This window comes from Larus michahellis, chromosome 4 (assembly GCF_964199755.1).
Source record: "Larus michahellis chromosome 4, bLarMic1.1, whole genome shotgun sequence".
Lineage (NCBI taxonomy): Eukaryota > Metazoa > Chordata > Aves > Charadriiformes > Laridae > Larus > Larus michahellis.
This window is the reverse complement of record NC_133899.1, coordinates 39,883,447-39,941,301: the sequence shown is the minus strand read 5'-3', so window position 1 is coordinate 39,941,301 and position 57,855 is coordinate 39,883,447. Positions and strand designations below refer to the sequence as shown.

The 57,855-nt window shown below is 40.9% G+C and overlaps 1 protein-coding gene across 3 annotated transcripts; it reads right to left on the bottom strand.

Annotated features, from left to right (window-relative positions):
- Window positions 1-375: 375 nt before the first annotated feature.
- Window positions 376-55,203, bottom strand: BTBD7 (BTB domain containing 7). Of its 3 annotated transcripts, XM_074584145.1 has the most exons (13): window positions 55,097-55,203; window positions 34,760-34,945; window positions 28,650-29,729; window positions 18,131-18,339; window positions 16,674-16,749; window positions 14,233-14,393; window positions 13,813-13,956; window positions 13,466-13,579; window positions 11,758-11,947; window positions 8,104-8,282; window positions 6,968-7,396; window positions 5,032-5,356; window positions 4,815-4,951 (listed from the first exon to the last, which is right to left on the bottom strand). In XM_074584145.1, the coding sequence occupies exons 2-13, from the start codon at window positions 34,839-34,841 to the stop codon at window positions 4,941-4,943; spliced, it is 3,000 nt and encodes a 999-aa protein (XP_074440246.1). In that variant the 5' UTR covers window positions 34,842-34,945; window positions 55,097-55,203; the 3' UTR covers window positions 4,815-4,940. The 3 variants fall into 3 exon arrangements, with proteins under 3 accessions (XP_074440244.1, XP_074440245.1, XP_074440246.1); XM_074584143.1 differs by having other exon boundaries at window positions 376-5,356; XM_074584144.1 differs by lacking the exon at window positions 13,466-13,579 and having other exon boundaries at window positions 376-5,356.
- Between the last annotated feature and the right edge of the window lie 2,652 nt (window positions 55,204-57,855).

The following is a 57,855-nucleotide window of genomic DNA, read 5'->3' as shown; positions in this document are numbered from 1 at the left end:
GGGCTCCATCTCCACCCTGACTCCGAGCAACCCTATTGCCTTTAATAGCAAATGGTCTCCCCCAGTTAAGCTCTAGCCAGAACTCACTGAACTATTTCACTGAAGTGCTTTTCCTTTTTAACAAGCTGCTTGAACAGTGCTGCTAATTTTGAATTCCTTTTTTTTTTTTTTTTTCCACTGGTTTGTATCAGAGCCTTGGTGGTCAAAGTGTTTATTGTGCACTTTTTTTCCCCCCAGAAGGAACAAACCTTGACAGTTTTAAGAGCCTTTTACTGTTAGAGGGCACCTCACGGTTTGGAGTGAGAGGGCTCGGTGGGTTCCACCAGCCGGTGCTGCTGCAGGCCCTGGTTCAAAGGAAGATGTCGCACAAGCACGTTCTATACAAGCCATTTATTTGAAATGCCAACTATACGTAGGATAAAGTCAGTGTTACATGCTTCTCAGCAACAGTAGAAAAATAGAACCAGTGAAAACCTTTTTACAACTGTAATGGTACTCAAAAGAGAAATGTATTGTTTTACAATGCATCACACAAGACTAGAATTCAAGTTTGGAGGTACCTAAATAAAAATACTATTTTTTTTTTTAAAAAACACTATGTACAATTGAAGCGTAAACAAGTTTTACAAAGTACTGGTTATGCAGGTTGTAGAAAAAACACTTGCATAGGACATGAAGTCAGTTTAAGAAAGTTTTCTGAGCCTTTAGCATTGAAGGCACTTGACTTTATACCAGTAACAACACAAGGACAAGAAACAGAACCGTAACGCTGCCGAAGGCAGGGCGACCTTCTGGCAGTACAGATAATTACAGAAACCCCAGATACGGTTTTAGAATTTATCTCTCGACCATTCCCTGCGTTGGGCAGAGCTCGGCACCGCCTCTGCCATCCAAGCATACCGTTATTAGAAGCGAGAACAGTGCCTCAAACAGCACGAGTTATTCTTTCCAAACAACCAACCCCCCAAAGAACCCCAAAAAAACCCCCACCAAACCCAAACCAAAGTAACGCATAAGACAAACATTTGGGACATTCCAGGACCAAAACCCAAGGCGTACAAGTACAGGTGGCCACAGCCTTAACTTTCAGAAACAAAACTCCTCAACAACAAGAAAAATACAACAAGGAACTGCCAATCGACACAGCAGTCATTAACACACAGCTACAGTAACTCTGTGGAACAACAAAACATTTCAAAGGAAGAATCTGTTTCAGGAATTAAGTTATTCATATATTAAGGAGAACAGGAGGGGGGGTCAGGGAAAGGGGAATAGGAAGTTTTTGCATGTTGCTCACTAAATGAAAGTCTGAGCTCTCTCTTGAATGGAAGGAGGAGCACGAGTCTTCCTCATCCAAGAAAACTTCATGTTCATACCTCTCTCCTCAAGCTCAAAGATCATCAGTAATCTGTTATCTCCCATCACATTTACAGGAGGAAAAGATGTCAGTTTCCAGCCTAATCAGAAAGTGCTTCATGTAAACAAGGAGCTTCTGCACCAGAAGTGTCAGGAGGCAGGGAAGAAGCAGCAGCGGGTAGCACAGGTACATGTGCGCTGCCAGCGGGACACGGGACGAGCACCAGCTTCCCAGTAATGCTTCTGTGAAGAAGAATAAACACAGTCCCTCTCCCCTCCCTCCGCACATCCAACCAGGCAGGAAATCCTACACCGGAGTACAAAAAATATGGTTCCAGTAATTTGACAAATCCTTCTTTTCCACTAAGAATCAGCTGCCGTAACCCACCATCTTCTTCCCAACTCAAAAGATACAAGTGAAAACGCAGATTGTCTACACGGCCCGATTGTCTCTGTGGCCTCAGAAGGACTTGTCTTATGTTTTGCACCTACTTTTAAACACTTTATTCTCTTTTTTAATACTGCTCAGCTTCTAAGACTCCAGAAGCAATTCCGTATTCTAAAATGCAGCCACGTCCCGCCCCCGCCAGAGGCATTTCTCACCAGCTTATTTGGAAGCTAAAGAGCATTTCACCATTTCCCTCAAGCCATAACCTCGGAACTCCTCAGTCTTCATCAGCCACGTCCCCACAAATTCCAAGCTTAAAAAGCTACATCTGTCGATTTCAGCCCCATCTCTGTCCAGGCACACAGTGCCACAGCGAGCTACGGAAACTAAAATACTTTTCTCAAAGTACATCTAATGATTTTAGGTAAAAAATAAATTATCAGAATAGGAAGTCTTCTGAGGGCAGCTATGACTTTTTAGTAATTAAGCTACCAACATAATTATGACAAAGCCCTGTATTTCAGGGGTTTTGTGTGGGATGAGTTAACGCTTCTAGCGCTGGCGAGCGCGGAGGCTCCGCAGTCAGACAGCGCCGTGCCCAAACCTCCAGAGGCAACCCAGCCGCCCCCAGTCCCTGAACCTGCAGCAGCTCCGTCCCCCCACCGCCACCTCCTCGCGCTTACCAACGTCCTACACTGCAGCCCCACGGAAACACGACCTACGAGCTGGTGAGGCCGGGACCACCAAGTGTCTTGACCATGCTCAAAAAAAGAAAATCTAGATTAAAAAGGCTGACAGAGGGGAAAAACCCACACCCCTGAACATCTCCCCTCACGCACGAGACCCATCACCTGCGCAGTCCAGCTAAGTCTCTCCTCCAGTCCCACACCGCGCCTTCCATGGCTGCATCTCGAAAGGAGCATCTGCAGGGCTGTCGCAGGAGGCCTACAGATGCGTACGCAGGAGACAGGAGGATTTTTTTGGTTCAAACACCTCTATCTTCACTTATGTAGAAGCTATTTGGTAGTTTGGAAACGCAGTATTCCATGGATTTCAATAACACGGTGGTGTTGTTACCAGGCCTCGCATACCTTAATGAAAAGGGTTAGGTCAGAACCTGCCACCAACTAGAAGTCGCAGCAAGATTTCTGTTTAAATAGAATTAAGCACTTTGAACTGCAAGAAACAACTCCACCTGACCTTAAAGTAGTCCTTAGGTCACACTTGAGATTAAAGTTTTCTGCTACAGGGAAATTCTTCATTCTAGGAACTGTATTTAATTAAAAAAAACCCAAACAGGCCTTTACCAGTAATCACTACACTGCAGTGACATCAGGATCCCTATCCGAAATGCAATGAGTCTGTGGTAAAAACTCCATGGGAAGAATCAAGGATCCACTGAACAACTATAACCGTTACACCCGGCGCATTGCTTAACCCCAGCCCGCAGCAGGGAGCCAGCCCGGATGATGATCATTCCCTCTTTGTATCACGTTAATTGATGAAGCTCATTTCTGTGCTTTGAAAAAAATAAAAAAGCCAAGTTGGGAAACGGAAGTGTAATTTAAGAGTGCTAAAGCTTCGCACATTTCATGATGCCAGAGCAGTTACTCTTCGCTTTGAGTTTGTTCACGGAGCAGCCGAGGTCACCAAGTCGGCAACGCTTCGGATGGGGTGAGGGACACCGAGCGCTGCCACTGAGAGTGAAGCCCTTTTGTAAGCGTAGGCAGGAGACAGCGAGGCAAAGAGCGGAGTCACCTCGGCGGGACAGGGAACCCCCCTGCGGAGGGTCACCCTGCAGGCAACAGCAAAGACACTACGCCTGGTCCTCCCGACACTCCAGGATTCAGCAGGAATCCGCAACTCCCGTCTTCACTTACGCCCGCATACGGGTAGCTGGAAGAACAAGTTATTACCATCATTTTTACAGTATTTCTAGATTTCTTTCTGCATGGGCAAATGAGCGATTCTAGTCTGTCTAGTCAGTGCTTCTGGGTGATCACAGAGTTCTCCACGGTCACAGCTGAACCAGAAGGCAAACAGAAAACCAGACTGTCAGATCCCAGGGAATTTCACTGGAATTTGGACTCCTAAATATCCCCCTGGATTCTTAAAAACCCAAATACGATTCTTGAAGTGGGCTTGCTATAGAAGGATAAAACCAGCTGCCAGAACTTTTCAAACAAAACATTAGACTGGATTCTTGCTGTAGTTGTAAAAATCAGGAAGATTTCAGATCTAAACAAACAAACCAAAAAAAACCACTAACCAAAAGTGTAGTATTTTGATGTGCTGTTCTTTGGAATTCCTATAATTAAAAAATAAACGCATTGTTACTATCTCATAAGAAAATACATTTCATAATGTGCAACCCAATGCACACAGGGAATTGGCAGGTGACAGGGAAAATGCAAAAGTATGAAAATACAGTCCTTTAAATGTGACAATAAAGTTTAACATATTAGTACAAAACTAATACACTAAAATAGATGTACAGGTGCAAAAGGCTACCAGGTTGTAGAAAAAAGGTACCAGCTTTTTTTTTTTTCCTCTCTCCCCAAAAGGCTTAATTAAGTTTGCTCCAAAAAAGTTTCCCACAAAATTAAACCAGAAGCAGCATCAAAACCAAACTGATAACATGCTGTCTCTAATAAAGCAATGTATGTACAAAAGAAGTGAGCAAAGCCGAATTCGTCTGCTGGCATGAACGAACTTGTCTGACCGAAGTCAGGCCAGAAGTTGCGGAGAACGGGATGTTGACAACTCTTAGGCACGGAGAAATAGTGGAGGTTGCTTTCATAGGGCAGATTTTTTATACAGGAAGTCGGGTTTGTTCGGAGACCTCCTTCCCCTGCTTACTGCATCTTCCCTTTCCAAATCCGCGCTTCTCTGTGCTCCGTGTTCCAACGGCTCATCGTCCGCCAGTCTCCTGCTGGGTCTCTCTTCTTGCATTTCAGAGGCGTACGCAGAGAGTGAAGGTCTGTTGGAGGTTAGCCCGTAGGTTAAATCCGTTTCCATTTTTGTTCTTCCCCTGACGTGAACTGCACCGTTACCAGCGTTTTCCTGGGTGGCCAGTGCCAAGTCCAGTCGCTGGGGAGGTTGTTCTAAGACATCGAGGTGTATTGGCTCATTCTTTTGTCTGTGTTGATGCCCGTCTTGGGAGAGCAGGTATTCGCGCCTAGAGTCCTCTTGCTTTTTAGGAGATATCTGGGAAGGTAGATAGGCTGACTTTAAGCCACTTGGTGATGCCTTACTGTGGCTATACAAATCCGGGCCAAAATAGATACCTTGCGAAGGTGAAGGACTGTGCCTGTTGGGTGCTGGAGTAGAGGGTCTGCATGCAGCATTAGAGAAGTCATAGAAGTCAGGGTATTCCTGTTGATTTTCACGAGCATCTATTTTTTGCTCTATTGCATGTTTCTTTCGAGAAGTGGGCACGTGTCTGTTCTGAATACATGAAATGTGCTGGGGTGGACCGGGCCCTACCTCTGTAACCGTCTGGCTTAATTCTGTGTCGACCGTGAGCTCTGGTAATCTTCTGTCTTTTAAAGACATTGCTGACACACCCATTGCGATATCTGGCATCAGTTCATTTAGCAAGGGCTGAGTACACTGGAAAAGAAAAGAAATTGGTCCGTGGAAACAACACAAAAGCTAAACACAAACTGTATTTAAGACACGTTTTGTAATTCAAAATGGCATTTTTCTTATCCACCTTTGCCTAGACCAACCTACACTGTTTAAAGAACACAAGTAATCCCCCAACCTTCATCTTCCTGCTAGCTTAAGACAACTTCTTTCCTTCATGAAGCTGTTGTGCCACAATAATAGCTCCTTCTCAAACGCGTCTGGTGTTGAATACGCAGTAAATGTACTGAGAAACTCCCCAAAGGTAAGTCTGCTTTAAGCCACCTGCAATCATCAAACTCAACAAGGTACTGGGTGCAGAGCTTCCACGGTTCCTTACAGCACAGAATTCCAGTGCAGGGAAGCCACCCAATGTGTATTTCATCACTACAGACGCAACCCTTCTGCTTGCATTTCATATTTTAAAGTAAGTTAATTGCAGGCCCATGTGAGTGCACACACGACAGCCTCGGGGCTTGCGGGGAGCACCAGTTCCAGGGGCTGACTGGATCCACAAAGCCCACGGGAGCTGTTGCCTGGCATTTTTCTCCCCTACACCTATAAGCAATCCTGCAATGAGACAGGCGTATTACACTCTTCCACACAGACGGAATCACGGAATCTTCAGAGTTGGAAGGGACTCTAGAGAGTCCCTCTAGAGATCATCTAGCCATCATCTAGCATCTTATATATTTATATATTATTTTTATATATTTCTATATATTTATTTATAAATTTATATAATTTATATATTATTTTTATATAGATATAAAGGGGGATATGAATAATATATAAATATATATAAATAAAATATATTAAAAAATTTATATTTTTTTTATATATATATAACCCCCTCTTTTTTTTTTATATATATATCTCCCCCTCTTTTTTTATATATATATCCCTGTTTCCATTCAGAACTCCATGTGAAATCTGCATCTAAAGAGCAGGTTTTCAGCATGACATAACTGTGCACTGAAAGTTTTTTCACTGCAAAAGTTACCAAACTCTTTATTTAGCATTTCATGTACTTCACAAAGCTCGGTCTTTGTCCAGTACATTATAGTTCATTGCTTTCATTGCATCATGCTGTACTTTAGCAGCTATAATGATTGTTTTTAAATGCTATAATGAACCCTTTTGTATTTGCAATTACTGATTTCTACTGGCCTATTCCTTTTAAAAATCTTTTCCACAGCTGTAAGGCCTTCACGTTCTCTGCAGGTTCCCTTTTACACCCCTGTTTACTTCAGGACTGCTTACCTCTGAGTAGCCCAAATGGCATCACAATTTCTACCCGTGAATTCTAGCATGCCGTCCACTGCTCAAGTTGACTTACACTTTGTTTTAATGTAGAGCAAACTATGTTATTTCAGAAGATTCACTTGTCCCTCCAAAACACTCCTGCCCCTGGAAGATCTGTTCTCCCAGGGATCAGGGCATGCCTTTCAGATGCAAAATGCTGACAGCTAGTTTGGCAGAAAATTCTTCTCACCAAAGACACTCCTATTTAACAAAGCCAAGTTATTTCTCTCCAGCGCCTCTCCACAAGCTACTTTGAGCAGCCAGGGACAGGGAGGAGAAATCAATACTTACCACTTGCTTCTCGGCTGCCATCACTGCCGCTGCTGCCGCCACCGTTTGTCTCCCCAGACCTGTAGTGTTAGTGCAATCGGGGGGTGCTGCTTTAACACTGGGCAAGTAGACGGGTGGCGCGGCTTTGGGAGCCGTTCGGGAGTGGAACAGTGAGTGATTGCACGGGTAAGAAAAGGAACGGGAGGGATGTTGACTTGGCACCCTTTGTTTCCAGCCCACTTTGAACTGGTTATGAATAGGAGTTGCTGGTGGGTGGTATGGCGGTGGAGGAGGGGGCAATGGTGGATGGAAGGCCACAAAAGAGTCCAGTTCTGTAAACATGGTTTCCGCAGTGGGAGTGCTGTTAACGCGACATCGTCCAGGCTGCCTCATCGTCAGGAGCGGGCTCTCGTCCCCAAATCGCTCATCAGGAAAGAATTTGTGAGGATTCTGCAAAGGAAAACACCCAGCATATAACAAAAAGTAGGAAATTATCTAGAAAAGTCTCCTAAACTAACACACACTGGAACTAGAAATCTGCCAGTACTGTAACAGGCTAGTTGTGCCACCTGAAGCCTCACTGACACTCCAGGTGATTACAGCTACCACAGAATAAAAACAAAACAAGAAGCACCAAATGCACTGTGTGAATAAGTTGAGAAACAAATGCATTTGCTTTAAACAGCAGCGTACAGACAGAAGTGGGATTTCCAGTTTCCCAGTCCTAATATGGATTATGCAGATTTACTGTACTAGTTAGAACTTCTTCTCCTCTCCGATTCAAGAATAATTAATAATCTAGATTTCTAGTTATGGTTTGACTATTCTCATCAACTGCCTCTTCAGGAGATTTTTTTTTTTTGTCCCCAAAATCTGTGGCAGTAAGAGCATCCTGAATATTTTTCTTGAGAAAAATATTTCTTGAGAAAAAGTATTTATACCTTGCACTGACACATTTACAAATCACACACATCAAATGCAACAGTCTCATTGTAGTTCGCACTTGGACACTTTTAAAGTTATACAGGCATTTCCAAGCATTTTTGCACCTGCACGTGCACACAGAAGGTAGTTCTCTTACTGCAGATTACAATCCAAGCCAATTCACGCAGAACAGAATCGAAGCATTTGGGGTCTCACCCAGCAATTCTTCATACCTGCAGAAGTTCAGCAGCAGCATCAGAGAGTCCGAATTCCCGCAGCACACGAATCTGAATCTCGTAACTGACTGTGGCACCTTCTCCGCAATTGAGAGCGTATGCTCGTTGCACCTGCTCCGTGTGACGCAGCTCCTGCAGCCGCTTGATCATCTCTTTCACAACGAGGAGATTGGGAACTGGAGGGGTAAGAGACCACGGAATGGGGATAACAGAGATTACTTTTTGAACTGGGAGACAGTAAGTTTGATTGCAATGGTTAGATTTAATTCTGAAGGAAAAAAAATCTAACATCAGGCTGACTTGGCTTTTTTTTTTTTGAAGCAGCAGCCTGCCAAGAACAGTTTGATTTATATGTTCCTTGAAGCATCATTAATGCCCATGGGATAACACACGTATCACACAAATGGTCGAGACATACACCATTTTCCAGCTTCTGCTCGAGCAAGCCACAAATACAGCCTTCTTTGTAAACCCCTTATGATGCAGGAATTTTATGATTTGAGGTGGGGGCAGGATAGCTTAAATAGCAACTGACTGTTCCCTCGTGAATTCTACAGGCCAAGAATTCATTGATTTTTTTGGCATACACTTCAGACTTCCAGTGGAATTCTGTAATCACAAAACCATAATACCAGTATGTAACTACAGAAAGAGCATTTTAAAAAAATTACACAAACTGAAAGCCAACATAAACCTGTAAAAATTATGTTGGTTTATGCAGGCATATTGAAATAATTAAAAAACAAAAAGAACTTTTCAAAGGAATTGTTCTGAAAAATCCTAGTTTAGCAGCCAGATGTTTAGCTACAACCAGCATTTTGCTAACACTGAAAAAAAGAGGATTTTAGAGAAATTTGAAGCAGTTCTCCAAACTAATAGGTATAAAAATCATCTTGGTTTTTAATGAAAAAGTGCTGTCTTCTCAAACTCAGATTTGTTTCTGGTTGGGTGTTTTTTTGGTTTGTTTTTTTTTTAACTATTATTCATGTGACACACATGGAAGAGGGATTACATATATAAAAATTAAAATTGTTTCAAGTCAGCTCCAGGATTTCTAATTCAAACTGGAAAATACCTAGGGCAACCTGTAGAACACTACAGCCTCAAAGCAGAACAGACTTCATCAGCGGTTGAACTCATTTTACAATAATTTTGTAAGAAGAGCACCAAGACACGCCGCTAATAGCATTTATGCAAATATAGTCCCCAGGCAGCAGAGACAAGGAAGATGCAAGTGCCAGATGGAGAACACCTAAGCGGTAAAGAATCCTCTGTTGTAAGTGCTTGGCCTAAAGGGCATGGAGGAGATGATGCCTAGCTCTCCCTCCAGCCAGCTCCTGCACTCCACCTGTGCTTTGGGATGGATTCCTCTACAAGTTACAGGTTTGGTACATGCCTGAATCTCCTCAAATTAATTGGGCTCCATCTACCCTTCCTAGCACAAGGCGTTGACCAAAAAAAATCATTTTTTTTGCTTAATTACAGAATTAAGCAGAGCAGGAGGTTACCAGGACACAATAACTGTGCTCCAACTACTACTGGCCAGGCTGAGAGCTCACACCCATGCTCAAATCAAAGGGCTGGCAATACTTCCTATGGATTAAATTGTACAGAATTACGCAGTAGTGGAGTTTCAGATTGATTAAGGTGTCTCACACTTGCCCACAGAGACAGATTTTTTCAGAACAGAAGAACTTTTGCAAAACATTTGAGACCTTTGAGACCCTGTTTCTTTTCTCAACTTCTTTGGAAACTAAGATGAAGCAAAGCATTGTGAAAGTCACATCTTATGACGAAATACTTTACATTCAATTCGTGGTGAGTATATCTGTGCTTTTCTGAAGAGGGAAGGGGAAAGAGTCTGAGTACTGTAGTGTACTGCTGAGATGCCCCAGCTATAAATTTCCAAAATTACAGAAGTTTTCAGAAGCTCCTTCTAAGCTTTATCAAGTCTCGTCCTGAATCACAAGAAATGAATAGATCAAAACCATTTCACAAATCTTCCTAGAAAACTTACTGCAGTGTTTAACTAAACAGTGTTTCAAATCTCCCTAACACCTCAATTTAAATTCTCTTGCAGCAATTTAAAGTTATTATTTTTGTCCTGGTTCTAGCATCTGTAAGATTAGTTTACCTGCTTCCTTTCAACATAGTTGACTGAAAGGAGACGTAATTGTTATAACAAAGAGCTTATAAAATGGGGAACGGGGAGTGGTGGAGGGAGGAAGATGACCGTTTCCTTGGTGGCATGTCATCTTTATTGCTTTTCTACACACTCCCAAACTGATCCGTATCTACTGAAATGTGGTACTTTGATCTAAAAATGGATACCAAAAGTTTATGCAAGTTTAACGAAAGACTGCATAAGCTCATGGGTTAAAAGCGCATTTAAAATTACTAACTGCACAGAAACGCCATCCACCATAGGACACCTCTGAGCTGCAAATGGTTGAAAAACACACAGAATTTTACAGGAAATTATTTTATGTGGTTTTGCTGCTACGCTTTCCTTATGCGCTCACTTCTGGTGACTGCTGGGATAGGGATACTAGACTAGACAGACAAATCCTTGACCTTGTCCAGTATGGCCATTTAAAGGGCTACACACAGTGCTCCATCTGAGACCAAATTATTTCACATGTCTTGTGGCATATTTGGTTTTGCATTTTAGCATGACGGTTGCTTTTTACGGAATTGTTTAATGTTGACTTTCAGCCTTTTCTCCATGGAGCTTCCCTTAGCCATCCTGTTCGCACACAGCTGGCTACACCTACATGAGCACAATGTTTCCCACTTTCTTCACTGAATTTAAATTTAATCTTGGTCATTTAGGTATCTAATCCTGCGCTCCAAGACATCCAACGATCCTCCCAACTTGTCATCAGCCACAAGTTCTGCCAGTGTATTCTCTATGCACATTGAGTATTAATAGGGATGGGGAAAGGCGGGAAGACCTAGATGTTTTGTGAATCCCACCAGATACCTTCTTCCAGTTCAACACCAAAAGATCAAATGCGTAATCAGCAAAATATATTACAGTAGTTTTATGACTGTATTTCCCTGGTTTGCCTATGGGGAACATCACACCAAGTATCTCAAAGTCAAGAGGCCATATCTACTTCCACCCATGAAAACTTACTCTGCCACACAAGGAATCAAGTTGGTTTGACTTCAAAGCTAAAGTGGATTTGGTAAAACAAGGAAAAAAAAGTGTGTTTTGAGCACCTACTTCAAATATTTTTCTGAAACTGAGTTAAGCTGACTGCCCTACAAGGTAGACGACTATGAGACGACTGGTTGGAGAAAACAGAGAACCACTCTGGAAACAGAGAGCCAGGCTCCAGCAAGTGTCCTAGAGCAAGTTTAATCAGTCCAAGGTTTTCCACATTGCTCATCTGAAGTGGGTTAAAATACTAACCCCTCCAGTAGCTTACTTTCTAACTACTTACTATGGCATCCAAAAATAGTTAATGTCTTCAGAGTAGACCAAACCAAAAGGGACTACCGCTGGGTGGGAAGAAGGCCAAATGGAGCAGTACCATTCTCTGAGAAAATCATAATATTCAATAATTCACATTCACTCTCCCCAGCCCCAAGCCCCCACCCACTCACACAAGATCAATCGGTGTTGCAAGTGATCTACAGCCTTACCTGGGATCTCATTGGCTATAACTGAAGGAGGACTGGACTGGTTAGTGCTAACTTGCTGGTGGGTAATCATATGACAGCACTGCGGCACCGCGTTGTTTACCATGTAAAGGGTGTCGGGCACATTGGACATTCGAACCATCCGCAAACGAACGAGATCGGTTTGTTCCACCATCATCTCATCCAGTACTGACTGCAACGACAGCCATTAGAGCCCTCATGAAGGCACTGCACACACCCCCAGCGGGACCTGCTGCAAACGCGGTCCCGAGGCCACAAGTCTAACAGCGTCTAAACCGTTAACCAGGTCCCAAACAGTATTTGGCTTTTCCACTGCATTTTCTATTCCGTTTTCCAGACATGATCAGAGTTGAGTTTCAGAGCTACGAGCAGGCAGGTGAATAAAGTTTGGGAAGGTTGTTTTGTTTATTTTGTACCTGTCAGATCAGAAGTAACCTTCTCGAGGCCAGACCCTCTGGACTCTGTCTCAATTACTGCTGACAGCTCTCAACTCTCTGTGCCTTTCAGTAGAAAGCACTAGTCTGAAAATGAAACTTGTTTCCTTCAGATGTCTTAAAAGACTAGACAGGAATTTATACATACTCCTTTAAAAGTGTCATTTAACATTAAATGGGTTTAATTTGAACAATGGGAGACTAACAGGGGAGTTAAAAATATAATCAGAAATCACTCATCCACAATTTTTGCATTTCACAAGAATTAAACTATGAATAGGAGTATAGTTACCAGATAATAAGTTTAACCCTTCTAAGGTTAAAACAGCTAACGATGCTTTTAAAAATATTAACAGCCTAATATGAAACTAATGGAAACAAGTAGAATTCCTGACGGGGGCGTGTGCGTGTGGAATTTATAATGCACTTTTTCCTTTAAGATTACTATTAGAGCACTCCCATACCATATATCTGAAAACTAAAAGAGTCAAAGCTTTTATCACAAGTTCTTTAACACATTTTTGTTAGTTTTAACAATCCAAGAGACAAAGATAAAATTTTAACTGGCTAGTCTTCCTTTGCTGCTCTAGTGCCACCTGGTGCTCTCTAACCTCTGTGCGCAAAATGCCAAGCGGTTTTACTTCTCCCCTCAAAGAGGATGTCAACGACAACTCACACCCATAGAAAATATTTCCTTTCTTAAGCACAGGGCAAAAGCTTTGAATTCACCAGAGCAATGCTCAGAGTTTGTAGGCAATGTGGATGTGCACGGCTTCACCTGATCCTCTTGTTCTGCAGTCACCTGCGCTGCTGGGGCTCACGAGCTCTTGACCTAAGTCAGAGCTGCCTTAAGCAGTGGCATTTGTTAGTGACCTACAAGGGTCACGTTCTGTCAAACAGAATATGGCATGTTCCTGCCCCACACAGAGCAACCTCCACCCTGTCACTGAATGTCACTAGAGATGCTACAAGATCTTCAGTTTGACAGAACTAATGCAAATATCAAATAGGGAAACTACTGCCTGAGCGGGACACGAAGGACTTCAGTCAAATTGGACACAAGATATTTATCCCATTTTGCAGAGGATCAAAAGAATTTTGGCTACGTTCCAATTCAAACAAGAAGCTGAAATATCAGAGTCCCCTGCTGAGTGGAATAGGAGTTCTCCACCCAGCTCTGGTGGGAGCTGGGGAGCCTGAAAGACCTGGCACCAAGGTTGCTGACTAGCTGCAAACTGGGACTCTCAGGCTCTCACCTTGCCATCCGCCTGCCAGGAGGGCTGCCGAGGAGCTGGGCCGGCAAACTGGCTGGAAACCAGGGAGGTTTCCCTCAGAACGCTGCTTTGTTTCCGGTGGAATTTCATCAAGATCTGTCTCGCAAACATTTCAATTTCGACAAAAAAAAATTTTGTTGAAATTTTTCTGACCAGTTCTAGAGACTTGAGCCTGATGATCAATCTTGTAAGTCTTGTTAAATTGAAAATGTTAGTATTTTAGGCCAGTACATGCAAAGAGAGACAAAACACACCAAAATCCTTCCCTGTTACAGAACCCCCTGATGACTCCAATTTAACAACAGTCAAGTGTTTTTAATGATTATTACCTTAGCCTCCTCCACATATGGCGAGAACAGTCTTGGCCGCACATATATTCCAGCATTTTTTTGCCGCAGCCAGGCATTTGACTTTCCACCTTCTGATGTTGGTAGCATGTCTGAAGGAGGAGTACTAATCAGGCCTCTCTTCATCTTTAAGAATCAAGAAAGGGTTTTATGTTTTTTTAGGTATAAATGTGGGAAAAACTTGCAAGAAATGCATTTGTTACACTGAATCCTTACACTACTGATTTTTCTTCAGCCTTCTGATAGATTTAAAGAACAGAAAATTTAACCAAAAAGTGTTATACACGTATTACTCTGAGCGATAACATTTTAGGAGCTAATCCTTAAAAAAAATAAATTAACCTGAACATTGTAGAATCTGAAGTACAAAGAACCCAGAGACAGTATTTGTATGAGACTTACTGCATCGCTCAGTACTTCACTATTCATGGGTAAGATGTGCTCAATGCGGACAAAAGGTAAAAGTGGAGACAGGATCTCTCGCAGCTCCTCAATGTCAAGATCTCTCCTCTTCACACCTCTTTTGTTCACACTGTGAGCAGTACCACTGAGTAAATTGGGCTCTGTTGGAAGGAACAAGAAATAACTAAGTTTACATCAGAAAGTTTAAACAGGAAAGCAGGAGTTACAGGAATTATAGGAAGTTATAGAAAAGGAACGAAAATTCTAATTTGAAATCAACAGTACTTATCAGCATTGATCCACAAAAGCATTTCATGCCTTAAAATCTGGTATGAAGCATCCGTAGAGACAGTTTCAGTTTATACAAGCATAGGTCATTTGCACAGCTGTCAGTTTCAAAGCATAAACCAGGAAGAAAATATAAGAGTCATGTTTGGTGTAGTTTATAAAGCCCTACACCAAGAGCTATGCTATGAAAACATTTTTATGTCCCTGATAGGAGTCCCCCCCAAGGACTCCTGCAGCTCCACTCCCTTTCCCCAGCAGCGTTCAGAAACTTATTTTCTACAAATTAAGGCCTGAAGAGTCCACTGGGATAAACTACTCCAGCCTCCTTGTGTAACCCACCTTCCTAACAACTGTGTCAAGCCCATTTGAATTGCTCTCGTGGCCACACTCACGTTTGGTGCAAATGGGTATCTTCCTAGAGATTGCAAGATGACAACATATGACACACTCAGGTCATTCTCCCTCTCCAGTTAACTACCTTCACCTGTATTTTAGGTATTGTGCCCAACCTGAATTTGACGAACTTCACTCGTTGAGGAAACCTGTCAAACACTCCCGGCCTCCCTTCAGTACAGGCAGCTCACACTTTGGCCACAGCCCATTACAATTTCTAACACCCTCTGGGATTTGACTGACACCACCACATATTCAGATCTGCAAAATCAGGAGGGTAACAAGGAATTCAGACCAAATTACTAGACTAAATTTGTCCCTAATCTGACAAAACTTGGCATAGCTCTTATTTCTGCTTTTGCTTATCACACTATCTGATGATCCCGGAAAAGAGAAATGAGACGTTTACTTAATGAACACCACAGACCTGGAAGCTGCACCATTACTCCAAACGAGCAGCTTCTCCCCCAGTCCAGGGCTGCTACTGTTTAACTGGCTCCATTATGTTCCAATGTGCCTTAAGACAAACACTTAAAAAGGCTTGTTTTGAAAATAGTTAATACTTCCTTGGGCCATTAAAAGCACATATTTTAACTGACTTTTTGTTGCATTTCATACAACACATCCACGAAAAAGCAGCTGTATCACAGGCAATATCAGTGGACTTCAAAAAGGTGGCCAGCCCTCCAAAGACAGAAGCCACACCAGCACCCCTCTGTTTTCACGCAGGCAAGTTCTTCCCTTTCTGTCCATCTTGTTGTACTACCTGATTGACACCGCATGGGTGGGGATGAACTACAAGCTACTTGGCATTTGTTTTTTTGGAAATACATATTTAACCGATTTCCCACATCCAACGCATGTGAGATGGCCCTTGAAGTTACCACTGTAGCAATAATATGCATCTGAGCTAATAAAAATAGATTCATGTCTACTTTAGGAAAAACACTGATGCCACTTGATGGCTTTTTTCTCACTGTCACAGATTTCTGTGGGAGAAACGTACTCAAAATGAAGCAAAAGGTTGATACAGTAAACTAAGAATAAAACTACTGCGAGAAGCCTGCATGAACACAGAAAAGATACTGCAGGTTTTTTTTTATTTGATGAATTAGTTACAAGAAAAATAATTTTGAGAGAACAGGAAATCAACCAGACTTAAAAAAGAGAGAGACAGTCATATAGGTTGAAAGGACCTCCAGAACTCTGGTCCAGCCACAACCACAACCTTCTCCCACACTCCCCCGGCAGGGGAGAACAGGTTGCCCACAACTACGTCCAGTCAGGTTTTGAACACCTCCAAGGATGGAGGCCCCATAACTACTCCAGGCGGCCTGTTCCAGTGTCTGACCATCTTCACAGTTTCTTGCATTTAAGCAGAATTTCCTGTATTTCAGTTAATGCCTTACTGCCTCCCATCCTGTCCTGGGTGCTGAGTGAAGAGTGTGGCTCTATCTTCTTTGCTTCCTGCCATTAGGTATTTATAGACTTTGCTAAGATCCCCCCAAAGTCTTTTCTTCTTGAGCCTAAACAATCCCAGCTCCCTCAGAATGCCTGCATTCTTTTTGAGAACAAAAAGCTTTTTAAAAAAGAAACCAAACAAAAACACAAACCAACCTACCAGCCACATTTCCTTAGTTTTGACTATACTATGAACAAAGTAGATTAAATTTCCTTAAGTTACAGATTACCCACAAAAAAGAACATCCATACTTTTCGGTTTATTTGTTTTAGTACTGTGTGGTTTAAAAGATCCTTACCTCGATCTGCTATTCTCTTCATCAACTGGTGTTCTCCCCATTTAATCAGATATTTAAGAATATCTTGTTCGCTTGCCTGGTAGAAAGAGAAAGTCAGCAATCTGTCTATGCTTTATGTCACACCAAAAAAAATAAAAATCACACACAGAGGTCTTTTAGAGCTATAAAGAAACACAACTGTACCAAGAGCAAAGTATTTGTACTTTACAATCTGCTACGCCACTTGCTCCAAATATTTTAAGGTAGTACTACTGGTGTATCACCACCATGATTTCTAGATTCACGTCACTTATTGAATCCCTAGGAAGAAGGAAACATTTTTTTTTTCCTATAGAAAGAAAAACTTTGTCTATTGTGAAAACTTACAGGTATTAAATTCGAATGAAATTTAATTAAAAGGGGCAGTTCCAACACTAGGTGTTTAGATCTCTTGTTTAACAGTACAAATCCAGCATCTGCACAGCCTGGAAAGCTATGAAAATAATTAAACCAACTAAGTTATAATCTAGGCAAAGGGAACATTTCCAGTAACACTATAAACAAAATAACTTTGCTTTGTTCATACCTATATACGTGTGCTAACCACTCAACATTTTTAGAGGAAAAAATCATGTACTGAAAAAGTTTAAAAGTTATCTACCTAATTTCTTAACAACTAGGGTATGAAATTTAGTCATAATACACACTCTTGTGGAAGATCAACTGTACTGTTACTGTAATTCCTGAAACATCTAAAGTAAAGAAAACTTTTTTAAAAAACCCACTTTAAAAACGCTGTATATAAAAAAAGGTAAGATTAGAATGGAAACAATTAAAAAAAAACCACAAACAAAACCAATCTTCTTTAAGCTATAAAAGACTGGTGATCATTACAAAAATGTCTCTCCTGAAGAGAAACAGCAGCAAAAATCCACAAGCTTTCTACTAGTCAGTAGTTTCCTCTCCCTAAAACCACACAGTCACTGAAGGAAAGTCACAAAAAAAAAAATTCTGCAATACTTGTAAGAAAAGGTATTTTTATGTGTGTCTCAAAAAATAAATTAAGCCTCCTGAATGATTACTAGCTTATTAGCTCCCACGGCCCCTAATTAGGATGTACGTTGTTACAGCAAAACTGCTACCACCACATAATTTTTATAAAACCCTTAAACATGCAAGGCAAATACTAGGTTCAGAAATGCTTCATATAAAATAATTTGCAGACATTTCTAAACTATTATTAGGCTTCTAAGCAGCAGCATATGCCACCAGTTCGGCTTGTGTTACAAGCCAGGAACAGAATAGTTTTCTTAATCACTACTTCATTTCAGTTTTCACATATTGTAAAGGAACGCTGAGTGTGCATACAAACCCACGCTTGCCTACAACGTAAAATGAGCTACTCCCAAGCACTTCTAGTAGTGGTATAACATACCCTGCTTCAAGCAGCACCAGCTGTATTCTGCATTGCAGGTTACCTGTAAATAGTCAGACTGAATAGCTGTGAGTAGGTGGTCCTTGCTGAGTTCATAGAAGACGTCTGAAGTCATGACCTGGGTAAACTCCTCACAGAGGAAATGTAGCGCTTGGCGATGTACCCACTTGGAACCGTAGGGCTGAGAGCTCCACTTCAGAATGGCAATTAAGGTGTCTAGTGAGATGCTCTCAGCAATAATATCTTCACAGCCTAGGAAACAAAAGCACAAAATCAATGACGTTGCTGCAGAGGCACTTTGATCCTGAAGGAATAATACACACGGCTCAATCTGTAATATAAAGGGTTATACGACCCCCAGTGAGAGTGAAAACAGAAGTGCCCTACAGACCAAGGTTGCAAACGGGATTAAATCCTGACTAAAGGTATAATAATTTTAACTGTGGTTTAGGATGCCAACTATGCAGTCATTTACCTTTTAAAGGCACACGAAACACCACGTCTGCCGGCATGCCTGGATGAACAACTGGAAAGCTACTTCAGCCCTACTAGAACCTCTCTTGGTTAATATACATTAACACATTTTGAACTTGCAGATTTGAATTTGAGTCACTGTTGTTTAGAGAAGATTCACAGAAGCCTATCAACCGTAACAGAGGTGGGATTTTCATCCATGGACCTTTCTCAGACGGACCATGCAGAGGAGCAGAAATAAGAGCTGTGACATGCTGTTGGTACTCAGCTCCTAGCACAGGATGAGGGCAGCAAAGCATCACTTTCTGACTCACAGCGAAGGCAGGAAGCAGCGGCTGGTTGCTCTAAGGCCACCACCCTGGTCTCGGTATCAAGCAAGGCACAGAGGGTGCCGAGAAAGAGCACCTCCTCCCACAGGGAAGCAGAAAGCGAAGCATCCAAGAGACAGGTATTCTGACTCGCAGGCAGTCTGCTATAGTTTCCTCCTACCCACTGCTGTGTGAGGATTAACTCTTTCACAGAGCACGTGTCTGCTGAAGAAGTGGGGGATATTTAAGTCTCCTGAAGAGAGACGGAGCATGTTTGGAAGAAATGAGGGGAGACGTACTGTGGGAGGGCTGAGAACATGGGTACTTGGGGTTACTGAGTTAAGACAGACAGTACCACAGTGTTGGTAACTCGAGATCTCCAATAGCACTTTGCTGATTTCATTTGTACATCTGGTTTACATATACACAGAATACAACTTCTGTTTGTACTATAAAGATAGCAATTTAAAGGAAAAACAAAATTATATTCTAGAATTGTACATTCCAGCCTCAACCCACAACAGCCACAAAATTACAGCTGTGCTCATGCCCATGAGAGGTCCCCGGACGGTTCAGAGCAGCATGCTTACACTGCAATTATTTTACTTTTTTTTTTTTATACATCATCATTTTCCTCTCAGTTTCAAGGATATTTAAAAACTGAACTTTGGAAAGTTTTCTAGAGAACTGTATCTCTACAGACCAAGCTGAGTAAGTGTTTAGCATGGTAATCAATGTTTGTGAAGATAAAGATCAAAGAGGCTCTCCTGACACTACATACTTTTGAACGGGTTGCATACACGTAAGACACACCAGCAGCAATTAATGCAATTAAAAGAAAATCTTACTTTTCTACATAGGCCAGCATATAGAATATAAGCGTTGACTCCATTTCTGTTGCAACTAATTATGTGAAGGATAAGTTATTAGGCAGTACATAGTAACAAGCGAACATGCTACTTTAAGTAGAAGGGTATCTACCAAAGGAACTACTTAGAACTGAAAGTCATTGAAAAGGGATTTTAAACAGTAAGGTAAAAAAGAAGGAACTAGGAAGCATCAGTTTAAATATGAGGCAGGCTATAAATTTACCTGTCCTATTAATGCATTTCTGTTGTATTTCTACTTACCACTACAAAAAAGCTGGCATGTTAGTCATGAGAACAATATTCTGCCATTAAAATTTCTGAAAATTACAGTGAATATAACACATACAGCCAATGCTTAATGACAACGTTTGCAGCAAATTCCAGGAATATACCCGATATCTATTTTTGTAACAATAAGGATACCTGCCCCCTGCAAAGACAGAAAGTTACATTTCTGTGAGAAATGCAGTTCCAAAAATCTGAGCAACAGCGATTTATAGAAACAGATAAATCCAATTCTTCTTTCAATTCCAATTATTGCACAACTACTAATAATATGACACCATCAGGTGAAAAGCTCATTCAGGATGCCTAGCAAATGAAACACTCCTTTTCCCAAGTAATTTTCACAATGTGTCAGAACTGTGGGATTATTAAAAGTGTTTCTTCCGAAGTAAGCACGAGGTAACAACTGAAGTGTTTTCTGAACATCTAAATAAATTGGGTCAACCCAATTCTAGCTACGGAAGGAAACCAATTCTTTTCTTTTGGCAGCGGTTTTTTTTTTTGCTTTAACAATCAGCCACTTGGCAAAAATAGCAGTTCTCTAATAGCCACAATATTGTTCTTCACAGTGGAATGGAGCATTTTTCTCCTATGAGTACTATTTTGTAATATTCAGGCAGCAACAGTCTTTCCAAGATCTGTTTGTAGAGTCCCAACATGCTCTACCGCAAGCTCCTGTGACCATTATTATCTTTCAGAGATTCAACTTGGAGTCTAAAGAAGTGAAAGATGCCTATCACATTTTGGACAAATGAGGCTATTCCACCACTCCTTTTGCTGGATACCAATAGGTCCTGCCTACAAACAAGTCCTTTCCGCTTCCCTAGTTCTCTCTCAAACGCAGTTCCACAGCCCTTCCAGACAGCAATAGCTGGAGCCTGCATTTAGCACGCCAGCTAATAGCTCGGGATCTTATCAAGGCAGTTGACAGACCTACTAAAGACAAATTAAGTGCGTTCAACAGTTTGCAAAAGTGGAATTAAGCAAAGTTTTTACTACAAAATTGCTGGCTTGATTTAACTCTTTCTGTGGTGGAGACCTTTCCCCTAAATTTATGCAAACTACTGGAGCCAAGAAAAAAAAAAGTAATAAGAATTCATCTTGACACTGAACTGAAGTCTAGAAGCTATTCAATGTTTTAAGTTTGTTGCATTAGGAAAGACCATGCTGGCAATCAGGAACCATACTTTTTGAATTTCTTGGCATGTAGAGAACAGAGGCACGACCTGTAGCTGTTCTGGACTGCAATATGATTGGAAGTTCCACAGACATTCGTCTCGCCCATTCATGAGCAACCTGGCTGATCTAACCAAGCTTCTAATGGGAAGAGAAAGGAAAAAAAGAAGATAACATTCGTTCAGCCCCTTTCCCACATCTTACAGACCTAAAAACGCAAACGTGTCCTGTACTTGCTAAGGATTCTTCAGAAGGCAGCCCACACTCTCGGGCTGTGGAAGCAGTCGTGGTAGCAGTCGTGGAAGCTAGCCACCTTGTATAGTGGTATTAAACCAGATTGTCATCTTCTTACATTCCGCATCTCCTGCTGTTCTGTCACATTGGTGCTTGGGTGGCCACTCAATGAACAAATTAACTAATTTCTATCAATCATACTTCCAGCAGCATTAGATCCCAATGGCGCAAACCCTACTGCCAGCATAGAGAACAGAAACGAGGAGGCTAATGCAGGAGACAGGGCAGCAGTAGAACTTCTGACAGCCAAACAATCTGTCAGACTCAAGTGACCTCATACAAGCAGCTTGGGAGACATGGCAATAGGAATTTAGGTTCTCCACAGCAGCATGCAAAACATCAGTTACAAAAACAGTATCAGCAAGTCATCCTTTTTAAGTGATTATCACATAAGCAGCAACTGGAACAGCCTCTACTTTTCTCTAACTGTATTGTCAGCGAGGGATCTTGTTCAGCATCCCTCTTCTGGATGCAAGCTGACTTTCCCAGTTATTAACATTTATTCCCTTCTGGTAGCACTATATTCTCTGTCATAAAGTAATGCTACAGGTTTCTAGCTTCTTGAAGGTTTTGGGCTTTTTATCTCTTCCCCAAATTGCTTAAAAGAAAAAAGTCTTTAAAAAGAGATTAAGTTAATAGCTAACTGATGCCAAGCCTGTAGTTTGCAGGTGGATTATTCTCCACGTTTTAGAACTCCGAAGCACAGAAGTTTTGGTTACATGAAGGTACAAAACTACATGAATGTTTTACAGAAAAGAAAACAAGACCTAAGCAGCACTGGAGATCAATTAGCAAGGAGGACTCAACAGGCATTAGTGGTCAAACACTGCTGAAGTTTATTGCTAAATTCAGTACCTCTTCTGAGCTATTTTTAATCCCTCTGATAACTTTTCTAAGCACGAAAATTTAAGACACTCATGTACTCCCATCCTTGAAAGGCAGAATTCAAGTACATCTATTATGGCACTGTTAAAGTATACAGTGCTATTTTTTTTGCTTTATTCAAATACAAAACTGACAACTTTATAGCACTTCAGATTAAGTGTTAAAGCAAAAATAAAATATGATCTGAAAGTTAGGTCAGGCAGCATTTTGTGTTATGCTAACCATCCTTCCACAGTGAGAACTTAGCAAGTTGCGTCAATTCCAAGACAGCATGTTATCCAGCCATTTGAAATCTTAAATTAGGGAGCAGATGAAAGCAATGCAACTTGTGTTATTTAAAAATATTTTAATTTATGATATGGCAGTTACAAAGCTGTTAAACATTCTAAGATATTAACAGTTGGATTTTGAAGTTGTAAGTTTCATCAGAAATGTAAGGTAATTGTTACATGTTTAAAGCCTTCAATATTTGTGGCAAAAGCTCTTTAATGTTTTCTCTCCCAAACAATGAAAGTGAATTTACTCTTTTGCTCCTGCTGCATGCACAATGCATGAATTTAGGAAGCCTGAAATCTGCATTTACATCTTTGGCTTCTCTGGGCCGTGAATTGATAATGGCCCTTGACTGGGCTTCAGCATTCCTTAAGAAGCCCATTCAGCAGCAGCGCAGGCAGTGTAACTGATCCAGCTTCAACAGAAAACAATCCTCAGTCGGAAACAAAAAGCTGTCAACTAAACCATGACAAACCAGAGGGAAGAACTTAACCTGGGAACAATGAAGGGCTGAGGGAGGAAGAGCTGCTGTTCAGAGGGACCACCACCAGCCACCACTGTTCAGTATTTAAGCGGTATCCTTCCTAGAACACCGGCAGCTGGAAGAAAAACCTGGAAACAGTGACCAGATCTGTTTCTCTGCAAAAATTCATTTGCAATGTCATATTTATGTGCCTAGTTACACAACTCTGTCAAATTCTTTACCCCTGCATATAACCCTGAAGTGTAACTGCTCTAGGGAAGATCTTTTCCACTTCCTGCATTCTCCAGTCTTCATCTTCATAATATAAAACCTAAGCAATAAATTCAGGCTTGAGTGCAAGTGAAGCATTGTACGGAAATAATAGGTCAGATTTATTTTAATATTTACTTAATGATACCCAATTTATTTTAAAGCTGAAAGTGCCAGACTGGTTCCTTTGAGCATTCCTACTGCACTGATATATAACTGACACTCCTGCTGTAATTTTCCCACAATACATTTGTGTGTATTTAATACCACTACTGTGGGCTTCCTGGCATTTCAGTCCTGCTGAGATCAAGGGTACTTTTGATGTCAGGTGATATCTGCCTCTAGATCAAAAGCTGTGCTACTGACTACGGCTTTAAAATAAAGTTTCTTACTTCTTAGTCTTGTCAAGGGTAAAGTCAACACCCAAAAATAAAAGGAAAGCAAAAAGTCTGAAGTTAAGCTATTTTTTGTCAACTTTACTTTAGAAAACTTCTTGGAATCAGCAGGCAGAAAAGATCCCTGGGCAAAACTATTTCATAGGGCTCCAGTATCCAAAAACCTGTAACAGAAAAACTTACTGTACCACCGCCTCAGTGCAGCTACTCATGACAGTAAGCAACAGGGCCAAGATGCAGAAGAGGATTAATTAACATAGCTATCTAATAAAATTAACATACCTGAAGTCAAACTTTTCTGCAACAGCAGTGGATGTGGCAGTGCAGTAAGACTGCAAGGGGGGATTATTTTAACAATGCATGATGAACAGAACTAGGGAACTGATCTGGTTTTAATAACTGTGCTACAGAAGAGGAAGGATAAGTGATTTTAAACCTCATCTTTGAGAGTCAACGCGCTAAAGCCATCGCACCACTACACTTGACAAGAGCAGCAAGGTAGCATAAAGACACAAAAGCAGGAGCAAAGTGCAGAAATAAGCAGGGAGAGCACAGAAATGTTTCACTAAGGGGTATGACAAACTCATGGAGAGGACTCTAATCCTCACAGCCTCTGTGAAAGCAGTGAAGAGCTTCACTTTTTGGTAGTTAAATACTGCAGCACCCCTAACAGCAGTCTCTGTCTGGTTAGGTACAAATGGGTTTCACTATGATCAGCTCTATAGATGAGATATGCTTGCTGATTAGTTCATTTATTCAAATTAATTCATTCAAAGACCTAATTCAGTTTCTCTTGGAAGAAGTGACTATCATCATCTGAAACAAATCAAGCTGAAGCCAGGATAAATTCTAAATAAAGAAATCTTACTTGACTTGGACTGTAAAGATTCATAGCACAGAGCCACACTATCACTGACTTCGTCACTGGAAAACCATCTAATAAAATACAATAGTCCGAAAAAGCAGTATCACTGTGTTAGGAATAGGAAGATTTCTGTGGAAAGAGTCAAAGCTGAATCATCTGCTGAAACTGAAGAAAAATTAGAACATCTGGATACTTAGGAAGGTCCCTGAAGAGAAATCAAACTAAAATCTGTTGAAAATGAAAACAGTTGATCAGAAGCTTTAAAATACATCAACTTCACTTGACACTCAGTTACAAATACCCAGCCAAAACTGAGTAAAAGTGAGCAAAATGAGTTGGAAAGAGTATCCAGACTTACATATAATCAGCCCAAAAATATTTTCCAGGAAACCAAGGAGACAAGCTTTAGCAAGTCTGCAATTGGCTAACATGAGTGAACCGAATCAAAAATCTTGAGCCAGGGGGTGTGGAAATCTAGAGAAGAAACTTAAGACATTAGCTACTGCAAAAGCCAACTGATGGGATTGGTCAGAACTGGGGCAAAGCTGGACACCTGCAGCACAACAGCATAGAAAAGAGCTGCCAGAGGACCAAGCTAAGAGATTTCATGAGAACTGCCTGCTGAGTGGTCTCCAACACCTACGCAATGCTGTCTCTTCTAGATATTATGCAGAGCGATGCTAGAAGTCAGATGTTTGAGTGACAGCTTCTGGCACAGAAGTATGCTAGCTATGAAATCAGGGAACAGGAGGGACACTACTGAAACAAGATCTCTCCTCTACCTCATGTTAAGTACTGCAATAAGGGAGGACAAGGTGCTACAAGTTAAGTGCCAAAAACAAGAATAGTGGTCACTACTGAAGTGCATACTTTAAGTAATCTGTTAGTCAAATGCAGGCATACAGTTTCCCCTGATCAAACTTCCTTTTTAAGATTATACCTGAATAATTCTTCAGTGTCAGCACAGTACCAATGACCTAAACATGAACTCAGCAAATTAAGTAGGAAACTATTAGATACTGACTTCACTGGCATATAGAGATTTTCTACAGACTGCTTACTGCTTTCTCCTGTAGCTAGGGAACGCAGCACCAATTTGTAAAATCCCTATTAGTTCAAGTTAACATCTAGAATTTCAGTATCTGAAGGGGTGCCAAATTTACATTTGCTAGTATTGGATAATATAATAAATTTCAACTCTTGCCTGATTTTACTGCATTTCTCCCCTATATATTTAACAACCTCCCCACCCTCCCAGCTCACCACTTCTGTGGTCATACACAGATTTACCGGGGAAGGAAGAAAATTCCTCCAAAGGCCACTGCATCCCCCTACTTCCTCCCAAAACGCTACAGCTCTGGTTCACCCAGAGGACCACCAGGACTGAGCCCGCACCGCTGTACTCGCTGGTTCCAGCCCCCCGAGCGCAAATGCTGAAGTGCTGCCAGCCCAGCACAACTCCAGCTGCTGCCTTTCTTCTTCCTCCCTAGAGCTAGTACCGGGGAAACACCTCCAGGGAAAAGTTAAGATCTTGTTACCGCTGACTCATAGAAAGTATATTCCAGAGCAGCACTGGTCTGCAGTGCATTACTGAAAAGACTGCTGGTTTAGGACATGCCGATCCAAGCACACTCAACAAAGCAAGCAGAAATAATGAAACTTTGCCTCAAATAAAACATCAGTTCTGTTTTGCAGCATTTACTAATACCTAAAAAATAAAAGCTGTTTTCCTATAAGTCTGCCTAAGCTTCTCTTTGAACTCCTCTGTCTTTGCTTATCTGCTTTGATATAACCTACACTGCTTCTTCAAAGCACCTCCAGATCACAGTTCTTACACTTTAGGTTTCCAATCTGAGGGAAAGAATTACACCCTGTTCATTTATGAAACAGTGCATAATTATTCAGTGTCTTACTGAAGGCTTCATTCATAGTTTAATTCCCTCATTAGTATTCCCTGAGCTCACTACATCCTTTTAGCACTTGTATATGTGCATGCACCAAACCTGAGCAACTGTATACTTATACCACCTTTTTAATTACAGATAGTTTTCCTTTCTTGCTCTCAGGTGATATACTGAGTTGTCCAGTTCTCAAGTACTATTAACTTGCAAATATCGTATAGGAATTAATTTAATACTGTAGTTCAACTGCAGTAAAACTTTTTGCCACTTCTGCACTGCATTCGATGTTAATTTTCTAGGTGTACTTAGAGAAGAACAACAATAAAAATAAGAAAGATGCAGACAGACTGGAGAGGGCTTAAAGCAGTGCCACAAAGATGACCAAAGGGCTGGAGAACCTGCCCTATGAGAAAAGGCTGAAGGAGTCAGGTCTTCTCTCCATGGGGAAGAGAAGGCTTGGGGGGACCCCACCATAGTATGCCAGTACCTGAAGAGCAGCTACAAAAGAGGACAGAGGCTCTCTCTTCACAAGGAGCCACGTGGAGAGAACAAGGAGCAACAAGTACGTGTTGCACCAGGAGACATCTCGATGCAAGACATTTTTTGCAGTGAGAACAATCATTCTAAGGAACAATGTCCCCAGGGATGTGGTACAGTCCCCATCACTGGATGTTTTCAAGGTGTGATTGGACAAGGTGCTAGATAATCTCATCCAGGCTGCCTTTCCCATGAAAGGTTGGACCAGATGATCTTTCAAGCCCCCTTTCAACGTGGGCTGCTCTATGATTTGATGATTCTGAGCCTAAGAGCACCTCATTTGCATTCCTCTAGCAGCATTTCCCAGAAAACTCATCTCCCATATTTTCTGCCAGTTTTATTGAAGTAGTATTATTTCAACTTTCAGCATCATCTGAAAATTAGTTTCCCTGTTACAACCCCTAGAGAAGATACAATAGTTTGGATTAGTTTCCCATATCTTTATCATTCACAGTTTGAGATAACTATTAGGAGAACCCATTATAAGCATGATCTCTTCCTGCAGTGCTTGTATCTTTTTCCTGCCTGCTCCTTCAGAAGTTTCCTATTTTTCTGAGGTCTACTTGATAGTGTATACTACAAAGATTTCAATCTTGTCAAATTTCATTTGATAGCTAGAAGTTACAGATGTACAGGTCTACTATAAAAAGTTATTTTCTTAAAAAAATTAAGCTAGCTTAAACAAATCATGTTGCTGGTATCTCGGTGAATTCCATTCTCTATTTCTTTGCTCAAAACTAAAATTCTCATCCCCCACCAACAAGGCCTGAAGAAATTGCCATATCCCATTATGTACAATTTGGCCACTAAATAGCTCAAAACCAACAGATGAAACAGCAAGCAAAGCTCCTGCCACTACAAGAGATATTATTAGTTCACTGGTCAGTGCTCCGACACCTCATCAGAAATTGCAATAATTCTGGCCAGCCTCCATGTGCAGGAAGTATGTTATCAAGATCTGCATGATCTTCAGGAATAATGAACAGAAGTGAAGTTTTCTAAACTTTAAGTCTGAAAATCCTGACTGCCCCTGCCTTCAGTTCCATACAACAACAAAATAGATACTAAAGACCTAGGACTAGTGCCACTAAGCTGTTTAAATTTACTTTCCAACTGCAAGATTGCAGGCTTGGTGTACCTCATTTGACAAAAACCACAGAAATAATCATTCAAGTTTACAGCCTTGTTAACATATAGGGACACTTCATAACAAGTCTAAGTATTTCCTCCCCTCAACAAGGATCTCTTGTATCCTCCCCCCATCATTTACACCCAAAACAATGGGCTATAGATGAAAGTAGATAAAGATCAGAAGTATCAAAACCAGTTATACATATTTGACATAAATAGCATGCTTCAATAATGACGTGCAATACAGTGAAAAGCTCTCACATGGCATTTCTTCTGTCCATAGAAAACACAGATGCATTATCTACAACTTACAGATGGAAAATGAATTCCTTTTGATTGCAAGACTCATAGGCATACTCACACTGCCAAAGAGCTAAAAAAAAAAAATATCTTTTAATAAGGTCATATATTCTACAGCAAGGACTGTATTACATACCTTGTGCAAGCATGTTAAACTCCAAGAACAGTGCTATGTGATAAAGTTCCATAGCTTCTTCAGCCCTCGTCATGTTTAGTTTTCCTGCTACAAGAGCCTGAACTTCACTTAAACTGCCCACTGAAGGGCTGGAGTGCAAAACTGAGAGGTCCACCACATCTGTATACATACAGTTCAAAATGACCTTAGCATATTTTTTTGGTATGATAGATTCATCCAATATAATTCTAGTTGGAGTTCGTAGAGTTCGGTCTGTGATTTCTTCACCAGTTCGTATCCTCCTCTGCAGCAAGTGACGAAAAAATGGAGATCGTGATGAAATAATAGCTTTGTGAGCTCTGAGCTCTTCATCTAGACAGTTCTGACTTCCACCAAAAGTTTCAACCAAGTCAGAGTTGGATGAAAAGCTAAGAACCACATCGTAGTAGCACATGTAATCAAACAGTGCACGCATGTCAACATCTAAGGAATTTGGTGTTCCAAATTCTTCACTAAGCTGCACAAGGATATCAACATTTTGGAATCTTGAATCCTCCATTCCAAACTCGCCCGTATAAAGGTAGTGTAACAAAGCAGAAAACATAGGCATATCTATGCCAGCTGTGTTAATATCCATTATTATTTCTGCCCCATACTCCGGTGAGGAAGAAAGTAGCGTCTTAAAAAATGGACATCTTGCTGCCAATATTGCACGATGCACAGGAAAACAAGTTTCTTGAAATATTAAGTCTACATCGGTACAATATTTGTACTGATAAAGTTCAGCCATGTCTTTTTGTAGCGTCCTGGCTTCTGGTCTTGCCAAATTAGCTTGTAGATAAAGTTCCTTTAAGGCTGATGTCCCTTCATATTCTTCTACCAATGCATTAACATCTCTGACATCCCAGCCTGAGAGGAGTTCGCGCATCTGCTTGGCATGATCAGCAGATCGGCTAGATTTCCGACGCTTAATGAATTTCTTTTTGAGGGTGGCAAGGCCAGAAGTTTTCTTTTTCTTGTCTTGAGGTTTCTCATGGCCATGGTCAAGGCTATACAGCTTTGATTCACAGCCATAACCTTGATGAGAGTAGGATGATGTCCCTGAAGGCAAAAAAGAAAATTGAACACATTTATTCTTTAAATTTAAAAGGAAGGACCATAACAGCCAGACAGTCCATCCATGTCCCTGCAAGTTACACAGTTTCTCCATCTCCTCAGATCAGATAATTCAGCAAGCTGGAAACCTGAGTGAAGCCCTTTTCTTGCCATTAAGAACAAAAATAATTTTTTTTTTGCGACTATGAAAGTTATTTGGGTTTTGGTTGTGTTTTTTTTTTTTAAATTTACTCAATTTTAAAAACCAAGCAGAAAGAGAACACTGTGGTCATAAGGTTACAAGTGTAATTGTATTAACTACAGGAAGTGAAAAATACAGCCTTTTTAAAAACTTGTATGATCTCAGTGAAACAGTAGCACCTCCCTCTTCAAAGTGTTTTTCAAATTCTGCTGTTCTAGCATTAAGTATCATTTCAACAAGAAAAGCATACTTGGCATCAGATAGTTATCACAGTCACAAGAAAAAAGGAAGAAAAGATAACACAATGCCAAAACATTTAGGGAAATCGAGGACAATGAATTAGTTTTCAATGCAAATTTAGCAAGAAAGTAAAAATCCTGTCATATGATAATCAAGTAATGCTGAAAGTCAAACACATAAAACGGGCTCCTTTCCACAGAACCACAGATACTAATTTGTGCGTGCACCCCATTTAAAAGAATATGGGGAATGTAAGTTTTACTGTATTATTAAAGATGTCCTTTCAACAGAGCATTACACACTCAGACTACACATATAATTATTTTTCCCCTCAAAAAGCATTTATAGGGAAACTATGTTATGATCCAAACATCATAAAAAGAAAAACAGATTCCCCTCAACATTATTTGTGTTACATCCCTGACCTGTTCTGCTAAATGAACCTTTGCTGATTGTCAGTTTGAGGCTAGCTGCATGCACAGTAACACTGATAGCAATTTAGTAGGAAAAAGAGGAATTAGGATCTGCATTTCTAGAAGTAATGGAAAACTGATGCAATGTTTTGGTAAAAAAGTAGTTAAAAACGATAGTTTAAACAGAAGCATGACTCTCACGTTAAAGGGTTATTTTCTAATTTAACTGTATTTACAGAATTTTCACTCTAAGCCAGATGGTGAAAAACCCCAGACATACCAGGAAAAAAAAATAATAATGTACACAAACCCAACTACTACTTCCAGACAAAAGAAGAAACCATTTGCAAGTGGTATACAGATCAGTAACAATCACAGGTTTGTCTGAAACAGCATTGGTCCATTTTCCATTAAGAATAGTTATCATGTTTCCAGTGGTACACTTGCGCAGTTTCACTACTTGTTGCCTTTTTTGGATCTTTAAGTTCAAAGCATATCCCACCACCTGAGTTTTTGGGGCCTTTTATATCATTCATATCTTTCATATCAAGATAGATATCTTTTATATCTGTCGTTGCTCTCTCACAGTTCCCTTTGTTTTGGGTTGATCTGATGTTTTGCTATTTTGCTATGCTATTTTAACAGTGATGTTATGGGCCAGTCTGTCAAAACACAGCGCATTTAGTTACCACGTGGACACTGGAGCAATTCAAATTTGGCAACTGCAGCAATCTTAGATTTCTGTAAATTCTATTATTATTTAAGCATCAATAATTTTAAAGTAACCTTATATGCTGGCTTTTACGCCAAGCTAACTAAGACTCCCCCAAATCATGCATCAAAATGGTTTTACAATTCATTTATTAGTGAAAATTTTGGGAAGGAACTTTGCTGTCTTTGAGGAAACACCTCTAACCATTTTACCCATGCTACATTAAATTTTCCTTGATCAGGCAACGTGTTATTAATCATATTGAAATTTCAAGACATTAAAAAAAATCAATTTAAATTAAGAGAACAGCAGTAACTCAAGACAATTTCAACAGAGAGGCTGTGCCACAAAATCCACTATAAAAATTCCTTCCACGTGCTATACAAGATATTGCAATAGAAAAGTAGAGATTGGGTTTCCTGCTGATAGAGACAAGCCTAGAATTTCTGCTCCATTTAAAGAGTATCAATTACATTTTGCAATAAAAGTATAGATTCTGCTTCAAGAGAACATGCCAGCTCATTTCTATTTTGAATTCTAATGGCAAATTTGAGTATGCAGAATATTCTCTTACATTCTGCTAAAGAAAAACTAGGACAGCAGAAGTCTCAATTTCTTTCTTCTCGGAAGGCTGCCATGAGGTATTACTTGCACGTGAATTACCACAAGACATTAAAACATTTGTGTAGCCTGAACTACTTACAAGATTTAACATCAGAAGTACTGCAAACAGTGCTATTAACCCTTACAAATAGATAAAACACTGCTATAAAAGTGCCACCACACAACTGCTGAAGTAAGGATGTACCAGCATCGTCTCTCTGGGCTCACAACAGCTGGCGACTCCATATCCCTCAAAGAAAGAATTTTGAAGAGCCCCTTTTTGACCTGCCTGTATTCTTTCACAAGGCAGCAGCATTAGAAGTAGGAAAAAGAAATTTATTCCCCACTTCTATGCTAAAAGGCACCAATATATTAAATGTTGTTAAAAAGCAATAGCTACTTCATGCCCTTAGACCATATCTAGCTTTGAACAGATAAATATTTACAAGAAACAGATGATTACCAAGAGAAATTACTTGGGCACTCAACAATGAATAATGGTATCTGTCTAGTCCTCCGCATGCCTACACATTTTTAAATCTAATTATAGAGCTTTATTTAAAAATAAACATCTTGAGCATATGTACCACCCTAGAAAATGGTGTGAAATCCTCCTCCTGAATGCTGCAGACAAAACACCAAGAGATGACTAGTTCAGCCTTTGCTTAAACAAAAGTGTTTTTTACAGTAAGAGCACTGCATTATTTTTACTGATTCATCTACTCTTCGTAAACGGCAAGGAAATTCAGCTTTAAGTCAACTAACGAGAGCTCATCTTACAAAACTACTGTGCTTTCCCAGATCAGCTCTCAGCTTTTAATATTCATCCTACGATTACAATGTAATGTGGTGTAGTGCTTTAATGGTAAAGCAGGATGTCCAAAACAAACCCATAGGCCTGAATCCAGTTTCCAGGAATAAGACAACTAATACATATTCTACAGCTACTAGAACGCTAGTCCCCATATTTCCAGTTCTGCTTTGGGGTAGTAAATAGATCTAACAACTTCTACACAAAAAAAAAAATAATCCTTAGAGGCTGACTTAACATTAAAACATCATTATTCTGACAAGCAATGAAAACCCCAGCTATCAATTTTAGGATACCTCTGTTTTCTCCTGAGACACAAACCGATCACGCAAACAGGAGTCAAGATGAGAAAGAGCCAAAGTCCACAGAGTGGGAAGAAGAGATGCACGCCTGCGTTGTAGATAGCACACTCATAAGTGTCACCGTACTATCAGAATATTTCAGCAAGAATTTTAACACGAACACTCATTTGCCTTGCCCAAGATGAGACAGCCATATACTTTTAGACCTTCCTCAAAAAAAAGTCTCAACCACCGTTTTCAACTGTTAACGAGGATCAGTAAATTTATCATGACATAATACATAATGGGTTTCTATTTTGAAGGTAGTCAACAAGACCTCCCACATAACTAGTAGAAAGTTTGGGGGGAATTTAATGAAGGCTTTAGAATGCTCCCCTCTTCAAATCTGCTTAACGGTGTTTCAGCACCCAGATCTGCCTCTTTTCAGGTCTGTAAGGGTTTCTCTTCATTTAATATAAAGGCACATAAAAAACACCAAGACGCGACAAAAAAAATTTTGGCGTGACTTTAGAAAGCATATATATAAACTGGGGCAAGCCTTTTACTCCTGTTAGTTCTGACAGACTTAAAATACATAAAGCCTTAAGGGGGACTTCCCAGCACGGATATCCAAGATGTTACTACTAGAAGTTCTTTCTTGACACGCTACGACAGCGCGCACAGAATTTTTAGCCCAGAGCGCAGGCCTTTACGTGTAACAGTTTGAGGGCTGTCCTCTACTCAGATCTCTAAAAGTTACGAGTGTCATAAAAGCGCAGACAAAAGAAAAATTACAAAGCAAGTCAGTTTTTCTTCTGTAAGGATATCACTGTGCTTTCAGCGGTGATTAAGAAAAGAAGTAACACTGAATATCAGTAACTACTTATTCAGCATTGCAAGCCAAGGCATAAAGGAGAAAAGTGTTTATAAAGTATTTATGTTATTTACTGCTAAGATCATTCTTCAGGCTGTCAGAGTTGGGGTTTTTTTAGAGCAAGAGTTATCTTCTCAAAAACTGACTTCTTTTAGATTCATCACAGAACTATTTATTATTTATAGTGTGACAGTACTTAGATCTACACTGAGGTCTTTTTGCACTAGACTGGAAAGTACATAAAGGTAATACCTGCCCCAGTTATGACTGGGATGAGAAAATACATTCTTAAGAGTACTTCAGCTCACATTTCCAGTTAAGCAAGGTCCTTGTTTGTAAGTAATACTGTTAGGACAATAAATACCCCTAATTCCCAGGAAAAGGACAGGAGAAAAAGCTGTCTTCAAGACTGCTTGTTACTTTAACAGGCTTATTATCAGAGACATCCCTTCTAGCAATAAGGGAGTAATTCACTCATATCAGACAGAGTGCCAATATTATAATGAATTACAATGTGGTCAAGAGTTTTATATGCTCTAACAGTTTCACAGAAAATCTGAGGAAGAAGAGTAGAAAACAGCAGATATTAACAGACAGCAACCACTCTTGAACTGGGAAAACTAGCATGCATGGTTTAATTACCAAAAAACTCCACTTTCTTTTATTTAAATAAACTGGCATCTATTTACTAGCAAATGGCAGATCAACTCATTGCATACGTAGGCCAAACAGATACTGGACAGTACCAAATTTCATGCACAATTGAGCTTGAATGGATTCAAACTGGTGACCTAGAAAAATCAAAACTCTGCATAACATTCCTGCAAGCAAATCAAATCCAGTGCATACATAATCCAGCAAGTCATTTATGTAAGTGACAAAATAACTGAAAAGAGTTACCTATGAATGTCTGTTGTGCCTGTGAATTTCCCCCTACCCTTGGGGAACACGAGTGAGGGTAGTTAGATGCATTAGCACCCATTTTCTTCAGTCATTCAGGCATTCCGCCTGCTGGCTCTTCAATGTATAATCCCATAATCCTTTATAAATCTTCAATCCCAGGTCCAGCATTCTGTTCCTCCATTTCTGAAGAATAAAAACACCAATAGGTTACTTCATTACTTTTTTTTAGTAGGTATTATGTGATTTAGATAAAATAAACTCCGCCTCCAGCACATATTATTTTCATAAATTAAAACCTCAAACACTTCCAAGATAGCTTTTTATGAAGGACTAAACCAAGATCAAAAATTTTTTTTTTTTTCCAAAATAATTTGTAATTTTACAAACTATTCACAAATCAGTATGATAAACTGCAGTAAGGACCAGGATGGCTATGAAAATTTACCTAAGAAATCTTCAAGTAAGAGTTGGTCTAGACTAGATATGCTCCTTTAACTATACCAAGAAAGACTTTCCATACACACCGATATGTTCATGCATTGTTATAAAAATCCTAAATTGAATTATATTGGCTGAGAAAGCAGAATAAACCAATCCTCTTGGACATTACACCATCACCTGCATTTTGATTTCATATCATTTATGTAGTTCTCATTCAGGCCTACTTTTCAAGTTTAGACAAGTACCTAAAAGTAGGTTTATAGGAGTAAAAGTAAGGTGTTTAAGCATTCATCTACTGTTTTGTGAGGCATTTACGAAGTCAATTCCAAGGAAACTTGAACAAGGATTCATTGCTAAACACATAACAAGCACATTCTAATTTATTCCTTTATTAGCAGTGTTAAAATATTAATACTGCAAAATGAAAGCTAGCATCATGAAGAGCTGCCTACTGTCAACAGAACACATGTGCCCCCATCCAAAACACAAACACACAGGTATGATACAAAGGTAAAGTCTATACTAAGACCTTTTTAGACTCCATTCAATATTGTGAACATGTAGGTAAATTCCTGTGTTGTCAGAGGTGTATCTACTTTTGCTATATGGTCCCAACTTTATCTCCTTTCTCAGTACATCTCTGGCATGTTAAATCAGGCAAGTGCCATGCAAGAGCATGTGATTCAAGGAAGCTGCAGCACCATTGCAGTCTACTCTCTGCTTCAATGATCTGTTTGTTTCTGGCATGAGGGGTTCAGAAGAGGGAGATACTGTGACACTGGGGAGGTGAGGCCACAAATGCAGAATGCAAAGCAGATCCCAGGGAGCAGAAAGTGAGAGACAGGCCAGGAAGGAAAAGGCTGCAAATTGCTGCAGGCAGAGGGGTGAAGAGGAACAAATGCCCCAGGGCTCGAGGGCTGGCTACATGAGGAGGAAGAGTAGAGAGGGTTTGGAAACCTGGCTTATAGCCGTGGGTGTGCGAAAAGGTAAGGCACAGGCATGGGACTGAAGTATTATAGAATCATAGAATTGCCTAAGTTGGAAGGGACCTTTCAGATCATCCAGTCCAACCATCAACATAACTCTGACAAAAAACATCACTAAATCATCTAAGCACTACGTCTACCTGTCTTTTAAATACCTCCAGGGATGGCGACTCAACTACTTCCCTGGGCAGCCTGTTCCAATGCTTAATAACCCTTTCAGTGTAAAAAATTTTTCCTAATATCCAATCTCCTGGCGCAACTTGAGGCCATTTCCTCTTGCCCTATCGTCTGTTACTTGAGAGAAGAAACCAACCTCCACCTCTCTACAATCTCCTTTCAGGTAGTTGTAGAGAGCGATAAGGTCTCCCCTCAGCCTCCTTCTCTCCAAGCTGAACAACCCCAGTTCCCTCAGCCGCTCCTCATAAGACTTGTTCTCCAGACCCCCCACCAGCTCCGTTGCCCTTCTCTGGACCTGCTCCAGCACCTCAATGTCTTTTTTGTAGTGAGGGGTCCATGTGGAAGCATGAGAGAGTGCACTACTTCTGATGCTTTAGAACAAGGTTGCTAAAATCAGACCTTTTGGCATCTTTGGGGTCACTGGCCGAGTTCTGCCAAGGCCGAGGACACAACCTTAACACCACAGCATCTTGGCTGGCATTATACGAGCCAACTTGAGCCAATCTACCGGAGTGCAAGTGCAGAAAGGGGAGCTCTCACACCTGCCCTCCATAGCTAGGTGGCAATGTCTCCTCAATTGCACATAACCCGCTGCCTTCCTTGAACTTGTCTCTACGCAGATTCAGCTTGCTATGCATCAGACAACAAAATAAAATAAAATACCTTCCTACATGAATAGCGAGCCTGCTCAGGATGAAGTCAGAATCAGAGCACATGCAAAATGGGCAACATCACACCAGCAAACACCAGTAAATGTTCTCAGCAAACACAAGCTGTTGGATCAGTTCAGTCTTGGCCAATGCACGTACTAATTTTCTTCCTTGTGTAGACATAAGTGGGCTATTCTAAGACAACCAAATCCATATGGATGTAGACCTCTTCTCCATACATGAAAAGCTCCAATGATTTAAGAAAAAACACTTAGAAAATAACTTCATTAAAACTGTGACACTCCAAGTGATTTGTGTACCCACACAGATTACATTGCTTAAACGTGCCATACATTTCCAGATGGAATTAGTTACATTCAGTACAAGCTTCGTGCAGGTAAGAGCCACCTTTCAGTTTGAATGCAAATCCCTCACAAATAAAGGCCAGCATCCTGTGTAGCTATCCCAACAACTTCCCTTTTCTCAGCTAAAATTGGATTTGGTTCATTTGGACAGAGTCCTGGAATAATGCCATTGCTATTCCACTTTCCTCTTCTGCGCTCAGCTGTGGTGTGATAACTTGTCTATTAGATGTCTACTAACACTTTTCAGTTCTTCCTGACATGGGAAATAGCTAAGTAAAGGCGGGGGGGGGGGTGGGGTGGGGAAGTGCCCCTTTTTTTTTTTCCCCACTAGCAAGCACTAAATATACATAACCAAGCCGCAGGATTGAAGTTAATATATTCCACCTCGCAACAAGCATGCCCCAGAAGATGAAAGGAATGTGATCAAGGAATATATGCAACTGTTCAATACCATTATTATTCAATGCTTGAGTTCGCAGAACAACAGGATTTAAATTACCTGTATAAAAAGTTCCTAAAATATCCAATATATAAAATAATTGTATTGAGGCTTACCACAAGAACACTGTTACATATTAAGCCCAAGTGAGTATTGTGCAGAATGAATTCCCTCCCTAAAGTATGTAGCTTAAGTAATATAGGATCGTGTAAAAACAGTGTCATATTAAAGCTGTATACAAAAATATATTCATTTATATAAACTGAATATGTACATTATATAAATTTATATATTTATATCAGTAAAATCAAACATGCCAGGTTTCAGTGAAGGAGGAATTCAATGTAGAGTAGGCACTGTGGTCAGCCATTTGCAGATGCCAGAACTTCCTATACCTGCTTTCAAATTTAACCATACACTGCTTGCTCACATGTATGCTGGCTGACTTCTTCAGAGTATTTTGCATCTTGAATTCAAACACGTTGTCGTTCCTAACAGTGTATTGTGCCCCATGGCTCAAAACTGATCATAGCTTTAGTCCCACTACTGTCCTTAACCTCATGTATCAACTGAAAGTACAACATTTGTATTTTTTAGTACATCACTAAATTTCACACAATAATATTGTATAACCCATGTTGTATTTCCCAAACAATTTAAGCTGGCCGCAGTGATGAATTCTGTCCTGGAGGAAGCCCTGCCTGTGTTTGCTCTGGCCCAAATATTCTGTGAACCAGGTAAACTGACCCACACTAAAACCAACCTAGAGCAAAAGTTTAAACAGTATGAGTTACCTAATTGATTCGTTACAGCATCACATGAATACTTGCACCAGCTCAAGTGTAAAAAAGAAAGAGGACCACGGGAACAAGCTGCTAGAACCAGGATTGCATCTTTTGACAGCAAGGTGTACTTGAACCACTCATGGATTAGGTGCCTTTTTTTTTTCCTGTTTGGTTTGTTTTGATAGTGTCTGCTTCAGCCTCTACACTAAACCAAGCCTACGCGCACAGAAGTCAGTCTTGGGCTTAACCTGCTGCATCTAGGACAAATGTAAATACATCTTGGTTACCACATAAAATGCCAAATCAAGAATGCTGTTTCCCATGGTGAAAGACAGCTGTAGGAAATGAACCCAGAAGTGAGGAAACAACCCCAAACCATAAACAATTAGATTTTTAGCTGCAAAAGGAATGAAAGATTTCACCTTTCCTTGCAGAAGTTATCCTGCATACCAAAGGCTTCCCTATTTTAGCGAAGTCGAAGAATTTTTTTAATCTAACTTTAGCCTCAGAACAGTCATGGAATTTTTTTGTTTCTAAAACTACCATCAAGTGAATTTTTTTCTTGCCTTTCTGTTAAGAGTTTATATGCATCCACATAACCATTGTCAAAAGAAAACTAAATTCAACATCTGGTGACCTACTGAAACAGGATCTCTTGCTGAGAGCAGAAACGCACACACAGATGTGCATTATGTATGTATACATGTACATAGAAAAAAAAGTTAAACTATGTCAAAGTTTGTTTAAAAAAAAGCCTGCACTACAGAAATAGTATGTGAAGCATGTTACATGAAACCAGGAAGCTTTAGAAGCTAAAATTACCATCCCAAATGCCACAAAAAGCCCAGAAGTTACTTTCAGATTATATTTATACTTAGAGCAGAATAAGGTTTAAAATAAACACAAACCTAGTTAAAAGTTTCAGTACCTGAAATAAGTTTCTCAGTCTTCTCAATACTTGTCACACTGAACTTAAAATCCTAAGAACCTAAGACAACTTGCATCTGAGGTGTCTGGGCTGAGAGCCAGCAATTCCTGGATTGGGAATTTTGATACAAAAAAAAAAATCTGTGTACAGAATGGACTTTGGGTAACAGTGACACTTCGTTTATAGTCATCACTCAATACAAAGGTTTCATAAAATTTTCTGTACTCCACTGGGATACAATTAATATAAAAGGCAAGATGGGGAGTGTTACAACATGTTTTACAACCAAAAGCATTTGACTTCTTCCCCTCTAAAATTTTAAGAGCTTTTTGTATTTCTTCTGGAGTTGTTGCCATAGGGTTACGAAATAGCATAATACTAAGACCAAAGTAGGAAATCGTATCAAGTACATGCACATACTTGTACAACACGATTTTTCAGGTTTTACATTTTACTTAACACATTTTAAATTTACTCCAAGTGAATGACAACAGAAGTATCACAAGCATACCTTATTCATATTTGCTTAGATTTTTATCTAGACCAAAAATGCTATGCTATTTTCCCACAACAGTTCCTTTGAAGTAACAAGGAAGAAGAACTGTAATGCAAGATGAGAGGACAATGTCCAGCAGTAAATTGGTACATTTGGGGGGAGGGGGGGAGGGCAGGAATTAAAAAAAACAGCTTTTAGAAGTGGTAACTCCAGTAAAGAAATTCTTCAACTAAATTTTAGCAAGGACAAACCTCTTTTCATAGTGATTAGGTAGACAAATAACTAAGAGAGAAAGAGCTTGTAAGAACAGATCCCTGCCACTGTCCCCAGGATACATGCCACCAGCTTGCCCTAACCTGAACCTGCCCCCAGTCTGGAGCCCTGCGCCACCACAAAGGAATTCAGGAACACCCATGTTCACCAGAACAGTTCTACAGCTCCTATCCACTGGGGAGTCTTCAAACCAGCTCTGGCTGGCCATGCTGGTTGTTACGCAGCATCACTACTGGAATTACCAGCCCACAACATCTGAAGGGACAAATACTTAAAAAATTAAGAGAAAGCTGCCTGTAGTTGGAGTTCCAAATGTTTGTTCAGATGTGCATTTACTACATAACTCATTTTCTTACTGTCCTACTGGAGGCGGGCTCTCCAAGGAAGAGGAGCTGACAGGAACCTGTCTGACCCTCCTCTTACTCCATGGACAAAGCACTCAAGGGAGGTACTGGCAAACTCAGAGATTTCACTAAGGCTAGATGTCTCCAATCTCGAGAGCATACACGTTAAAGGACTGAATGCATACAGGACAGCGTATCTTGAAGAAACTGTGCAACTGGTAACTAATTCTCTATTCAAAGGAAACAACTGAAATTTTGAAGGACCAGCTGATTATGTAGCTAGACACACACACAAAACCATGCAAACCCAATTTTGCCTTTTTTTTTTTTTTTAAATCCAGTCAAGCAATCAACCTTTATCATTATTCAAAATTATCTGGATGATACTGAAAGGTTCTGGTTTGGATTAGCACTGTACAAAAATGACAAACAGATAACGTTCTTCATTATTTGGGTTTATGAATCTGTGTTATTTCATGATTTGGAAAGAAAGAAAATCCAATAAGCAAAATACTAAAATTTAAGCCACATCAGCAGTTACAGGGACAAGAGGGCAAGGAAAAGCAGATATAACTGGATTACGAAAGTGACGGCGTTGTTAGCGCTTTGCTGAGAATCATGTGTTCCAGCTACCACAAAGAACCCTTTCTTAAAGTTAAGCATGAATTTTAAAACACTTTCTTTTTCTTCAAGTAGTACATTTCTCCATTAAGAAGTTCTTTTAAAATGGAGGCAGCAAAACCCTCACAGTAGTCCTGACTTTTTATTTCTAGATTTGTTTCATAGGACTGAGTTTTAGGAGGAATAAATAAATAACCTGTACCGATTTTCAACATGCCCTCTGAGGAACCAGAGTGAAAGTTAGAAGAACTATATTCAAATAGAGTATAAAGGTAGGTAATCTTGAAGATATGTACACTTCAGAACGTGAAAACATTGAGAAGCATTCTGGCAGCTGAAAAGACACAGAATGCATAGGAAAATCCCCTCTTTTCAATGCTGCCTTTGCAAACAGTGTTCAAAGTAGGATTTTTGAAGACCAGCAAAGCAATTCAGAATATGATGTGAATGTGTCACATCCTAGAAGCAATTAAGTAACATCATCAGCACAAAGTGACAGGGCAAATCACTAACAGCAGTGTGGAGACATGGGACATCAACGTTTTTATATTTCCCTACATACAAAAAAATATTCCAGCACCTAAAAAAAAAACACAACACACAAAGCAGACACAGACTAACTGAATTACAGCAGTACAATCCTGCACAGAATAGGAAGTTCCTCCCAAGCAACTTAAATGTTTTCATATACTGGTAAATGAATCTTGATCTCTGTACTTCACTGAACCTTCCAGCTAGTTGCAGGTACCCACTAATTTACCAAAAGTCTATTCCGATTGATGATATTCACATGAAGGATTTAACTAATGTTCCAGAAGTTGAATTCAAAACACTTCTGTTAGCAAAATCAGCAAGAACTCACTCGCTGCCCTTCAGGACTCTCTTGAAGTGAAATGACAGCACATATTCTTCAATGACTTTCCATTTTTTAGAAGTTCACTTGAAAGGAACATTATCTGATTCAGACACAAAACACCATTAAATCTACTTTGTAAGAAAATCAGAGAAATCCTATCCACCAAATCTTTATCAGCGTCGCTGAACACAATAATTAGGAATGAAAATACCCATTTACAGGGAAAATCCATTTTTACAAGGATAATTCATTTTAGCTAATCTAGAATAATTGCAAGATAGTCTGCCACATCGTGATATATTTTGAGGAGTCTAAAGGTTTTTCAAAAAGCCTCTTCTAAGCAAACAAAAACATTCTTTTGTTTTCTAAGAAAGGCAAATTCTCTTTGGTATAATAAATATGTGAACACATCAGTTGGTTAAGACAGAAAGAAGAACCTCTAAATTACATGAAAAGTACCTCCAAAAAAGGATCAGAACCTTTTTTAAATGTAGTGTGCTTTTTTTCTCTCCATCAAAGTTCTGGCCAAGACTCAAATTGTCTTGTTAGGCAGCAACTTAACTTAGTTGAATTTCAGCTAAATTCAGCTTCAGATACTGGGATTGAACACCAGTCTGGTAAGAGCACTGTCCTCCCCTTTCTGCCTCCAGACACCGCCTGTCCTTTACTGCGGCAGTATCCTCAGTCATCTGCTCCTTTCTTCCCCCTCCATGGAAAAGAAATGAGCAGAGCAAAATCAAGAATTCTCCACATGAAGTTGTTCCACCTTTATACAGTGTATTTCATGGGCTTCCTGTTCAAGTACCCCTTATCTGTCAACAGAATTGTTGCTTTTTGTGGAGCAAGCCAGGTAGTCTTTCCTCTCTGCAGTTTTCACAATTCATATGATTTTATTTTATTTTCTTTGACAGTGCCCCCTGCCAAGATCCCTGTTTCATTGAGAAAGGGAACTCCTCTTGTTGTTTGAGCTGTGACCCAACCACAACACAAGATGCTGTTTTCAATTAGCAAGTCTACTAAGACGAGGAAATCTTGGCTCAAACCCCAACCATATGGAAGATCCGTCTCCGGATTTTAGCGCTGCTGCCTTCTCCCATCAAGTACCACCTCAGTGGGGTACACCCTACAGTCATCTTGTACTGCAGACATTTTCCCTTTCCTCCAGGCTCAATTATTTCGCAGAAAGCCATTTACTCTGAATGAGTATCTGGGAGCTTCCTGTACACAATAGTGCCTCTAAATTCACTGCAGTTACATTCACCACACTTCCTCTCGGAACATGTTTCCTCCGAGGGTATATTAAAGTTACTAAGGCAATCCCAGACACTATGCTCTGTACCTATAAGTAAGCAGCACCCGTCCTCTCTTAAGACATGCTATTTTCAATTTGCCTTCAAAAAAGCATCCTTTTGATCGTACTGTTTTAGTTCCCTTATTAACTTCCACAGCTTTAAGAGGAACAGTAATAGCCTCTGGTGATGACACTGCTTGGGGTTTTCCCCAATAGCTCCAGCATCCCAACGTCAAAGCAGACTAAAAATCTTGGACTCACACACTGATCAGCCTTCCCATGTGGGTGAATTCTGTTCATGGATCAGTTTACTGACTACCTCTATCATCTTATTTTGGCTGCAATCAAGTCCTCATCCTGCCAGCCAGTCATTTTACCAGTAACAACGTCATGTTGTGGTATTTCTGTTGCTTGGAACCATTACTGACAATATTCCTCGTTACCTCAGTGTTCCTGTATAATCCTCTTTCTTTCTGCACAAGCTTCTGAGATGCCTGGTGACAGAACAATATGCATCTCATCTGCTTCCACTGAAAACCTCTGCCTGTGGCAAAAAAAAAAGCTATTACCAGTATTACCATATATTCAAGACAGTTTTCTCTACATCCCCCTCCTTCATATACCACCATTCTTTTTGTTCTGCACACCATCCTATTCATGGATCCTTTTGTCACCACACAGCAGCACGTTACGCCCATGCAGCCTTTTCTCTTCTATATAACAAAACTTTGAAGTATCAGTTGATAGCATCATCTCTTATATGTTTAAGACTAATGGATTCATCTATTTACAACAGAAAAACTGGAAGGTGGAACGTGGAAAGGCGTGGTAAAGAACTCAAAAGGCAATCTAGTCCACTGCATTTCATGAAACATATCAGGAACTTTATTAAAGAAACACTAATTTTCCTTGTTCAAGAAAGCATTAAGTCACAGCCATGAAACTGACATAATGCAGGTACAGTTTTAAATAGAGTTTCTACAATAATAGCCACAAGCCATGACAAGTCTTGGATCTAACCAAAACACAGTTCCAATCTGGATTCAAAATGCATTATTTGGCGTACGCAAAACCAAGCTGGTTCACGGACACTATGGTTCCACACACATTTCTTCATCAGCAGTGTTCACCTCAGCTACTATCACCATCTTCCCAAAGCTCCATCATCACGTCAGCAACCAAATCACAGTATTCTCTTCTGCAGGATTTTTGTTTCTACCGTAATTATCTCCCTGCACCAGTTTACCAAATCACCCAAGGAATGTCACCATAGGAGGGAACAGCAGCAAGAAAAGGCTGCATGCTCCCCACAGTCAAATGCAACGTGCAGTTTGACTAATACTCACTTGGCAGTGCCTTCAAAAAAGAAACATTCCCGGTCCCATGTACTCGTGCCTACAGCACAGTTGTCCCCTTTCATTCTAGCAGACATTTGGGAAGCCACATAGTCCTATGAGGGACCTGACTGAGCCACATTTGTTTTCATCTGATCCTTGTATGTGGCTGCAACAGCCTCTACCCTTAAGAACAGCATCGCCTCTACCCTCATTCAGTCAACTACCACTTTCAATGCAAACATCTTAATGTAAGTAGGTAGCTGTAAAACCACTCTTGCAATATGCTATTTCTCCTACATAGCTCTTAAAAATTAAGAGTAGGGAAAGATTACCTTCAAATTGCCTGCAAAGCAAGGGCAGTCCTACCAGAAACAGGCGATTTCCACAGCAGTGGATTCACCACAGCAGTGCTCACCGTACCTCGTTAGCTGAGCTGCCATTTCTTCTTTGGCCTGGGCTTTTTTTTGCGCTGTATCTGTGCAGTTTGTTCCTCCCTTCAATTAGGCCTTGGTTAACAACCCTTCACACAGCAGCCATTAATACTGAAGAGGGCCATGGAGGTGGTTGTTTTTTTGAAGGCTTGGAAGATTTTAAGTTTGCAGTGACAGAATACATCCATTTAGGTATTAGTCATATGGGGGGGGGGGGGGAAACAAGGCCAAGCATATGTGTATTTTAATATATTCCTCTCAATCCCGCAAATTTCTGCGGCAGTGGGGAGAAGCTCGCTGTGTATGCAGGACCCGCCATCTGTCAGCTCTTCACAGGTACATCAGGGTGATCTGACACTACCGCTGAAGTCAAACTGAGAGGGAGCGGTACCCTCCCCTGGCTCTGCTGCTCCAGCCGGGGGTCGTCCTGCTTCCCCTCACACTACATACAGATTCTATGACCACAGAACAAGTAATTTCATCTGGCTGCTCCATCACCCCACTGCTGGAGGGGTTAACAGGTAACAGACAGGAAAAAGGGAATTCTTGCAGGTTGCTTTGACAGTCAGCTGCAACTGGAACAGGAACCCACAGCTGTCGATATGAAGAAAGTAGACTATTGCTATTAAACTGCCTCACAACTCTGCAAAATTATAGCCTCGTAGTCATCCTTTTTGTCCTCTCTGAGCTCGGGCCCAGCCTCAACAAGGCACCCTCGCCTGCTCCAGGCACACGGGCAGAGTTCTCCTCCGCAGCCACCGCTCCTGAAGCTCAGCTTTCCGCGTCAACACTCCACCTTTTTCCCTCGTCTCCTTACAACATCCACAGTCATTCCAGTGAGCCCACTCTGCTCACTGAAGTGGGCAGCAGTACAAAAAAAAATCAAAATGGAAAATTCATCGTGCACGGTATTTATACAACAATTAACTCATTCGAGAGCTTGTGAATTGGTTACGGACTGCTGCCACCCTGAGCAAGTCTTGAAATTCCTGTCAAACCCACAGGCTGTTTTCCTTTTATTTAGACACTTTTAACACACAAAAACACAACTGACATGGTGATCTCACACCTGTTTGTATAAATCAGTTATCTCTGTTTATATTAAGATTTTAACAGTTATTTAAAAGTTTGCACATTTAAAAGATTTCTCCTTTGGTTGGGCTTTTCTATATGGTCAATTTAAATTCATTAACTTTAATGGTAAATGTCAAAAGCCACACTGACTTCGAGTAACATTTATATCATAACATCTGATGCCAAGAAATCCTTCTATGCCATATACTTCAAAGATCTCAGTTGTTTTGAAGATGGATATTTTAGTACATGCATGTAGAGTAGCAAAATACACTAGTATTGCAATGCCTCCCCTCACAAGCAAACTTCAGATACTTCCACAAACTCTAAGAATCCTCAAAAGTTACGCCAGTAACTTTAACTTCAGTAGTTACCTTCAGTAATACCTACACTTAGATTCCATGCAAGTGTAGTGAGAACTAAATGCTCATAAACTTTGATGTGCATCTTCCCCAAAAATGCAGAAATACACTTTCAAAAGAAACAGAAAATATACTTTCTCAATGATAAAAGCAATCAATTAAGGAAGGAAACCAGCCTAGTAGTTACACTACAATTAAGTTGGAGCTTTGTTTACATTTTCCCCTTGGCAAGAAAAGGAAGTTATGTCTTCCAGATTTCCTGCAACAAGCTCTCTCTGCATTTCTAAAGCATTCATTTTTGTCCTGTAACTTGAACTTACAAGTTTTACAGAACAGTCGAAGGAGCATTGCACATGTTGACATAACGTGTTGTTCCTAAAAACGCACCAATCATACACGCATTTAATTCATCAATATCCTCATGTACCTCATGTATGCAGACTTTTTAAGATTGCACAGTTATGAGCGCCTCTGGAGTGGCTTTTTGTTTAACTATTTGCCAAAGCCAATCTGCCCTTTGAGCAGTCTGATGATGCCTTAACTCTTCCCTCTCCCTCCACAAGATTTGAAGCTTTTCAGATGCCCCATTTGAAAAAACAGATCTTTCAAAGAAGTCAAAGAAAAGTTTCAGAAGGAAAGCCTACTCGACTGTACTAATTAGAGGAGACATGCCATTAAAGCAACCCATTGCTCTTCATCTCATTTTAGACCAAGTTTTGTGCATCTTTCTCTTATCCACAACTGTCCTTTCACACTCAAAGCAAGTGGGTGCTATACCTCTCAAATAATTGAAGAATCAAAGGAGGTTTGGTAATTTCATCAATATATGGAAAAAAGTCAGTATTGCCCCCCCACCCCCCCCAGCAAAAAAAAAAAGCAGCAATCTCACTTCTCTCTCTACACAGATGATCATTCCCACTCAACTCTCCATTCTCTACTAGCATGTTCATATTCAACGAACAAGAACAGTTTTTAGCTGGATCAGTTTTCAGATTAACAAAAATAGAAGGTTCACTTTAACTTAAAGGAAACAAGTTAATCTTGTATATGTGGAAAAAAAGAAAAGAAAAGACAAGTTCCATTTTCTTCCAAATTTAAAACAAGGATGGAACTCAGATTCACAAGATGTTCAAGCATTCTTATTACTGTTGGAGATCGCCAGTGCTTAAGAAAATTCAGCTTTGATGCAGGTAATGCCCATTCACAAAATGTGACATTTTAAAATTTAATTCTCCAGAAAAATAAGAGTGTAGCTAAAAACAGAGTGAAGGGAGATGGGAAGAAGGAGAAAGGAAAGAAGTTCCCTAAGATGGTGGTGGGGAAATATCTAGATCTGCACAAGTCTGTTAATCCAAACTGGCACATTTTGAGCCAATAATCAACTGAGGAACTACACAGTAACAAAATTACATATTCTCAGCAGAGAAACTAAAGTATCTTGAAAAACCTACAGTAAGATAAAACAAATTTTATTTTCCTTAAAATGGAAAAGCCACAAGTAGCGTGGACAGATCTTTTGGAAAGTTTGCTTTAGAACCATACGTTTGAGTAACATCATTTTCAGAAGCCTTGTAATTTAATCCTGAAAAACAGCTTTAAGTAGTAAATGTTCAGGTTACAGCATCAAAGTTCTTGGTTAAATGCAGTTAAAAGACAAGCAGCCTTAATTCAGTGCATAAATATATACAAGAGTCACTTTACCAGGGGTTACCAAATCTTCAGGTTTGAGTCTAGAACTACAAAGTACTATTAGAGAGAGGATAATCTTATACTGGATGACAACCTTACTATGCTAGAAGACTATTTTGGCATTTCAAGTCCAAATGCACATTTCCAGGAGTGTTTGAAGGACTAAACCTTGCAGAGATTTTAATGACCAAGTAAAAAGTGGGAGGTACTTTCTGATCCAAATCATGTATCTTTTTATTAAAAAAAAAAGAGACACAGAAAATAATTCTCTTGCTGTTATATACATTCCTTTGCAGGAATTATGGTACTTACACCCAGATCATCAGTAACAACTGCAGCCTCTCAGGAGCTGAAAAGTACTGACACAGCTTAGATTCTTCCTGGTTCGTTATCAAGGCTATCTCTACACCAAATGATGCAAAACTTCCTGTCTTGAGCATGCATTCTGTCAACTCAGCTTTTTCTACCGTCCCAGTGTCTGAAGTACAATAAACAACCCATTTCAAAAACTTCCTAGAAGTACCTCATTACAGACTGACAAAGGTATGTTCAACTTAAAATGTCAGTATAAGCAATTTGATTGTATTTCAGTGATCTGCAGTCATTGCTAGAATGACTTTAAAGCAATCCATGAACCTATTAATGTTACCCTCTCTGCTCGCGCTCTAGAGATTTTTATGTACTTGATTTCACTTGTTGAGACACTTGAAATTGAGATGCCCATTACAGGCTGGGACAAGATATAGGATATCAACCTTTAATATACTCCCATACTTGATTAGTCTGTGATATTTTTTTTTAAATGGCTAACACAGAATTCCACTACGTATATGCCTACACCTCCCTTCTCCAAGATGAAATCTTCTGAGCATTCAGTTAAATACCACAAGCAGCTTCAGAGGTAGTTAACCTTCTATGTATTTTAAGAAACAGACATCTGGGTGCATGAGAGAAAACCTCTAAATGTCTCCACTTGTACAAAGTACTTCAGCACAACCTCATATTAAACACTACAGGACTTACATGGATGAGCACTATAATTATCACTGCAAAAAAGCTTCAAATAGGACTTGCATCTTCCTAGATGAATTCAAAGATCACCAAATCCACAGCAAATCCAGTTTCTCAATTCCAACAGTCAAGGAACTACTTCCCCCTCCCGCCCCTTCACATCGAGTCATCGTGAGAACAAAGCTAAAGTAGGAGAAGAACAAAAAAGCTGAAGTTATAAGGCAGCACAAGACCAGAAAAATATTGTCTCATTGCATTCTGATTGGATTTGTCATTTTAGAAGGCTTTTTAGTCAGCTCTCAAGCAACTTTTCCAATATTGGGGTCAGGAGAAAGAGCAAAAAAAGGAAGTTTTGTCACTCATACTGATTATTTTTTAAAGCAATTAGAATAACCTACCTGTCACAGAAGTGTTTTACATACTTCATTGCAGTACAGAGACCTGAGGTAGCAGATAATGATAAGCAAAGCAGCATTCCAATTTCTCACTAATGCAATGTGATCTACCTGGTCACTCAAAAAAAACCATTTAATTTGCATATAAGTAGGTATAATTTTACTAAGGTCTGATGCCTTCACAAGACCCTTCTTGTTCTCTGTATTCCAAGCCTTGATTGAAATCTCGGCACCAGACTATAAGAAACAACAGTCTTCTCTGACCCAAACTAACATCTAAAACACACACAAATACATTTTGCAGCTCTACTGATCACATAGAGCTTCTGCAAGTACCGGGTCACAAAGCAACATGCCCAACTAAAAGACCAAACAGCAGTCACTTATTACATTGCTGTTTCAACCAACTCCTTTGAGTTTAACCATTGTTACCATCAGAAGAAGTGCAAAATGGATTGACAATTATCCTGAAACAGATCTTGGGCAAGGCTTCCAAATTAGAGAGAAATCTCAGATACCATTAACTAGTTTGATCTATCTCCAAAACACTTCTCACTAGATAACACTGAAGATTTGAAGTGATGAAGAATGCTGGGAAGAAGAGAATAATCTTAAAAGCTACAAGTTAGCATACTGAAGTAATACTGTATCAAAGAGGGCAGAACAGAAATAAAAAGGCTCTTTAAGAAGATGGGGAATGGCAGTAACAGTAGCACTAGAAAGAGATTCTTTAAGAGATATTTAAAAAAATTAAATTTTATCCTTTACAATTTATTATAGCGGACTAGAAACAGGATATGATAGGTAAGAAGAGACAAGCAAAGAGGGACAGAAAAAAGCGTCCAGTATGATCACTGAATTCAGCCAAGATTTGAGGACAAAGATCAAAGAGGATTTACAAAATGATCAGACATTTATACAGATAACAGCTAGTGTTAGAACATCAAGTTGGAAAAATAAAGCAAGACCTCCAGAAGATACTTCTGAAACTTAGAAACTGATTTATGAAGATGCTACCCCAAAATGTTACACCCCCACACCTTACTGAAAGTTCTTCTTAATCAGTTTTGACTGCTGTAAATTTTTTTTGCGTGTTTTATCACTCTGCTATAATATAGTAATTCCTATTTTTCATTTAGAGAAATAGTTTAAAACCACTGGTGACAGAAAATCCCCAACAGGCTGGACATCTGTCTGCAAGCCCACAGTTGTTAAATGACACACTCAGTAGTGTTTGGTGTAACCTTGCACAATGCTTACACCCAAAGGAGTAATCAAATCAGATTTAAATTCAATTAAGTATATAGTTATGCACGTACTTCAATCCAACATGTTTTAGGCAACACAGTCCCACCCCCCACTCCCTTTACCTACCCAACCTTGCCTCTACACTGTGCCAGCAAACAAACTTTCCATAGCAGTGTGATGACCCAGATCAGGGACCCAATCTGAAGTTATTTTGTGTTTCAGTGGTTTATTTTTCAGACAGATTAGTTTCCTGCAACGCTTCAGAATGAAGTCATGTAAACGGCTCTACTAACACAGCTGAGGGGACTGTGCAAGAAGCAGGAAAAAGCAGTTGTGGACTGCAAGCCTTTAAGCCAATTTTGCCACTAAGCATCTATCAAAAAGCTCAAGGCCATCGTTATGCAGTAAAAAAGCTACCTGCCATAGTCCCAAGGACAGAGAAATGAGAGACTTCAGATCCCCTTTAGTTTCGGGTGAACCTCTGCCATGGTCTGATTGCTTTGGTTGAACACTGGAAACTAAAACACCACAGACAGAGAATAAGATGATGACAGCAAAATGTCAAAACTTCACAGAACTTCAGATAGCAAGGTGTGAAATAAGTGTTGCATATGCCATCACTGATATTCAACTCCTTCCCATCCATTTTTCCTCTTGCCCATTTCTACTCCACCCAACACACAATTTTCACTGTTTCGACATAAAAACACATGAGGATTTCCTGTCTCCTAGCACCCATTCATGACACAGAAGGCATCACTACAATTGGCATCCTTCTTGGGAGACATGCAGGACAAACTGGTTAGGCACAAAATGTAAGACTAACATCAAACTTTGCATCTGCAGTCCCTTCTTGTTATAGTTCAGGCATTCTGGTGAGCCAACATACGAAAGAGCATTCTAAAAATCCATAATAGCTTCTGTCCAAAGATTTAAAGTTACATTGACAAGCCTTATTGTTGAAAGAACCTGGGTGATTAAACAGATCAATAACTACATGACTCACTGGAAGCTCATCTAACATTCACATCCCATCTAGGATTCCCAGTTTCCACTGCATGCACAATGACGTTTGTGCATCAGTTTTCCAGACTTGTGTGAAAAAGTGGTACAAGCCATTGATTTGATAACAGAAATCAAAACTCATGTAAATGTGTTCAGAAAAAAAAAAAGAAAACTAAGAGTTAAGACTGAAACTAGCAGTTTTATACCAGGATTTGTCGTAAGAGCACTAAGATTCTCATAACTATTATTAAGAACATGGTTATTTCTTCTTAAAAGCAATCTCACATTTTACCTATAGAACTGTTGTTTGATTATTTCAAACTACATGCAGCCCATGCAAGATGTCTGTAGGATGTTTTGATTCATCTTTTTGTCTCCGAAAGGCGGTCAGCCATAACTACCTTGGTCATCACCGAGCAGCCAAGACATCACAATACACTCCCCTTTTCTTGCATGTGGGCTGGTGTATCAAGACCAAACTAGCAACAGGGTGGCAGGAGGGACAGAGCTAGCATCACACCTCCTCCTACGGCCACATGCAGGACTACAAGACACCTCAACACCAACACAGCCTGCAAAGCAGGACAGAGGAAGACTTTGTCCGAGCCTAGAATTCATCTCTAAAAAGCCTCTAGGATAATTGTCATCAGTGACAGCTGTAAAGTTGACATCATGTATGCAGCAACTTAAAAGACTGCTTTCAAAACAGAGACTCAATATTTTGTTAAGCCTATTCATCAAGCTCTGACAGCCCCACTGAATTAAATTCAAACAGCTGGCTGCAAAGACAGCATATTCTACTACAAGGACAAGCTACATACCTTCACAACACAAAGTTTTGAGTTTCTCAGACAAGCTTGAAAGCCAAGAGGGGAGAAAATAAAATAAAAAAAAAAAAATCACTACAAGTCCATGCAAGTCTTCCAGGAGAGCTCATAAAAATAATTCTGTTCTTTCATGTATGACTCTTTGCAAATCAGTCAATGCCAGCTATAAGCATTACTACTGTATCTATGACTCAGCAAGGGAATCTGGACATATGAAGAAAATTCACTTACATTAGTAAGAGGCAAGGATTTAAAAAAAGCCAGCAATTACAACAATGCCACAGAAAATGATCTGTAATGACTTAAGCCTATGTTTCTTGCATGTTTACACATGCAAAATTAGATTAGAATGTCAAACCTGTTTACGTATTGGTTAAAGTTTGAAAGCAAGTAAAACAATGCTTAGTGCAGCTGAGCCGAAATACAAAGGATTCAATAGCTTCTTTCCTCTCCAGTGAACAGAAACAAACACTGGCTGCACATTCTACACAAAACACTGAACTCTTATTTCCAAGATTACCTGTATGTAGTCCAACTCTGAAGTCTAACTTTAAATCTGAATAAATAACAGAGAGAGCAATTGGCAGCTTCATGTTGTAACTTAGGACAGAAGCTTTATTCACCAAGTCAGTCGTCAGAGGTTTACATATAAGCACGAACAGATAGCAATATTTACACAACATTATTTTATACAGCAAAGTAGCAAGTTCTTGAATGGCTCAATTATGCTTTGGTCCATCAACTGAGACTAGTTAGAATTAAATTATTCCAAGAAGGCACAAAACGTCACAAGCCATACCTTTCCAATACATTATCTTCATCGAGATTTTCTACAAAATAAGCGCTCAGACCTTGCCTTTTAAACAACACGGTCCAGAGAGTCTGTATTGCTAAATAAAAGACACTTGTTCCACATCCTCAAAAATAATCTCCACAGAATTTTTTTTTTTTATGTTGACAGCAGACTGTTAGTCAACAAGGAGAGGAGTGGAGCAAGGAAGAAGAAATTTTTTCATTGATTCCTTAAGCAAAAGGTTCAAATAGAGAGGGATATAAACTCACTGGATCTAAAAAGCAATTCCTCTCCTTGCACCTCCCTGTGTGAAGAATACTAATACATAACTAGGATGAAAGTGGTCCACGGTTTACATTTGAAACAATAAAGGAGAATCTTAGTAGTCTAATCCTCTTCCCTAACATCTTTCAGACAAAGAGGATAAAGCTTTAACTCATCAAGCTTCTCAGTGCCTCGAAAAAAGTTATGAGCACCAAAAATTTTGTATCTGAGTTCCTGTTTTTATTTTCTCCCTTTCTAAATGACAACAGCGCATGCAATATGTGGTAAAACCTGAGGTAACCACATCTCAGCAGTGCATCTGCCAAACACTTTAGATTTCGGTATTACATTACACGGGTCTGGAGCAAAGCCTCAAGCGATGCCACATTCCCTAAGCAAAATTCTCACGCAAGTAGACTACCATTGTACCAACACTTATTTTGCTGCCTTACTGTCATATTTTACACTAGCAGTTGACATGTGTGTCATCTTTCACCCAATGGCCCCAAACGGGATGGCAGGGGAGAGGCGAGGAGAAGCGCGAACCAACAACAGAGCGCTATCCCACCGGCGGCAGGAATATTCCAGAGGCAGAGGCAGGCACAGCACCTACAAAGCTCCCCAAGTTTCCCCAGGAGCACCGCGGCAGCACAGACACGGAGAGGGGCAAGACGGAACCCCACCTCCCGCGGCCGGGCCGAACTGCCCGAGCGGGACCCACAGCCGGCGGCTGCGGTGCCCCTCGCACCGGCGGGACCCCAAGCCCCGCACCGGCTCCTCCGTGAGGCGGCTCCCACAACCCCCCCGCCGCGTGCTCCGCGGGGAGCGGCTCCGGGGCCGCCCCGTCGCCGGGGGGCCACGCCGTACCGGGTAGCAGAGGGGGCATTAGGGCAGGATCCGATGGCGAGAAGCGGCAGAGGCGAGGCCGCTGCCGGCGGTCCGGACCGGGGCCCGCCCGCCCCCGGGAGCGGCATAAGGAGAAGGGCCGCTCCCTGCCGCGGGAGGCCTTGTGGGGCGGTGGGGGCCCACACCCCGGCCCCACCGCAGCAGCGGAGCTGCGGGCTGGGAGCGACGAGGCGGGAGCAGGGACGAGCCTGCCCACCGCCTGCCCGGCGGGGCGCGCACCCGGCCCCAGCTCAGGCAACCCCGCCGCGGGGGCGTCGGCGCTCTTCGCCCCCTCCCCTCTGCGGCCGTGAACACCGAGCCCGGTCCCCCTCCCGGACCACGCTCCCCGCGGCAGCCTCACCTCCGGCAGCCCCTCGCCGCCGCCATCCTCCCCGCTCAGCACCGCCCGCTCCCTCCCGGTCCCGCTCCGGCCGCCGCCATTTTGATCCAGAGCCCCGGGCTCGCCCGGGCTGGGGGGGGGGGGGGGGGGGGGGGGGGGGGGGGAGCGGGCACCGCGCCTGCGCAGTGGCGCTGCGGCGCCCGGGACACGTGGTCCGCGCGGGGGGGCGAGAAGAGGAGGGGCGGGGCGCGCGGGCACCGCCCGCTGGGGGCGGGCTGCGCCTGAGGGGGCGCGCGACATGGCGGGGCGGGTGGTGGGTCTCTTGTCAGAGCTGTGGTGTGGGAGCAGGGGAGGGGGGCGGCGCCGTGCGGTGGTACCCGTGGCTAAGGGGAGCTCACGCCTTCGGGGGACTCCTGGCAAAGGGACCAGAAGGCGTCACTCTGAGAGCCTTCGCGGTTTCCACTCAGCCCCGGGCTTTGGGGGGCTTCACCTGCCAAGCGGCAAAATGGAGGAGGGTGGGCAGGGTGCCGTGGGGCTGCCCGAGCATAGGGAGCCCGTGGGCCTGGTGTCGTGAGGCAGCGCTGGGACCGCAGGCCAGGTGTGGCCCTGCCGCCAGCCCACACGTGCGTGTTTTGCCTTGTGTGACAGATCTCACAGGTTTGTTATCCCCAGGTACAGAGGTGTTTGCAGCGTAAGTGGTTCGTCAGCACATGTTCTTTGTCCTTGAGACTTCCTTAAGCTGCTTATATTCAGCATATGTTTAGCTCCTTGCTTTGAGTTACAAATAGGCCACAGTCAGATTCTAGTTTTACTGTTCACACTAGGAATACATACTGTTCACCTGGAAATAAACTCCCACCATCTTCCCCATTTCTGATAACCTCTCTCAGCATTGGGAATCAGTATTTCACACATCTAGGTGAAATACCACTCCTGCTGTATTTTCTTCAAAGAAAGGTGCGTGTAGGTACAGTAAGGATGACAATGTACAGGCACCATGTTTATAAGGTCACTGTTTTATAAATCAGAGAAAGTGACCTCAAAAAACTCAAAGTTTTATTAGAACAATAAAACCACTTAAGCCAAACTACTTGTGCTTTCTAAAAGAACTAAGCACCATGTGTCTGTCTATGAGAAGGTCTGAGAAAAGAGTTTCATGCAAAGGCCAAAAGTCTGATGAATTCACATGTCAGAAAGTCTTCAGCAAGCTGAAAGCCACATCTGTGATCATTCGTTGTGGGTAAAGGCGAGCTCTGACTGATGATATCCCCTCCTGGCTTTGCTGACAGTCCATTTCTGGAGGGAAGCCTTCCTCCCACTTGGCATTGCGCTCTCCTCCAACCATCTCTGTAATTAACTTGCCTGACTGCAGCAGACCTCCCTAACTACCACTTGGCATAACATCCCATAATGCTGAGCAGCTTACCAAGAAGTTAGGAAAAAAACAACCTCTAATGTATTTGTCCATGCTGTAGGGTGTTTTCTAACCGGTTTCAGCCTAAAAATGGAGGAGAAAGACAGTTTGTTGGGCTGATGGACAGAATTTTGTACTCCGTGGGAGTTTAACCGTCTTAGTTATTGATACGGTCTCCGATATTGTAGTATCCAAGAGAACCACAACCTTTGTCTTCCGTATCCACACAGTACCAGAGTGAGAGGAGGGAGTTTTTATAATAGCAATTTAACAGATAAAGTTCACACGGCCAGGGTTATGCTTTTATCTGTTCAAGGGGGACTATTCTCTGTAAATGTTGTGTCTTTGCAAGCTGTTGTTGCTGTTGTTGGGAGAGCTAATAACACTGACTGGCCGCTTTGAGCTGTTGCCTGATAGAGCCTTCCCATCTTCTACTTCTGTCTCTTTTCTTGTGCCTGCCCTAAACCGCGTTCCATTCCCTGCTGTTAGGAACCGTGATCGTGGAATACCACATACACAGCATTCAGCTTAGTCCTGTTTTACCCTGGTTTTCTGTAGAAAGGTGGTATATATGATCATATTGCCTGCCTGCGCATATATGGGTTTAGCTCTATGATGTCTGTGCTAAAAATTTTTGAATTCATTGATCTGTTTCTCATTTGGGTCCATGTAGACACCGCAACTACAGAAAAGGCTTTGTTTGTTTTAGCCATCAAAGTCCAGCAACCAACAGACACAAACCTGGAGGAAACTAAACTGCAGTACTTTTAATGCACATGGAATTGTTAATTTAAATATATCTGTTAGGAGAAATGGTTGTAGCCGAGGTGCCTGAAGATCAACAGTGTGAGACAACCCCTGCCTCTATTTGCCATTCATGATTTATAATATCATTGTTACAATTTTAGCAGTGGCTTGCCGGGACCAGCATAGAAATAAGAACCAGTTGAAGTTTAAGATTCAGGTCACAGAGCTTTTAGACTGAGGGGAAATAGGGTGCCAGCGTGGTTTTCAGGTGACGAGAACTAGTTATGAATTTGTTGCCAAAGTTCTGTAGGTAAGCGAAAAAATCCATTCTTCCCTCCAGCGAGCCTTGCTCATAATCTTACAGGTAGTGAAAATGAGAAGAAGGGATGGAAAAGAAGAATGGATGTTTGCTTTATTAGTGTTTTTTTATATTCTAATATTATAAACCCAAGTGTAGTCAAAATGGATGGTTAGATTAAAGTACCAAGATCCTGCTCACCGATAATCATCCTTTTAGCAGCTAAAATAAACCTTCTCTCTCTTATGACTCAGAGACAAACGGTGTGTTGAGTAACAACTTGAGGAGACATCTGGCAGGCTGGAAGTGAGGAAGGCCACC

Coding starts and splice junctions, on each gene's coding strand:
- BTBD7 (XM_074584143.1), bottom strand. CDS start 34,841: ATGGGTGCTAATGCATCTAACTACCCTCACTCGTGTTCCCCAAGGGTA. Junction 16,750..18,130: donor TTCAGTCTGACTATTTACAG/GTAACCTGCAAT, acceptor TCTTTCTACCAG/GCAAGCGAACAAGATATTCT. Junction 11,948..13,465: donor CCTGGCAGGCGGATGGCAAG/GTGAGAGCCTGA, acceptor CTGTCGTTGCAG/TCAGTACTGGATGAGATGAT.